Raw genomic sequence first — 72,089 nt, 5'->3', positions numbered from 1 at the left:
GCTCGGACTCCGGCCCCTGTTCCCGAGGTGGGATGGACTCCGGCTTCTGCTCTTGTACTGCCATGGTTCTGTGTTTTGATTCCTGTGTTCATGTTTTGAGTTTTGTTCATGTTTCATGTTTTTCAGTTTCCTCTTTTATTTTGTTAAGTTCTTTGTTTCCTGTCTTGTGTCCCTTCCTGTATCTTCCCGCCTTTGTGATTGTCTTCCCCGTCTTGATTGGTTCCACCTGTTTCTCGTTACCTTCCTGTCCTGTGATTTGCCATCTGTGTAATTGTCTGCCCCGCCCTGATTGTTTTCGCCTGTGTCTCCTCTGCCCTTGTGTGTATATATAGTCCTGCCTTTCCCTCTGTCCTCTGTTACGTCATACTGTTTTTCCATGTCTTGTTTTATCAGGTTGTGCTTGTCTCAAGCCTCATTTTCATGCCAAGATTTTTGTTACTCGTAGTTCAAGTCTCGTAGTTGTTTTTGTTCTCATCACATTTGGAATACCTGCCGTCTCAGCAACGCTTTGTGTTTCCTTTTGTTTAATTAAAATAATTTTTTGCCCACTTCTGCCTCATCGCCTAGTGTCCAGCATTTGGGTCCTACCTCACCCTGAAAATCCTGACAAAAAGAAGAGTTTGTGCAAGGTTCTGTCTGTCGAGCATTACAACTTTACTTCTCATCAAAACTAAAAAAAAAAAAAAACGAATCTCAGTTCCCAAATCCCCTAGTGCCCTTTTTTAATAATGTGTGACCAACTTTTTCCTCACTTCACTGCTTGCAGAAATTGCCACAAACAGCTCTATCTCTCTGTCCTACATTGCGGTATCCAAACTGGCTCGAAACATTTGCCCAAATAACCTCCAATAACAAAATGACTCTGCATGTAGTGTTTGTTCCAGTGCGCATGAGGCAATGGATTCATTTTCCTTATCTCATCTTCCACATGCTTTGGCTGATTGATTGATTTATAACTGCGCAAACAGCCCCCTTCACAGCCGCACGGGCGATGAGGCCTTTCATCGGGGCCCGCCGTTTGTTGCCTTTCCACTGGGACACTAATTCAATTCTATTCAAGCAAATTAATACCATTAGCAGGAAGGTTTGCAACTAAACACATAGCACCAGCATCCGGTCAGGAATCCCCAGTGGAATTTACAGAGATGCTGACATTGTAAAGGCGAAGCTGCAGCCATCCTGTGACTCACCAGATGTCGGCTATCTGAAACCTACAGTAAAGAATGTGACTGTATTTAGATCTGGAGGAAGACAATAAAGCTTTGTTTTATGCAGATATTTAGTGAAAGGCCATGGCAGATCCACAGAAAAAGTCTATAGTATGGTTGTTGAATTCAGTTAAATTCAATGTTCTTTATATATCAAGTTAGATGTTATATGTCAGTAACAATCCAAACTGTCTTAAGACGCTTTACAGAACCCTTTTAACGGGAGAATACACAGGGGGGACCGATCTGCTTGTGGACATCTGGGTTGAGAAAAAAAGAGAGAAAAGAGAAGAGCAGCAGAAAGAGTGAGATGAATTCATACATCTGGATAAAGCATGCTGTACATGCAGCATATAAACATGTAGGCGATGCATTTTACATGAGAAACTGACAATGAATAAAACAATAATTGACAGCCCTCCTTCAGAATATTCACTGAAGAAAGGCAGAGTGAGTTACTGCGTGCTCTTGTGTTACTGTCGAAATCAGACTGAATAAGTCAGAGACAATAGTAGTTCAATCGGAGGTGAGCTGGCTGGAATAATGTATAAATAGATGAGGCATCAAAAGCTGATCGAAGAATTATTCATTGGGGAGATGGAGAGAGAGCATCAGAGTTAATGACATGCTACGCGTTGGTAGCACATGAGTGCATGGATGATGAGTGAGAAGCAAGTAGAAGATAGGTGCTTAGTGCATCATGGGAAGTCCCCCAGCAGCCTAGGCCTATAGCAGCATAACTAGGGGATAGTTCAGGGTCACCTAAGCCAGCCCTAACTATATCAAAAAGGAAAGCTTTCAGCCTAACTTTGATCATACAGAGGATGTCTGCCTCTCAAAACCAAACTGGGTACTGTTTCCTCAGGAGAGTACCTGGTACCTGAAGGCTCTGCTAACCATTCTACCTTTTGAAACTCTAGTAACCACAACTAAGCCTGCACCTTGAGAGTGAACCTTTCCACTGGAGTAACGCAGTACAGTGAGGTTTTAGCGATATTATGGAGCTTTACTTTCTAATGTCTTTTTATCTGTGACGTCATCACTGATTAGTCGGTGTCAACTTGACTTTCATCACGTAACAGCCGACTTTAAAAACTCATGAAGTCATGCGACCTCTACTGTATAGCATCACTTTTCTCTCTCGCTTTCTCCCCCTCTCTTCTGCTCAATCCTCCAGCTTTTCTAATCAGCTTACTGATGAGTTTCAAGCTGAACCATTCACAAGTTGGCGCAATCTCAATCTGTCAATCATGTGATTACATACTCCTCTGCTGCTGTTAGAGGCCATTTCAGGTCACGATTGCCTTGTCTCCACCTTGTCCTCCTCCAGCCTTCACATCCAGGGCCCAGGTCGAGCTCACCCCTTCTATAAGGACAGCCCTTCAAATCTGATGACGTCGTGATTGGTTCTAATTACCAAAGACTTTCTCTTGCAGAGCTTGTTATTAAATAAAATCTGTATTGTTCACTCAGAGGGAAGTCTTTAACTGGGGATGCCACATGACTGGATGCTGAGTGCATTGATCTGTCTCAGTGTGCATCAGGGTATCCAGTGGCAGTCCATCAGAAGTCCATTAGCACTCTATGCTTGTGTAGAATGTGAGTTGGCTGCAGCTTCAGCTGAGTCTTTGCAGATCCCTCAGCTCATACCTGTTTTTGCATTATGCAGACAACTATTGACATCACACGGCGCTCATGTTTTTAAGACATAAGGTGTACCAAATTTTGATAATTTTGATAATTTTATTAAATGATAAGTATGCTCTTCAGGTGCTCAGGGACCTGGTGGCTCCTCTAAGGGCTTCTGGATCGGTAACACGAGGAGTGCCCAATGGGAACTTTTTGGAATCTGGATTAACATCTCATTCAGTGGTGTTCAGAGAAACAAATTTACAGGAGGTGCACAAATTGATTGTTTGCATGGCTTTTTTTTTTTTTTCTGGAAGGAAGAAACAGGTGCAGACTGCAAGATCTGTGATTGGTCCGCTCAGTAGTAGCATGTTTCTTTAGCATTTGCGGCTGCTTTTCCTTTTCCACAATTTTTGAATTGATTGTTTTGGATCAATAAAGACAGAACACACTGAGCAATGGTTAACTGAGGAGGTTCGGAGATACAAACATTTGTATGACTCGTCTTGGGCGAAATTTCTGCGAAAGTTTCAGTCGCCATTGCTGAAAGTGAACCATTAAAATTGTTTAAATGTGTTACCACATGACGTTACACAAAAGCGAGGGAAAAAGTGAGTGAGAAGCGGAAGAGTCGAGCGACCGTGGGTAATGTAGTTTAAGTGCCACTGTGAATCGGCAGAGGAGGCTGTGGACTGCTTGTGATGACTCCTGCTGCGAACAGGTACCAAGGGAAAACTAAAATTGAGAAGTGGCAGTAGCGCGTTGTGAAGAGTACCGACCCACTTAAAGCACTGATTTGCCATAGCTACACAAGCTGTGTGTTGAACTAGGGAAACTGCTGCTGCTTTCATTACACAGCCTGTGTCAGACCTCTTAATGACATGTGCCTCCTATAGCTGCAGTGTGTATCTGCAGTGTGCATACACTATCACCAAAATTCAAACAGCCTTTTCTGGTGTTTTCAATCGGAATGTTTTCAGTAAAATGTTGCTCTTAGTTTGAAGGAGAGTTTTCTGTTAATAATATGATTAACTGAGTGATTTTCTCCGTTATGCACATTTTCTATTCAGGAGATGTATTGTTTTCAAGAAGCATAATGTTATTTACATTTTTGCAATTACATCTCCATCAGCAGATAAGGATACATTTGCTGGAAATTAAAGTTGAGGGTCTCTGCAGGGCGTCTGTCTATGGAACCAGCTACTGTCTGGGTTTGGACATGCACATTTTCACAGGTTAACTAGAAAATGAGGCACATAGCTTCATGCATTTGTTGAAGGTTTGGTCTACCTGCTAAACTATAACTCAGTCAGGAAGTAGACTTCTTAATAGTCTAATTTACTGGTCTAACTAAATATTTACAGAAAACCTATACAGGCTATCAGACTCCTTTTCATTATTATAATCTCATTGCTTTAAACTAATCATTTCGAGTCAGTGCTAAAATTGTAGGATGCTCTAAATTTATTTCAGCATTGAAGGATCTGCACTGGCTTTAGGTATGTAATCTTTTAAATATAATAATCTTAATATTAGAGCACAGCATCAGCTTTTCTCCTCAAACAAAACAGTGTTCAAAGATTCATATCAGAGCCATGAATACTATCCTGAATTTGGAAATATTTATAAAATGCACTCACTAAGCTGAGACGAAGATTTGACACAGTTTGCAGCGGTAGTAATGAGACCCAGTCTGTGGAGACCCCGGTGACAGAACTTTAAAGAAGTGGCGGCGTTAATTACAGTTGATGGGATATTAGCCGTAACGAGGTTGAGGGAACCACGCGGGCTTGTTTTTCATCTTTTCTGTATGCTTCCACTAGCCCTCCCTTCCCCCATCCCCCAACACCCGAACCCCCTGCTGCACTCCCCGCGACCCCCCAGGATCTTCGGGGCTCTACCAATGAGAGCTCTACAGCGGCATTCCTTCCCAGAGACAAGAACCTCCAGGTCTGGTGCAATCCTTCCCTCTGCCTGTCATGCTGCTTAACACCAATCACATGCTCGGCAGCGAATGATTCCGCATCACAGAGTTATGGAATTGGCAAAGCGCACAATATGTGGGTTTTCATGGTTACTAACCCTGGGCATGACAACTGCCTACCTGGTAAAGGCATTCACACAGAGAAAAAGAGGCACGTTTACCGTGTTTATTTCTCATCCTACGGAGTTAGATGTATTTTTGCATCTTTAGAAATTTGATTCCTGTTCAAAGTCAAAGCAAGGACTGCTGTGGTCATCACTGGCTGTTCTCACATTTCCAGCCTCACCACTGGGAGCATTTTTTCTGCATGCGAATGAGGCTGGGGCGGATATGCAGAGACGACTTGCTTTGGATTAAATGAAATCAGTTCAGCATAATGTCAATATCAGTGTCACAATATGCCAGCTTGGGGAGCTCAGATTACATTATATTTATAGCCTCATTCAATCCAATTTCCCAAAATGATGTTTGTGCAACGAACAGCAAATCAGCTGCTGAAAAAAAAAAGGAAAAAAAAAACATAGGTTTTACGCTGCTAATTCATTTTCATGTCCTCTTTATAAACCAGGCACTTAAATATCAGTATGGGAAACACAGCTGCTCGATTATGACCCATCGCATCCCAAACAATGATGTGAGGGCTTGTCTACAAATAAATGGGTCAACAGAATCTGTGGGGTTTTATGTGGGTTCTTAATGCCCATTGGACTTTACAGTAAGAGGAAGAATCCAGGCCATGAAAGGGAAGAAGTGTTCATGTCTGCAATTGTAGCACAGCAGAGAAGGCATTGGGATATTAGTGGTGAAGGAAGGCCAACTCAGAAATGGGGGCAACCGAATGATAGCCCTTCCTGAAAGCGCAAAGAGTTAAACGGCTCAATTGTTCACATGAAATATAATATGATTACATTATACAGTATGCACTGTATGCAATTTCCTTTTTAATGTATGAACGATTATCGAAAGGTTCATTAAAAATAATCATCCACTGCAGGATTTATAGTGTTTCATGACTTTAAGTTTTCAGATATCTCTGCAGCATTTGCACCAGCACCACTTTTAATTAGATCAAGCACAAGTGCCTACATTTTTCAGATCAGATGTAAGGGTCATCTTAATTGCGCTTCTGCAGAACGACTAGTTTTATAAAAAATATATATATTTTCATATCTAAATATAATATAATATATAAGCCGATCACAGACAACCAGGGTTGGGTAGTAACTGATTACATGTAATCTAGATTACGTAATCAGATTACAAAAATCAAGTAACTGTAATCAGCCCAGACTACAATACAAAAATGCGTAATTAGATTACAGTTACATTGTTGGGGATTACCTGATTACATTTTATCATGCAAACAATGCAACTTTTTTATGATAGCCTAGCCAGTGTTTTCATTTGACAAGCAGCCCATTTGTTTGTTCACTAGATGTCATTATCATCCATTTGCCTGTGTAGTTTCTTGACAAGAAAAAGGTTCAAATCAAAACCCAAGATGGAGGAACCGTCAACGTCAACCAACCCAGATAGCAAAAAAACAGATTGGCAGATAGCAGACTGCTGGTGGCATGCCACTTGTGGTCCACCATCTCTTGAAATTTAACTTATCATGAATATTAAGAAAACACATGAAATGTTATTTAAGTGATGGATGAAGTATAACTGAATAAATGAAAAAGGTTTTAGACCAATAGTGACAAAATATTGGGGCATTTGACGACAACTCGCTCGCGGACCGCCAGTGAACCGATGAGCAAAACTCCAGCTGACTGCCAGGTCTATCCCCAGTGGGCTGACGGTGGTCCGCCAGCCTCTTGCTATCTGGGAAAAGACCTGTTCCAGTCGGCAAAAATACGTTCAGTACTTGGCAACATCGCCACAACTTTGAATTAAAGACAGAGGAAAATAAGATTGTGTATGTCTTGTACAAGTTGTGTAAAAAGTAATCCTAAAGTAATCAGATTACGTTACATGTTTTGGGTAATCCAATAGATTACGTTACTGATTACAAAATTTGCCATGTAATCTGTAATCAGTAATCGATTACATTTCAAAGTAATCTGACCCAACCCTGCAGACAACATAGTCTGAGGGTATCGGAGTATGTTGAACGGCAATAAGTCACATGATTAAAAGCCTAATAATGTCTTGATCACATGCTTTGAGGACATGTGCCGACACACACGAACATGCACTTATACAAACACACCGCTTTGGTAAGTATTCTCTGAGGAATAGTCAGAGCCGGAATCACATCGGATGCCAAAATATCCCAGGAGCTCACTTTCCTGAATCATGTTTGTTTAACTTTGTGCAATAAACACATTTACATCTGGCCTAAGAATAAATTAAAGCTTAAATTAAAATGAAAAAGGACTCACGACGCTCCGTCTCCTCCAAGCTCCGGGCCACGCACTCGTGGACGAACCACATTCTCATTAGCACTGAACAGCGACAGCAGCATGAGGTGATAGTGTATAGTGATGACAGCGAGAAGCAACTGATCATTTAAAATAAACAATGGTTTTTGTCCTCAAATATTACTGAAAGAGTCAGCAGGAATCATCCACAGGCGTGTTGAATACAGCTATGCTGACTTCTTTTAGCTTTCAAAGTTCCTGAGACTGTGGCTTGTATGTTTACCCCATGAAAGATGATGACTCACAGATGGTTCTTCCAGTCACCTTCAATCATCTTCAACACTGAACTTCAAGCATGTGCACTTGGAAATCCACACCAGAAACATCTAAATTCCTTAGCTGGGGTAGACATTTTCAGAGAAATATACACCGATCAGATCACAACATTATGACCACCTTCCTAATATTGTGTAGGTCTCCCTTGTGCCTCCTAAACTGTTGACTCATCAGAGAATGGACATGGGCCTTCTGAGGGTGTCCTGTGGTGTCTGGCAACAGAATTTTGTTAGTGGGGGCCTTTGGGTCCTATGGGTTGTGGGGATGGGTCTCTGTGGATCATCCCACAGATACTTGATCAGTTTGGGATCTAGTGAATTTGGAGGCCAGGTCAACACCTTGTGTTGCATCCTGCTGGGGATGGCTGCTGTCATCAAGGAGTGTCATTGCTATGGGGTGGGGGTGAGTGGTCTGGTCTAGGTGGGTGGTACATGTCTAAGTAACATCCACATGAATGCCAGGTCCAAAAGATTCCCAGCAGAACATTGAATTGCCACAAGATGCTCAATGTTATTTACTTCCTCTGTCAGTGGTCATAATGTTATGCCTGATCGCTGTATATACACAAGCAGTAGTTTGTTTGTTTGTTTGTTTTCATCAGTTTATTAAGGCGTACTTTTCTTATGAGTTTCATCCAACCTCAGTCTTCTCTGGAATGCAGTGCATGAAATGGGGTGTAATCAATGTCGTGCTGAAAGATAAAAGGAATCAGCTATTTCCTGTGTGTATGACTCCTGTCAAGTGTGCAGCCCTGGCAAGGAATTACCACTCAATTTCAGCCAGGATGCTGGGGAAATGGGAGAGTGCTGGGCCGGCTGTGAGAACACAGCGGGGTTAATAGGAGCCACTTGTTTCTGCGTGCTGTAAACACAGGTAATTGATGTCCCCGGTCTGCCTGGCTGTTGTATTGAAAATGTCACGCTCTTAACTGCTCACGTCGTCTGCATCGTGGAGGAGGCCTGCCAGGGGAACAGAGGCGTTAAGAGAGAAGGGAAGAAGGTGTTATCGAGGCAATGCGCAATAAAAAAAAAAAAAAGAGCCGAGATCAAATTTAATCTCAGATCTGGCCCAATAGATTTGAGAAGCCTCTTTGTTTTTTATAGGTGCAGACTTGCAATCAAGTTCAGTGCGGGGTGTACACTGTCCCATGAGTGTAACAAAATATCTATTATTCAGGTTCTGTACTGAAGGGTGATATTCCTAGAATGTGGGTCAGCCATGTTTTTCTTCTGCAACTGAGGCAAAGGAGCAGACCACTCCCATTCCAACGGGCCGTTCATAGGCTGGGTACAGGCATCTAGGCAGCTACCACCCAGCAACACATGTAAGAAAAGCAGTCAAAAGCCTCACCATTGGCCACTAAACTGAACATTAAAAAACTGTTCAGGTCAAATGTGAAACAGATGACATCGAGTTAGATATTTAACTCATTACAGTTTTTTTTTTATTGGATTTCATAGATTGTAGGCTGATGAAATCAAATAATCCATTCTATAACTGGGCATGTTTTGAACCAGTGGGAGCACAGTAGGTCTTGGTTTCTTCCAGGAAAACTGAGCCAGAAGGCATCAGTGATTATGATAGAGCCTGGCGACACGGATCAGAGCTTTATATTCCTCAAAGGAACGTTATGCTGCATTCCAATAATACATTTTTAGTTTTTATTAGCACCGTTGCTGTCACTTTGTTCTTCTCGGATTCTCATATTTTTTTCCAAACCGTTGCCCCAACACCACACTTTGCTGCAAATACTATTAAAACTTAAGTTTCCATAGAGAGGCAGATTGTAAGAAAACTGTTGAGAAATGAAAGTGTGGAGGCTGTGACAGTCTAACTGCAATTACAGGGTAAAGTTTCATAAACACTGGATCCTACATTTGCCTTAATGCAACTCTGTAGCATTCATTTGAGCCACTCTGCTTGGGAAAAGACACATAAAAAGCTTGACACGCCAAGGCGACTGTGGGCCGCTGGACAGCGTGGGGCCATCGGTGAGCATCTGTGACCCTAGTTATAGCATTGTGTCTTGTTCCAATGGTACTAGTCGGACACGTCTTGGTGGCTTTTCAGTCGATTCAGCATGTTGAATCAGCAGCAGAGTGCATCTATGAAAGAGCTCAATCTGACTTGGTGAACAAGTGAACAAGAAGAGAAACAAAGTGACCAAAGTACACAAACCACCATCAAATATTTTCCCAATCATTGCTTCCCAGCTAATCCCAGCTCTTCCTGTTTCCTATTTTGAATGGCAAATACAGATTACTGCCAACAGCTGGTACGGAAAATGATATCCTATCACGCGAGTGCAACATACACAAGCCAGCTGGACGTTGGCTGTGGTCTTTGCAGTGTGTCTGGGAGCAAAACAGAAAAAATCCATTTCAACTTTACGGATCAGACACAGCCAACGTGAGCAGATCTCACAGTAGGACTTCATTGCCTGTTGTTCTTTGATGTCAGTTTGTTGTGTCTGGGCCGTAACCCTTAACGGCTTTGAAATAGACAGTTTACGTTTTTGCACGTTGCAAACATTGGATATACCCCAATTTCTGAAACGGTTTTAAAACTGGAACCTTAGCTCGGTGAAGTAAAGGATTTCCCAGGTTTGTCAGCGTTGCACATGACAGGGACCCAAACAATGGCAGGAGAGGCACAGTGTAGTCTGATTAATGGAGTCACTGAATAATGAAAAAGTTCATTTAGATGGGGGGAAAGTGGAAAAATACTGACTCAGTCTGCAGTTTACTGCAGTTAGCTGTAGTTATCTAACAACATGTGCAACAGAGGAGATAAGTCCATGGATAATGAAAAACTAATGAATTCCTTCATAGTTGTGTTTTATTAAGATGCAAACAGCTCATCTGAATGTGAAAGCAGGCAGGATTTATGTTGGTGATAAATGATAAAATATTTAATATCATTATGCGCTGGAACACCAAACAGCACAAGAACAAAGTATATGTCATGATTTTGTAATTAGTTTTCCTGGGTTTCTGTTTCTTGTTTTATTTTGTTAAGTTCTTGATTTCCTGTTTTGTGTTACTTCCTGTGTTTCGCCCTTTTGATTAGGTCATTGATTTCTCCTTGTGTGATCTGTCTTGATTTGTTTCACCTGCGTCTCGTCACCCCTCTGTCCCCCGTGCGTGTACACGGCCCTGCCTTCCGCTTTGTTCTCTGTTTGGTCGTACTTGTCACTAGTCTGGTTGCCCGTTGTTTGTCTCTTAGTTTGGTCTTGTCGCATTTAGCTTTCTTGTCTGAGTTCTCGTCTCCCATGCTCATGTTATCAAGTGGTTTTTGTCTTGCCATGATTTGGATTTACCTGCCATGTCAGAAGCGCCTTTAGTTTTGTCTGTTTTTGTTACACATTTTTGCCTATTCCTGCCTCAGCCCTCTCAGTCCTGCATTTGGGTCCTACCTCCTTTGTGCTCCTATCCTGAAGCACTCAAAACATTGTTAACAGGAACTATTTGTTGTCCTTTGATTTTGTCTCAGAGATGAGATGCTCTGTGAAACGTGCCTTGCCCAACAGGCTATAATATAGCATGGACTATTGAAATATGAACATATATTTATATAACAGTTTCATGTTCTTGTGCTGGTACACCAGGGTCAAAACATAAAGTGTCATATTTTAATTTAAAGCTGGAAATAGTTTGAGTATTTAGAAAAAAGAAAAAGGATATTTTGACATTTAAAGTGAAGAATCAATTTGAAGTTTATTTTTAGAACTGACATCTTATCTCCTTTGTACAATAGGCCAGGTTCTCTTGAGTTGTATTATTTCTTTGAAGCAACGGTGACACTAAGGAGGACTCGATTTCATCACAGGACTGGTCAATTAACTCAGCTTCACCAATTTACACCTTAGCATTTGCATTAAAACATTGTGAAAGCATCAGAGCTGAGTGAATGAGTCAGAAGTAAAACTGTCTAAAGAGGGGCTTTTGGTTGACCGTGATGTACAAGCCTTTCACAGTGGACATTCGGAAAATAGAATATGGTCTGATCAGGAGTTCATGCAGCTCAAGCAAATGGGAAAATCATTGCGGATAATGTTACCATGTATTGACAAATGGAAAATAGAAACACCTTGACTGGTGGTTTCAGACTTTAGAGCATCAGTTTATAGTAGGTCACCATGTGAGTAAGATTTTAATTAAATGGAAACATTCATACTGACCATAAATCTTTGCATTTAAACATTTAGAGTTCAACAATCTGCAAACACAAGAAGGGTTTTGCATATCGGTGCGCATTTACAAATGACATTGCTTCAATAATAACACCAGAAGGTTTCCTGATATGGCATATGAGCACAGCACTGCTCACCGCATGAGTGTTTACCAGAGAGGCTAGCCTGGCCCGATGTGTGCCAAGGAAGCTGGCCACCAACATGGATCCTGTGCATCTGAATTTATAGTCGTGTGGGAAGATTATAAAACATCAACAAAACGATTCGTAATTACTGTACACCCCCAAGTGCAAGATGAGTCATTGGGATTTAAGCTCTAAAATGCCATTAGCAGTAATTCCTACATTCCTCTTTAATAACTGTTAAGCCATATACTGGTGTATAGATGTGTAGCGTGTGGCATATCATATAACACATACTGAATTTGATGAGACTTTTCCACAAACAAAATCTGTCCACAAACAAAACCCTATTATTACCCATGGCAGAACGATTTAGACCGTCCTCACATTATAAATGCAGTTCACATTTCACTTCTATTAATCAGATTCAGAGAAATCTTACTGGAAGCGCGTGCACATCAGCAATTTGCCCATTGGCCTGGATCCTGGAGCTCAGGTGGCCTGAAAAAGTATCATGTAGCGGTGCACACAATACTATGAACGATCCTCTCACACTTGGTAGAGTTATCTGGTAAAGCAACTGGCTGCCACTGTCAGAGCTCCACCTACGCTTCTGGAGAAAGAAGGCCAGTAGAGTGAAACTAATCCCCATTGACGCTTGAGAGGTAAATATAGCCAATGGCAATAGAAAAAGGAAAAAAAAAAAATCCGTGTTGCTATAGCAGTCATTTTATTAGTTTTCCTCTCTCACATTTTCCACCATTTGCATGCGGCAGAGGAGATTGGAGGTTCCTGAGAAAGAACAAAGGCTGCCGATGATTAAATTTGCTCCGGAGCAACAGCAGAGGCCTCTAACGCCGCATTACATGTTTGCCAGGCAGTAATGGGGCCTTCACCTCACTTAATAGGTGGTAATTAAACACAGGACGGCTGGGGTGAAGCTAAAAGCTTTAAAGCTGATGAGTAACATGGTTCTTTAAATGTGATTAATGATAAAACCGTAACGTCTCGACGCATTAATTGTCACATATAATAATAATGAACATATTTACAGGTAAAAATGTATGCAATAAATAAAGAGATAACCATAAAGCTATCCAGCATGATCTACACTGTCCTTAACAATGTGACTGTCTTAGAAATAGTGACCAGTAAAGGATTGTGGGTATATCAAAGGATATTAATAACTGAGCCATCACTGTCTCTCTTTTTTCTGCACCACGGCTTCACGGGGACATATGTTGCTTGCCACAATTCCCCCGAGGAATGATGTCACAATTAGAGAGAAAAATAAATCATTACCGCCCACTCGTGTGTGAGTGCGGCTCTGCTTCCGCTAACGCAGCTGTTAATGTGGCCCATTAAAAAGCACTCCGGCCGTTCAAACGAGCTGGAAATCAAATTAACATGGCCGCCACTTCTGATGAAATGACACCGGTTTACACTTCCATTGATCCAGTGGCTCTGTTTCGAACACAACGCAATCAACACAATTGGTTTTGCCGCACTCTGTGAAAAATTGCCGCGCATCTAATCGGTTTTCCGCGGCGAGGGCATCCACCGGTGGCCCTGTCCTCTAACGTCTTGTCCTCCGTGACCAAGGAGCTCTCACACTTCATTTTTGTCAGACAGTTCATCAAAATTGATCCAAAACATTACACAGATGGTTGATCCTCAACAGCAGTACAGTACCAGTCAAGTCCAGACAAACCTACACTGTAAAAAATGACCGTGAAATTTACATATAAACTATGTAAAATCCCTACAGAATTGTATTGTAAACCCCAAAACATATATTTTTTGTTTAAATGACAGTGAACTTTTGTAAACTATTAAACAGAATGTTTTTGTTATATTTACAACAACACGTGATTATAATCAAATTTATTTGTGAAAACTACAAATATTGGTAACAAAAACTGAGAAACACTGTAATACTCATAACAAAACAATTCTGTTAATTTGACATGCAAATATTGTAAAAACTATAGTTTTAGTCAGTTGTTTTGAAAAATACAAAAAAATATGTAAGTCACTTTTAAAATTTTTGCTGTACTTTTAACATGATTGATGAAACAATGCAAATTAGGTAATAAAAATGTTTTCACCAAAAAAAAATAAAAAATCATTGTGAACCTGAGAGGTTGCCTATAGGCCTATTTTTTTTTTTTTGTTTCCCTCCCCACCTTACAGCCCCTTCTCATTCATTCTTTCATTCATCTTCTCTAACCGCTTGTCCTGTTAAGGGCTGCGGGCGGGGTCTGCTGGAGCCTATCCCAGCTCCAGCTTGAGAGGTGGACAGGTCTCCAGTCTATTGCAGGGCCAACACAGACAGACAGACAACCATTCACACTCACACCTATGACCAATTCAGAATCACCCATTAACCTAACAGGAAGCCGGAGTACCCGGAGAGAACCTACGCAGACACAGAGAGAACAACTCCACACAGAAAGGCCCCGCTGGCCCATGGATTCGAACCCAGGACCTTCTTGCTGTGAGGCATCAGTGCTAACCACCTCACCACCACCATGCACCTTCTCTCCCCATTTATTTTCCCACTCAATTCAATCACCTCCAATTAGCCCATGACAATTACTTAATCCAGGGGTGGGCAATTATTTTTCCCAAGGGGCCACATGAGAAACCGTAAATATCTTGGAGGGCCGTGCCAATAGGCTGAACTCAATTCTGTGCCCGCAGCGTTGGTATGTTTTATTTTGTGCTGGTGTTTTTAGTAAAGAGATGATCAAGAAATCAATTAGTCATACCTAAAGCTTGAAATGCTTCATTAACACTTGCGCCATCTTGCGCCATCTTGGGGAAACTGAACTCTCTTCGTTCAGTGCTTCTCTATGCTCTCAGTGCTTTCTTCCGGCAACAGACAGTTCAGTTTCCCCAAGATGGCGCCCGCCTGGAAATGCGAGCCAGACGCCAACGGTACTGTGTTCCTTTTTTAATAAACTGCCTGTATACTTGCAAAGTTCTCAATGCTTCGGTTTACATGTAGAGACCGTAGTTATGCTACCGTGTAAGTGTGGTGATATTGTGAGCCTTGTTAGTGGTATAGAAATAGCGATTTCTTGTGTGTGCCCCGAAGGCTAGCGTTATACGCTAATTAGCGGTTTGCAAGAAAACTGGTCACATTTGACTAACAAAACAAATACATGAAAACAAATACCAGAGAACGGTCGAACTCTGTACACATGTGTTATTAACCCCAGGTTCATTTTGCGCCGGAGTTCCCCTTTAAGGTTTTTATGCGTGTGGATTTTGGCACCTCGGAGCCAGACTCCAGGTCCTATACTCTGGGACCTGGAGTCTGGCTCCGAGGTCCCGGTCGTAACCTTGGTGCAGGTCCGTTTAAATATCATTCCTTCAAGAACTAAGGCGTTGTAGTTATGAAACTAAACCAAACGAAATATGCCTTTTACATTCATTACTAAAACCTATCCAATCAAAATCCAAAGTCTGGAAAGTTTTTATACGTGATTGGTTGTTTTTATCTGTCACTATTACTGAGTACCGCCCACCTCAACTTTTCACATTGACCTTCATGGCGTTGCGCAGCTTACATGAACGTACACACAGAGCAAGCATATTTTAGCTCTCAAACTATCAAAGTAATGACGGAAGGAGTACTAACAGTGAGACAAGCAGTCTTCCCAGTGCAAAAGACTGATTTTGTGCAAGGAATTACAAGAAGAATTTATGCTTAATATGCTTTATTGTGCTTTTATTCTACAGGTGTTTCTTTTCAATAAATCCAGAAAAGGGAACAAAAGTAGAGAATAAAAACTCCAAGCGTCGTCTCACCGTGAATCCACGAGTCCTCACCCTGATACAGGAACTCTCCGATCACGAGTGACGTTGAGCCTAAATATGGACTCTTTCTGTGGATGCCTTTTGTTTGAGAAGAGGTAGTGTTTTCCCTTTTTTAAATCCACAATGTGTGTTCTGGTTACTTAAGTCACAATATGTATAGTCAGCGAAGTCTTACATGTAGCTTGTTGTCCCTCATGCAGCTTGTTGTCCCTCATGCATGTTGTATATGTTCAAAAAAAATGCTCCCAATTGTTTTATGCCGTATACTGTGGGACATTCCAGACAAGGAGTGTGGGTTGTTGTTGTGCGTCTAGCACTTAAACTTCTTTGCATGTTATATACATTGGGAAAAGAAAATGCATCCAATTGTTGATGATAGCTGTTAAATAAATGTCCCAAAAGTGATATTTTCCTCTCTTGTCTTTTCTCAAGATGTATTATTGCATGTTTTGGTGTAGGCGTAGTAGAAATAATTTCCAGGTTTTTAAGTAAATTTTACATAATAGCTTGATTATTAAAACATAAAAATATGGCATATTATGAATAGATTCTATGTATAATATACAGAACAGCTCCATTTAAAATGCAAAGTTTTACTGTTGATATGCCAGTTTAAATTAGTTTTTTGTTTGATATTTCCCTGTTAATTTTTCCATTTATTGATGCACAATAAGCAATTATTACATGTAAAAAATACAGGAAATTATCTATTTATATACAACACGATTATGCAAAATTACCAGACTTGTTTTGTAGACTTAACAGTTTTTTAATGTGATTCAGACGTAATTACATTCACTGTAAATCAATTTACATATTTCATCAGTAAAGTTATCTACTGTGCTGCTGTATTTTTTACAGGAATTCTCTGGTAACCACAGCTGCCAGCGTTTTCCTGTAAAAACAACAGTTTTTTTTTTACAGTGTACTTATCAAGGTATATCCAAAAATGTTAAAGACCTCCATATTAAGGGCAGTGGAGAACTACAAACTTCCAATTAATCAAAAAACTAACAATAAAATGTGACTTGCTAGGGTTCCTCCATCTCTACTGGAGGCTGCTGTTAAAACCAGCCAACAGTTAGTCAGCCTACATGCTTCGCTAGGTGAGTTTGAGGGGGCTGGTCACGGACATTGTTTACCTAACAAGGCAGATACTCGAGAGACCGCAAGAGCAGGAGGAATTCCATGTTGTTTCATGAATCCCACTTAGGATTTTCGTCTTCTTCCCATGGGGGAGCTGTACACCAGTGGCAGATTTAATAATAACATCAGTGGCTCGAATCCTGCCCGTGTCCATGCTTTGAGCAGCTCCCGAAACTGCTCCCTGGGCATGCATGGCTGCCCACTGATCCGAGTGCGCTCACTACTGACTGTGCAAATGCTGTGGAGTAGTAAGAGTAGTTTATCCCGCTGCAGTTTCTTCTTGAGTTCACCATCCACGTGACGCAAAAGAAAGGACAGTTCACCCGGCTATCTTTTTTAAAAAAAAAAAAACATGGACCTGTGCTATTTTTATGGCATTTTTGAAGAGGACACATTTGTCCCTTAATGGTAAAATGGGGTCCCTTAAGTGTATGTGGACCAGAATATTTTTTTTAAGCAAAGCTCAGTTTGTCTTGCCACAGAATGTTTAGTCACATATCTCCTTCTGTGTGTGTGTGTTTTCCTCAGAAGTCACTGAACACTCGCACAGTCCAAAGAAATTCATTGCAGCCTTTATCCTTCGCCCGTTGCATGCTGGGAGCCTCTTCCTTTGGTTACCTTCAGGTTTGGATGGTACATTAGACAAAGGCAGCAATAAATTTAACAGCAGATGGTGGGTGGGGTGGGGGTGGGGGGTGGTAATTCCTCTCCACTTGCATAATCTATGCAAATTCATGCTTAAAAACATCCATACACATAAATCATAAACTCTTGAGTGTTTGTGGCTTTTTGTGGCTGGTTAAAAAGGTGAACAAATATTTTCTGCTTTTCCAGTGCACCCTCTCTCTGACACAATCACTGCCCACTTGTGCGGCGGTCAGTGGAAATGACAAGGGCAGCAATTTTTGCATTAAGAGCAATCAAGGTCTAATCAGAGCTGTGGCTGATTTGAACAGTAACCCTTCACTCAGAGCTCATCAGAGACACTCAGAGAAACTGAATAAAAGGATTTGTATCGGTACACAAAAATATAGAACATTATGACCACCTTCCTAATATTGTGTAGGTCTCCCTTGTGCCTCCAAAACAATTTTGACTCATCAGAGAATGGTACATGGGCCTTCTGAGGGTGTCCTGTGGTGTCTGGTAAAACAATGTTGTTGGTGGGGGCCTTTGGGTCCTATGGGTTGAGGGGAGGGGCTCTGTGGATCATCCCACAGATACTTGATCAGTTTGGGATCTAGTGAATTTGGAGGCCAGGTCAACACCTTGTGCTGTTCTTCGTGTTTTTTGAGTTGTTCCTAAACCGTTTTTGTGTGTGTTTCTGTGTCAGGCTGCATCCTGCTGGGGATGTCGGCTGCCATCAAGGAGTGTCATTGCTATGGGGTGGGGGTGCCTGGTCTGGTCTAGGTTGGTGCTACATGTCTAAGTAACATCCACATGAATGCCAGGTCCAAGAGTTTTCCCAGCAGAACACTGAATTGTCACAAGATGGTCAATGTTATTTACTTCTCCTGTCAGTGGTTTTAATGTTGTGGCTGATCGAGGTAATGCTAACAACATAAAGAAAAGGTCAAGCTGACGTATAAACAGTGAGGAATAACTACCCACTGTTCTGTGCATAGCCTCTCAAACTAGCCATTACACCCTTTTGAGGGCAACGAAAGATAGATTTACACGACTATATAATTAAAAACATGTGCCATTAAATATCCAACATACTCCCAATAGTTTATGGTGGATGCCAACAGGGACAAAACCAAGGTTCTTATCATCGTTTGACCACATTAAAAACACGAAGGAATGAAATCGGTAACCCAGGTCCAAACATAGTTAATAAATTACATGATAAGACCAAAAACCTAAAAGTCTATGATGAATAAATAAATAAATAAATAACTAGAACACATTGTTTTTTTAACATGCTGCTATGTTTGAACTAAGTGCGACACAACAGAAGCGCTGTGACAGAATTTTATGTCCTGGAGTTCGTGATCCTCACAGCCTCTGCGGAGGCTTCGAGGCTATGCAGCCTTCTGACTGAGGAGGGGGTGGTGAATAGTTCATGTGACTGGTGGGTAGGCTCCTCTGTGATGCTGCTGAGGTTAATGTCCTCCAAGGAAGGAAGGCTGCTGCTGGTTGTTTTCTACGTTTTTGGCAGATTTTTCCACCCGTTGCGGCGCCTTCCCGTCAGCCGCAGAGCAATTCCCATACCAGACGCTGATCGAAGATGTTAATGTGATCTCCACCACGGACTGATCAAAGGAGGTCAGGAGGGCTGCTTCAGCCTCCTCAGAATGCACGTGCACTGGTGGGGCTTCTCAATAATGCAGGCTGTGTTAGTGGCCCAAGTGAGGTTGTTGGAGATGTGCGATGTGTATTTGAAGGTGAACACCATTTCCACAAGTGCACGGCCAAGCTCTAGGATCTTACCACATTTAAGATTGATTTAAAATTAATCAGTAAGCCGGTCCCTGCTCACGCCGCTCCACCACCAGCCCCCTCCTTCCTGCTTGGTGCTTCAAGTAGACTTCCTTGACTGTAAGCAGCTGCCAAGACCATGCATGACGCTAGCAGGCATGTAGCAGTATGTCAGCGGAGTAAAATGATAAAATGCGTACTCTATGGTTTTCGTTTGGGGGTTATAGTAGTGGTAGCAGTGGACGGATGGTTGCTTAAAGTCGTAACGCACATTCAGCAGCATGCATGGGATGCTCATCAGGACACTCTCTGGGCAAAAAGGCTCCATTACAGCACCCTGCACCGGTGTCACGCACCACTTCTTGGATGTATGATCTTCAGATTCACAAAGAGAAACCCATCAAACCACTGAGACTTCTGTCCCTACCACTGAGAATGGCCAACTTGTCCATTTCACATGACTTGCAGAAATATTCTCTGACCTTCAACATCCGGGAGAATCCTCCTACTCTGTCTCTTTCTCTTTTTGCCCTGCAAAGAAACATACCACGTCAGACTTTCCATCTTTTGATCAGCTGACAAAGACGAGACCGTTTCATGTAACTATGCTTGATCGTCTAGTGTAGTAATTTAGCAATGAATGAGTTGTTCACGAGCAGAGGATGCATACATAGTTGTCGCTTGTGGACCAGTTGGGGTTTTGTTGAGCGTGGAGCAGCCTCTCCCGCTCGGCTTCTTCAAAATATCTGGACTTTTCCTCCACTGATAGAGACGCCCACTGTGGACAGAAGACAACACACCGTCAGTCCACACACTGATAATTATCTTTTCTGGGAAAAAAAGAACGACTACAATATCCACACTTTCAAATACACAAAGCAGACCTTCTGTCTCAGGACAGTGCTGAGCTGCGTACTGTGGGTTATGTTTAACTCAGCCGCGACATGAGGCCTCTGCTCCTTCCGAAAGATCATGAAAGCGTTGAGCGGCTTCTTTATGTACGAACCATTTTCGTCCTTGCTCCTGCTCTTTCTATGAAATACTGAAAAAAACAGAAGGAGACAATGCATGAAACACATAGATCAAAACAGGACGGATAGATTTATCCTTGTCTGTGCTGTGTTGCTCATTAAAGAGAATTCATTTAAAGCTAACTTACATTGACACCGTTGTAGGTGCTGCAGGTGTAAAGCCAGACTGTACAACACCGTGTGGTTGTTGGTGGACATTGAAGGCGGGAGAAGAAGGAAGACATACAGGTGGAGGGCAGCCTGCTGTGTCTTCCACAATGTCTCCAATGAGGGGCCCCAGAATGGCCAGCAGCTCGTCCATATCATTCTCACTGATGGTTTGCTCAACCTTGTCACTGTTGTCAAAGATATTTATTGGTAGGACATTTAAGCTTGTAGAGAATTAACTCAAACAACAAGACAGTTTGACAAAGCTAACTCACTTTGACACCACTGAAGGTGTAGCAGAGTCTGCAGGTGTTGAACCAGACTCGGTGACATCGAGTAGGTGGGCAATAGAGGCGGACTGCCCACCAGGGGACGAAGGAAGAGAAGCAGGTGGAGGATAGTCTGCTGTGTCCTCCAAAACGTATCCCATGAGGGGCCGGAAAGTGGCCAAGAACTTTTCCATCTCTTCATTCGGAGCGTCCTCAACATTATCACTGCCATTAAAGATATTTAAACTGGTTAATAATTAACCCAAACAACAGAGACTGTTAGCTAAACTTGCAAACCTAGCTTACTTCGGCACCAGAGAAGGTGCGGCACAGTCGGCAGGGGTCAAACCAGCCTGCATGGAGCTGCACTGGGCAGCCCGAGGAGGGATGCAGCGTCCATATTCGACGTGTTGCTCAGCAACAGTGACAGGAGGAGACAAAGGTCAAGATGCAGGTGGAGGGTAGCCGGGCGTGACCCCGAACACATCCTCATCCATCGACTGGTGTCGGCCGGCTCTTTCCTTGTCATGGTTTGCTCGAAACCTGCTAAGAGAACTATCTTTTAGGCAGTGAGCTGGCTATCTACAGTTAATAATAACTGAATTGGTGATATCAAGAGGACTAAACACACACACATACTTGGACGTTTAGTTTCTGTTAATGAGGGTGGTATTTAAATCAAGAAGTGACTTGAGAATATTTCAGTTTCTGCTGCTGTACTACATTTTAGAGGAAAAAGCTTTGAATAACTAAGTTAGAAATACCAGAATAACTAAAGGCACACACACAAAATTGCAAAATTTGCTGAGGGGAGAGTGAAACCAAGGAGGGTAGGTTGAACTATTTCAAGTTGTGTCACTTTCAATCTTGTCTACATTTCCACTATCTATTTATGTCACTGCGTTTCATTTTATTTGACAGCTTCACGTGCAAAATTTAACTTGTTTGACATCTGAACCACAACTGTTAAAGACCGAACAAGCTAACAACATCAATCTAAGCACTAAGCAACTTTGCTGATTAAACTGATGCACCTGAGGTTAGGCAAAGAAGTTGAGTACTTACAGTTTATACTGACGGCTCAGGTGGCCAGCAGAGGTTTGTACTTCTTCTATTTCGAAGAAGGCTTTCTTGCAAGTGCGCTCACAGTGTGGTGTACAGGAGAAAGTGAACAAATTGACCGCTTGTAGGAACTTTACCAGACTTTAGAAATTTGGTGTCACACTGAAGGGTTCTATGGAATGTTGTGACACTGTTTTGACTTGGTGTTGCTATTTATGCATTAAAACTTAAATTTGTCTTTTTCACATTAACATCTGCTTCAACTGCACAAGTCACGTCGCATAACACGCACAGAAATTATCTTTTTGAGCCCAAGCTCATTTTAAACTGATAAATGCATAAAACTAAATGCAAATGAAGGGATTCATTCAGCAATATTACTTTATTATCATTTATATTCCACTTCATGACAGAAAAAAAATCAAACTAAAAGCACAAATACAGCCACATGTGAACACAAGTTAGATATTTGTCTCCGTGGTTTGCTTAATCAAGAATTCAAACATGCCAGCCCAGCTCAAGTTGAAGTGTCAACTTGAGCTGGGCTGTGTAGTAGTGTAGTCTACTTGGTATTATTTTACACTGATGACAATACATTTGTATTACTGTTTAGCTGTTACGATGATGTGTTAGATAAATATGTGCTTGCTTTCTCAGGGAATCTAACACTAGAAAGACTAGGGCTTGAAGATAAGTGTCTGTTTTTGGTTGTTGGTTCTGGTCAAATTAATGGATCACCTTTCGTATGCTTTTCGTATATCCTTATTAAAAACACACAGACGCTTATTTTGTATACAATATTGCACTCTTTATTTTGATTTCTTCCCACCAGTTGCAAGATTTGAGCATGAAATACAATATTTTATGCTAACACATTGGTTTAAACTGATGGTTTTATTGTCTGCCATTGATTGTAAAAATGTAAACAAAATAACACTGCGTGTGCTCTCTTCAGCAAATAGATTTCCAGTCAAACTAAATGTTTTTTCTTCATCGCCATCCACTGAATGACAAGGTTGTGCTTATGATTATGCACTATTGTGAAACAATCGCTGAACTGAATTGATTAATTTTTTCTTATTTGAGATTTTCTGTAAAGAACTGCAATAACACAATGCTGATATTCAAGGCAGAGTTTTTTTATTCACAGTTGTGAAAGAGGAAGAACCAGCATATATAAAGAAGAGAGAATAAGACATAAGGCCTTAAGTATTTTTATCGGTACGCAAAAATAGAAATATATACGGTATACACCTATCAGGCATAACATTATGACCACCTATTTCTCTCATTTATATAACTGGTAATGAAATAACATTTGATAAAATCAATAATCTGACAACGTTAAGTACTTAGTTCCAGACTTATTGGATATGTCACCTATAGATCCTGCCGTAAAGTATGAGTTAGTATTATTAAAACAAATCAGGCATAACATTATGACCACCTTCCTAATATCGTGTAGGTCTCCCTTGTGCCTCCAAAACAGTTGTGACGCATCAGAGAATGGACATTGTTGTTAGTGGGGGCCTTTGGGTCCTATGGGTTGAGGGGAGGGGCCTCTGTGGATCATCCCACAGATACTTGATCAGTTTAGGATCTAGTGAACTTGGAGGCCAGGTCAACACCTTGTGCTGTTCTTCAGGTTTTTTTTAAGTTGTTCCTAAACCTTTTTTGTGTGTGTGCCTGTGTCAGGGATGGCTGCTGCCATCAAGAAGTGTCATTGCTATGAGGTCGGTGTGCCTGGTCTGGTCTAGGTGGGTGGTACATGTCTAAATAACATCCACATGAATGCTAGGTCCAAAGGTTTCCCAGCACAACACTGAAATTGTCACAAGATGGTCAATTTACTTCACTTGTCAGTGGTTTTAATGTTGTGACTTATAGGTGTATATTCTCTCATATAATATTCAACAGGGTCTTCACAGTCCTTTATAGACCATTATATGCAGCGTTTATTTTTTTGTCATTTCCACTCTGTATCTCCCACCCCTATTTCCCCAAACATATTCCTATCTATTTACATTTCTTAATGTATGTCAGTTTTATCATTAAAATAAGCAGGTTGTCACTTATATGGTCTCACTTGTAGTCTAGTGGTTGTTCAACGTCAGTGCCAGGGTAACAACAGAAAAGGCCCCCTCCTTTTAGGAGATCGCTTTTTGTAATGTTGTGGTCCAGACTGAAATACAGTCCTCTAACTATCAGATGGATTGCCATCAAAGTTTTCACGTTCATAGTCACCAGACATTGAATCCTAATGACTTTCAGGGAGGATCATGGCATAGACAGGAATAGCTGAGCAGATGCAGAGCGGAAAATTAAGTACAGGGATATGGTTTGTTTAAAAACACTGAAAACGTGGATTCTTCCGTGGTACAGTATGTCCCTTTAACATTACATCAAGTTCACCCACTGAACAAATCCTGAAATCAGAGTAGATGGAGGAACCAATCACCCGCTAAAAATGTCATTCCAGATGACCTCCAGGGATTAAAACTGAGAGATTGCACTCTCGCTTTTATTATGTAACTAATATAATCATGTTGGTTTTGCGCCGTTATACACCACGTAGATGAATGTAACCTTACAGATATGAGAAAGTGACCTTGAAAAGATTCTATTCATTCTATTAATGGAAAGAACATGTCCCAACGCAATATGTTTTTAGTGGCACAACAGCAAAGTGGCACAACATTTTAATTCTAGTTCACCCCTGCAAAATCAAAGAGAAGCTGCGTAGGCACAGCAAACCAAAACAAGAAGCCCCTGGTGAACTACAGCACCGTATTGCACCAAACAGCACTCAGTCTTTGTCGCACAGAATATGGCATTTGAGTGGTGAAGTGGCTGCGTGAGCGATTACACCTGCCCAAAAGCAGCGCGGACGCGAACGCTAAGCAACACAAGCGGGGGACTGACTGCTGGATGGTAACGGTGACTCTTGCAAGCGACAGCTGCTCTTCAGCTGCTGACAAGCGCGTGGATGAAGGGTTGCAACCTCTGGCTTGATTTGATAAAGGGTGAGTGTCATGTTCCACACAGCAAAATGAAATGTGACAGCTTGCCACTGCAGAGAATAAAAAAATAATAATGTCTCAACTTGTGCGCTTACTGGGCAGCTTACTGGGAAGACTCAAACCAGGATGTATAGAGAGACAGAAATAGCCCAGTTTCTACTTCAGCTGACTTAGACCACTTTACTTAATTTAACTGATATATTCTACATCACTCACTAGTGAATAACACATTTCTTTTACATTGCTGAAAGTGTTTTTCCTGTTGATTGAGGTGATGATTGATCCAGGGGCTATTTTAAAGTAAACCAGCATCCATTACTGCCTTGGCATCACACTTGAGAATGTGCAAGATAGCACAATTATATGCACTCTCACGCACTTTGCTGTGAACGCCACGCTGTGTCAGGCCTTGAAGTCCTTTTTGATGTCATGGATTCCTCCAGGCTTGATTGCGTCACATCCTTTCTGCAAATGCTTGCACGTTCATGCAAATGTCCCGCTCTGCCACATCCCTAATGTGTTTGCTCGGTTCAGATATGCTGATTAGGATGGACGCTGGACTCCAGTGAACTCATTGTCATGTTCATGAAACCACTTTGAGATAACTCTTGCTCTGTGATTTGAATCATTGTCATAGAAAACGGACAACTGTGGCCATAAAGAGAGACACATGTAAGCTGCGAGTTCTTGGTCTTTGACTACCGTGCCCAGTCCGCATCAATGTTGGACATTTGGTTCATTCAGAAATGGATTTCTTCACAGCATAGACTGATTTATTACATGGTTATCAACAGAACTGACATTAACTTGATCTTTCAGTTTTCATAAGAAACATTGTCAGTAATTGTATTTGCAAGTATCAGCAGCCACCCATCTGCAGAATGCTCTCAGTACCTGCCCTCAGCAACTGAGGCATTATTAATGTCTTGGCCACCCACAGCAACAACATGACCTGAAGAATGAGACAGGGCCTGTTCGCTTTAACATCACTGGCTACTTTGAAACCTCCATCAGTTCTTTAACCTGCTTGTTCATTAGGTACACCTTGCTTGTTCCGGGCTGGGCCCCCTTGTGTCTTCAGAGCTGCCTTAATTCTTCATGGCATAGATTCAACAAGGTCCCGGAAACATTCCTTAGAGATGTTGGTCCATACTGACAAATGCAGAAAGCAGAAATCAGGGCTCATCAGACCAGGCTTTTCACACTTTTTCAGTGTCCTATCCTAGAGGCTGTATATTTATGTTTCCAGAGACAAGATCAAACCACCCTATACGTAGCTTTGTATGCGTTTTTTCCAAGTTATAACAGCAGCTATGGCTTCTTAACAACCTTGACAGCTTCTGCTTTATATGTTATTTGAAATTACGTGATTGTCATTTGGTGAGAAATCCCATTTGAGAAATAATCTATGTTCTCTTCTTATTTACAGCCACCAACACCAGCGAGAATTTAAAAGACGAAATTGCAAATTAGCATATTAGCAAACATGCTAATCTGAAGCTGGTATTCTAGTTTCTCCAGAAAGGGTGTATACTCTCACAGTGTTGTATGTTAAATGTTGCTCATTACAAGACAAATGCTCTGGAGCGGGCCGAGCTCTAGCTCTGCAGAGCCTTTCCTCTTATGCCTGCTAGCTGCTAGCCTGTAGCTGCAATCTATTTCTCCGGGTGTAAAATGAGTGTTGCACATTTAAGCGTCCCTTTTCAACGTTTGAGTGTCCTCATGCTCGTGTACTGTACACTGACAAAATTCAGCTGTTTGCTCTGGATTCCACACGGTACTCCATGTGGCTCACAGGGCTTACGCGATGGTCTTCTTGGAGAAGACTGTGTCTCAGTCTGTAAAGCCATTTGTTTGAGTGTTTGCAGTTTGTTTCCTGGTGTATGGACTATATGCTGAAATATCCTTGAACAAGACACTGAACCCTGAGTTGCTCCCAGTGCATGAGTGTGTTTGGATGTGTGAATGAGACGTGTAAAAACGAGTAAAAACACTTAAAAACAGAAGAAATAAACAAATTATGACTCTTCTGCCATGCTGTGTTTTGTGTCATACTGTGCTGATTGTGCACAGTTAGTATTGTACATGTTGATGGTTTCTACTGTTTGCTCTGGTTTTTAAGCTCCCGTATATCCTTCCGGAGGGCAGCAGGCTGAGCAGGTGGTGTGGTGGTGGGATGGAGGTGGTCACCAATTATTTTCCTGGTCCTGGAGATACAACGGGCGATGGCGATCTCTTCCAAGGAGGGTAGAGGGCAGCCAATAGTCTATTCAGCTGACCTATTTTTTCTTGTCAGCTCCCGTAGAGTCAGCGTACCACACAGTGATGGAGTACGTCAGTGCAATCTCGATGGTGGAATGGACAAAGGTCACCAGCAGCCTCTCCTCCGGTCTGTTCCTTCTGACAATTCTGAGGAAGTGGAGTCCCTTCTGGGGTTTCCTCACCTCTGTTGGCTGATCAGGAAAGGTCCTGGGAGATGTGAATCTCAAGGAATTTGAAAGTTCCTTAGAACACAGGATTTACATTTATATGGTGTTTACATGGAGGTCAGAAGTTTACAGTGTTGGAATGAGTGATGTGCGTTGTGGTGCACCACACGGACATAGAAGGAAGGTGAAGCCTCGGGACTGAGCTGGAGACTGGAAAATTTAAAATCTTTAAATCTTTCAAAATTTTAATCTTTTAAAAATTTAAGTTTAAGTTCTAAATTTGTAAAGATTTAGATGACCAGCACAAATGTCCCACACTTGAGGAAATAAGTATCATCCATTATCCAAGTATCCGGCTCAGACTCAATCTAAAATCTAAAACATTTTCAGTGTTCCAGTTCCATGGATGTGGGAGCATGCAGAGCAAAATGAAAACTTCAGACATCTAAAGAATTCCAGAGGAGAATATGCATATGACAGATATTAATCTTTAGCAGAGTACAATTCACGCTTGTCTGTGAAGTGAAATGAAAACATTGCCAAAATGGGAGCTGCCATCTTTCACCAGCAATATCAGTTCCCACCAGAGTGCAGTAGTAAGTAGGGGGTTGCTGGCTGTAACATTACTCAAGCCCTCCCTCTTGTGGCAACTGTTAGTATGAACATATTACATTTACATTTACTGCACTATGCCTGTGTCTACCACACTGGAAGCACCTAAAAAAAAAAAAAATACATGCAATAAGGTAGTTGCATGAAATGCCAAAGGCAGCTGTAGTGCAACATACAGCGCTGCAGTTAGTTTCAGTGATTAAAGCACACAGACTAGATTATGATTCTCGGCAGGTCATGCGTTTTTAAACGACACTGAAGCTTTAACACCGCCCCAGTCGATATTTTATAGTAAACATGAATGAAAGGACTAGGAGTGTTGCCTGATGTAGTGACAAACTCACACAGAACTAGCACCAGCTCTCCACTTGCCCTAAGTTCGGACTGATGGTCTCTTTTAGTTCATCAGTTTTGTAGATCCTCCAATTTCACCATGTCCATTGGTGATTCTAAATTGGCCGTAGGTGCGAATGGTTGTCTGCCTCTCTGTGTTAGCCCTGCGATAGACTGGCGACCTCTCGCCCGATGACAGCTGGGATAGGCTCCAACCCCCAACGACCCTTCACAGGACAGGCGGTGACAGAAAATGAATGAATGAGTATATTCTAATGTGGTTGTGCGCTCGATCCTTCAGACAAGACATAAAGAGGTATGGCTCATTTATGTGGAACACACTGGCCACAGCCAAACTCAAAATAGTTTTTGTTCCTTTACAGATGATTGCACGTTGCAGTGATTCATCAGATACAGGCCCTCTGAGATCAGGGAGGTAGACACCAAAAGAAAGAAGAATCACATTCCCTCTTTGGAAATATGACCTCCAGGGAAATGTTGGAAGCCAATAAATGTGAAGAGGCAGCAGGAGCCTTCAGCTGAAAAATGAAACGATAACCCAAGATAATGTAAAGCAGAGGTGAGAGTGGACTTTAACTCCTTTAAAGGAACCCACACAACATTTTTGACCACTGAAACAGTGTCACTTGTATACACATGGGTGGTGCAGTTTACAGCTGGAGGAATCTGCATTTGGCAGATGTTTCCATACATTTTTATTCTTTTTTTTTTTCTTCTGTTATCGGCAGATGTGGCACACTGACGTAAAGTGAGTAGCCTTCTTTTTTTTCTTCCTGACAGCCATTGCCCCCATATGCTGGCTTTCAAAACATTTCATTGCCATTTTTAGTGTTTATGGACAGATATGTTTTTTGCGCTGGCACATACTCTTTATCTCGGAAGCAAACGATAAAACTGAGCAGAATGGCGTCATTACCTGGGACAACCTAGTGGCAAATGGCAGTTATGACTGTCAGAATGTCATCAACTGTGTGTATCTACACCGCATTTTAGGAAACACATAAAGACTGTGATTATCTTGAAGCATCTTGAATGGTAGAATTAGGCTTTTCTAAAGCCTTTACACTTTTGCTATGTATCCAAGAGGCTTGTTTTTGTATAAAGTCTGAGGTAAAATGTTGAATTAAAGTGCCTCGGACAACATGGTTGAACTTTGATTGCTGCCGGATATGAGGGGTGACTCCCAATCGGATGTTGGTGTTTTTTCTACAGACAAAAGAAGATGGGTATGCATTTAGCAATTTTTTATAGGGGGTGATTTGTGCAAGGGTAACGTAACAGCTGACTGACAGATGTAGTGCATTGCCCAGGTCACTCCTCTTACATGGATTGTTCACAGATAAAAGGTTTAGTGGGTGTCCAGCCAATTTCACCTATCTCATCATCAGTTAAGATTGCAGTTGGAGCCAGAATGAAAATCAGTGGCAGCGGATTAGGGGGGGGAAAGAACATGTGAGCTGTGAAGAAGAACCCAAGAGCAGTCAGAAACCTCACAGCCAATCTGTGAAAGCGTTGCACAGTCGGTAGAAGGCGAAGAACCAAAATGACGGAACGCCAAAGGTGTAAAGAAAGACAGGAAGTTGCACTGATGCATCAATAGACTCAATCCAGCTCAGCAGTGAAACACAGAGGAGGTCACATGATGGTACGGCTGCGGCTGGAAGTAGTTCACTCATCTTTATTGTTAAAGGAAGATGACAGTGGACCGCATTTTGCCTCTCTGTGTGCAAATCAGTTCCTCCGATCCAAGGCTGGCCTTCATCCTACAACCATATAATGAGTTAAAATTCGCTACCGGTATATGTGCTAAGTCACAGGCTAGCATATGAAGAAAAAGTTCAAAGTCTGACTCTACCTTTTGACTTATTGTTGTGTTTTGACCTCCTACTTGACAGTAGGACAGAGACTGTTGTTATTAGGTGGGGATACAGTTTATGGCGGAGGGGGAAATCAGTCTGACAGAATCTGTATCCATATGACCACAGGACCTATGCGCGCTCCCGCAGCAAAGGGGCGCACACACACTGGCTCGACACCGGATTCCTATGGTTACGGTAAATTCGCGCATGTCCGTTTCGAGGGGATAAACAAAGCTGCGTGACTGGCTAGCAGGAGTGATCTGGTAGTCTACAAACAGAGCATACAGAGTCACATCCAGGTAATTTTGTTTTACCAAAATCTCGAATTACGTTTTATCGAAGCAATTCAACCGTTGACGTCTTGTAAATTGACCGGGCTTGATATTAGTTAGGTAAGCTAGCTGTCGTAATATGTGTCACGGCTAATGTTCACTGTGGACACTGTCAACTAGCTAGCTAATAGGCTAACTGTCAGCCGTATAGGTTTTCTGTTTTTATTTTATTATTATTATTACTTTAATTATGAAATGGCACTTTGACATCGTGCTTTTTCTCTTCGGGTTATTGTATACTCTTGTTAGCTACGTCGAAGCTGACAGCAGCCGACCTTCTGTTAGCGTATTACTAACTGGCCTCGTTGCTTGGAGCTATAGTTGTAACTTAAAGTTCACAGGCCTGAACTAAGCTAATGCTGTTAGCTTTACATTGCTAAGCGCCACATATAGTACTCCAACTGTTTGTATTTAAACTACTATTGTGGCACTTGGCTGTGTGGTCGCGGCTTGTGTTTTTCGTGTTACGCCTCACATACGCAAATAGCAGGAACATATGATTGACAGCTGTTGGCAGACTGCCTCTGTTATGATCTCAGTGCAGTCAGCAGAGACGTTTTGAAACTGCTGAAGTATTCACCCTCGAGCAAATTCCGATCTAGTTGCTCTCTCAGTTTGAATGAGTTAAGGTCAGTCCTTCGAAGAATAGACATGCTCCTCTGGGCTATATGTTTGTTTTAACATATGAAACCCGAAGTCCAGTTGGGCAAAGGAGATAACAAAGGTGTGCGTGGTAATGTGATTGTTCTGTTTACCTTGGCTTTTTTTTTCTAAGGAACCAACCCTGCTTTCATTGCATAGATGTTGAGATAACACATGAATGAACAGGCTCAACATTATAAACACTGTACACGTACATCGATCAGGCATAACATTATGACCGTCTTCCTAATATTGTGTTAGGTCTCCCTTGTGCCTCCAAAACGTTGTGTGCTGTGTATTATTATTATATATGTTCATTTCTATGTTTCTCATCAATCTACACACAACAATGACATTTCTCATGATATTACTTACATATCCCACCCACGAGGTTTGTGCTGACGAAAACAACTGATCACGCACAACCTATAGTCACATATACATACTGCATGTAATAAGTATTCTCTTACACTTAATACACAGTAGAACAGAACACAGTGTGAACTGAAAGGGTGTATACTGTAGGCAAACAGAATTTACCCTGGTTTGAATTTGTTCACAAGAACTTAAATTAATCGCTTTCACATTTGTCATTTGCTCTGAACCTGAACACATTTGTCATCAGTCTTTTTCTGTCACTTCTTACTGTCTTTCCAACAGTTTCCATGCCCAGGCATGGACAGTGTTTTTATGTCGAGCCTATACTGTGTCCAGCGGGCTTATTCATGTGTTGGCTTTGTGTTGTCCAGGTGTGACTATGGGGAAGTCTTTTTCCCACATCGCCAAGCACACAGGTCATGATGACGGACAGGACAGCATGACTTCTCCTCTGGAGGACACCCAGAATGAGGATGGCAAGGGTGGTGACGTCTCCCAATTTCCTTATGTGGAATTCACAGGACGGGACAGTGTGACGTGTCCCACGTGTCAGGGCACCGGGAGAATCCCCAGAGGTAACATCACTGTGTTTGTATGTGGTCTAAGAGGAGGCAGTCAAGTTGTTGCTCTTCTCTCATTTCAGTAAAAGTTAACTAGTGTTCAAAACGTATTAGCTTCAACTCCACCATGAGCCGCTCAGTTCCGGTTGCCATTGTTTGAAGTACATAAAGAAACTCAGCTGACTAGTTTGAAAGAATGCTGACAGTGGCTCATCACTGATTGTTCCCTGTGTTTCAGGACAGGAAAATCAACTGGTGGCATTGATTCCCTACAGTGACCAAAGGCTGCGTCCCAGAAGGACGTAAGTACATTTATCTTTTCATGTGTCCTTTCTAAGGTCTGTTGGACGGAACTGCCTGCATTGTTGCACAACAGTTGTTCTGTATATTTATCAGTAAACACATTAAAAAACGAAAAGTTACATTGAACACTCAAGGCTAACTAACATGATCAAAGACCAGTTTCTTTGTCTGAATCATTCGACACGTTTTGCTACATTTGGTTCCAAACTTAAGAAAAAGTGTCCACCTTCAATGAGTTCAGAAGGAGGATCATGTGGTTGTCACTGTCTTTTTCAGGAAGCTGTATGTCACAGCATCAGTGGCGCTTTGCCTGTTACTGTCCAGCCTGGCTGTCTTCTTCCTCTTCCCTCGCTCCATTGACGTGTCCTATGTTGGGGTGAAGTCTGTTTTCGTCAGCTATGACCAAGAAAAGCGCAGCGTGTATCTCAACATTACGGTGAGCTCTCACCCTACAGCCTGAAGCTGTCGGAACCCAAGTGTGTAAATTCATTTTTAGCCTGGTCACAGACAACGGGTTATACTTAGCATCATCTTTCACAGGTCTCTGGGCTTTACCACTCATTTGTTTTTGGGAGGCAGCAAATACAACAACTACCAATTGTGTTATACTTGTATTCCAGATCTTTACTGAGAGACAGAATTTCTCTGTAGTTTACATTATTGGGGGGACGTGTGGAAAGGTGGTTGGAGCCGAAAGGTTCAATTTCCTCAATGTCTGTGGCTGAGGTGCTTGCCACTCGCTGCTCCAAATGTGCTCGCTTGGATGGGTTAATTACAGAGAGCAAATTCACTGTATGTGTATACATATACTGGGCATTACAAATAAATTGATCTCGCTCATGAGCATGAACTTCAGAGATGTTACTTTATCGCCCCCTTGTGGCTGAATGGTTAATAGCCTCACAAAAGCTCACACAGGTACTTTGGTGGCTTGTCTGTACCGTTGGTGTGTTACCTGATGAAGTGTGTATCTTTGAACACAGAGTTTTACTTTCAGCCATAGCTGTATTTTATTTCGAGTTTTAATAATTAAATTGAGTTGAGGATGAGATGCAACAATTGAAAACAACTGCTGTAATCTTCTTAAACTCAGCTAACACTGTTTGTCCTTCCAGAACACTCTCAACATCACCAACAACAACTATTACGCGGTGGAGGTGGCCAACATCACAGCTCAGGTGCAGTTTGCCAAAACAGTGATTGGTAAATCTCGCATCAGTAACATCACTGCCATCAGTCCTCTGGACATGAAACAGGTACAGCTCCTCCGATTTGTCTTTCCACCACCTAAGCATTCGCATGTGTGGGTTAATCGTTGTGTCCGTTTCTGCTTTCAGATTGATTATATGGTGCCTACCAGCATTGCAGATGAGATGGACTATATGTAGTAAGTCTATGAAACAAATATTTTTAGACGTGATTTTGTCGTTTTAGCTGTTTACCAAAAAATACTCAAGTTCAGGGTTCGTACAGGTGCTTAAAATGCTTGAATTTCAATATTGTGTTTTCAAGGCCTGAAAAGTGCTTGGATTTTAGTTTAAGTGCTTCAAAGTGCTTGACATTATAACTCTGTGTTGCTTATCAACAGCATAAATAAAATCGGTAAGAGAACCGTATGTGGAGATTAGCGGTGGAAAAAAAGATTCGGGCTCATTGAACCGGCCACCAAAGAAGACTCAACAGTCATGAATCTAGACGTCTATTAAACGGCACCATTTAATTTCATCACCTTATCTCACTCGACAGAGAAGCAAAATGTACTACCCGACTTGACCACTAGAGAGCAGCGCAAACTGCACTCAGCCTGCAGGGATTCACGAGTAGTGAATCTGTAGCGGATTCACTACTCATGAGACCGCTGCAGATCCACTAGTCACGCTAAAATATTCTTTCATAGTAGTGACCCTGTCCTCGTTCAGTTTTTTTTTTTTGTTTTGTTTTTTTTTGTTTTTTGCACAGCTTAATTTTGTGCTTTAGGTTTAGGCTTATTGTTAGGGATTGATGTTTTCACCCCACCCAGAATGAGAGCAGGCTTCATAAATGATGACCAAACAGCAGAACTCAGAGCTCTGATCACTTTAATAACAACAGGAAATATAACCTGGCAGCAGATGTTAATGCCGTCTGGTTCAAAGTCCACACAAAACAAAAAGCGAAAGACAGAATGATTTACCACATGGTCTTAAGTACATTTGGACTACACCATCTTTAGAGCAACAAAGGTAGAAATGAAAACAACCAAACCTAGAAACTACAAATGTAAACAGGTTTTTAAATGAAACCCTTTTAAAATACATTAACTTCAAGACAGATATTTTAATCTTAAATTAATATTAGGCTTAACAAAAAGAAAATACAAAAGAAAGCAATTCTCTCCCCTTCTAAATACTAGCTGGTCTAGTCTGGATTGGAAGCGCCTGGTGACTGTGGCGTTTAAGTGCACGCTTGTTGAACACCACCTCGACAGGAACCCCTCCAAAAGAGAAAATGGTTAAAATCAAAACACCAATGAAACAAACCCTGTGGAAAATATATTAACCCAAGTCAATGTATTAAACTAAACGGCTCCATATTTAGTTAACAGATATTAACTAAATAAAAATATACTAAATAAAAGTAAATATTCAAATACAGAAAGAAAGGCTGACCTGACAGGTGAGGGAGTGAGTGCAGCTCCCTCATATTTATATAAGATACTTGATATGATTTTCAGTGGCTTTGTATCACAACTGATAAATGGCAATAACAAGTAACTGTAATAATCCGTTGTTATCTGTTTACTATGCTTTATTATGTGTCAAGTGATTTTACTGGAAACACTTTCCACTTTCACTATCGGGCCATTTCGGGGAAAGTGACTCGAGTGACTCGCAAAACCCGGCTCATATCAGTGAGTGACTCAGATTGATCCGAATCCCTCAAAAGATCTGGGTTTTACACTACTAGTCTCGGTGCAAGTGTGCCTGAAGAACGTCTAGTGGCTTCCGTTTCTTTGGATAAAACTTGTTCTCTGTTAATTTCTAAACTTTTTGCTATTATGTAACATCATTTTAGATGTTTACAGCATAATATAATGTACAATATTGTGATAAAAAGTGAAAAAAAAAATAATCAGCAGCAGCAATCAGTAGCAGATAAGGAACAGGTAAGGAAAACAAAGTGTCAAGAAGGCGTGGAACAGCTCATGGCATGAAGCATTCAGCATCAAATGTTTAATATCTGCTCAGATTCTGCCAAATGAAACACTGAGTTGATTAGACTCTTCTTCACAACGCTGATGGACAAGGGCCCAAAATGTATATTGAAAGCAACCTGAGAGTCTTTGAGGGAAATAATTGAAATACTCTTTAATAGCCTATGGCTGAAGGAAGCAAGTAAGATATTTAAAGAAGCTGACCATTTACTGTGGTTTCACACCTGGAGACAAACCAAACCGGTGGTAGTATGTTGTGGTCAAATGTTGTCCAGAATAGAATATCTAAATAGGTAGCCAATGACTTGAATACAGATAATAAATTCTACTGACTATGGTAGTGCCCTTGGTTTTGCTGTACCACCATGGTTAGCGAAATGTCTTGACAATTATTGTATAGACCGTCATGAAATGCACATACATCTATCCTTAAGATTATTTGTAATAACCAAGGTAATCCTCTGAATTTAGCGACTTCAGACGCTACAAAATTCAGCTGCCGGGCTTTTACCAGAACCTGGAAAAGGGATCATACCATGGCCATGCCCCCGGGTGTATCACTGACCTTTTAGCACCATACAGGCCTGCCATAGACTGTAGCCAGCACGTACCTTGAGTCCGCTGTCTGTACTCGGGGCCCGGCTGAAAACAAAAGGTAACGGGGCGTTTGCAGTCAGGGCCCCGCGGCTGTGCAATGATCTGCCTGAGGAAGTCAGGACACTGACTCTATGAGCTCTTTTAAATCGCTGCTTAAATACTTGAGTACTAGGTGAGTTTTGACTGAGATTTTGTGAGGTTCTTAACTGTGTGTTTGTGTGTTTTATTGTTTTTAAATTCAAATTGTTCTGTTTTTAGTAACTTTATTTTATGTGCCTGTTTTTAAAATAGCAGATTTTTAAGTTTTTGTGAAGCACTTTGTAATGTTGATTTGAAAAGTGCTGTACAATTATTATTATTGTTATTATTATTATTATTGTTATTATCATTATTTCCATCTTGGCAAGTTAAAGCCCACACAGAGGACTGTAGAGTTCCCAGGTTAAGGAGGTTCTCCATGCCTTAAACCATGTATTCTTGTTTAACTATTGTTGTATTACTTTTGATTGCATGCAGCACATTCTTTTCCATTTTTTCCAGTGACTACTGCACTCTGCAAACCATCAAAGTCCACAACATTGTCGTCATGATGCAGTAAGTCATGTTGATCCGCACATTTATTCTAGTCTTGATCTAAACATACAAGTTTACTGTGGGCAGTGGGTGACCTGTGCTCATCCCTCTCCAGAGTGACCATCACCACAACGTACTTTGGTCACGCGGAGCAGGTGTCTCAGGAGATGTACCAGTACGTGGACTGTGGAGGGAACACCACGTCCGTCAGAGGGATGACCAAGCCGTTCAGCCTTCCACATCCTGCTGAGTAACCACTGTCCTCTTCACTGGACCCGACTCGGGGCCCTGAGAGCTAACCTTGATCCTTGGCTCACTGTGTTCCATTTCCACTGTTTCACTAACTGCTGTTTTCACAATATCATTGTGTTTACTTCAATACTAACACTAGAGAAAGATTGGAAAAAAATGCGGCAGATATTTAAGGTTTTAACTCGGTGTTGTTGAGAACCTCACTCAGTTATTTAATTTATTTTCTCACATGTCACACTACTTTATCGGTACCATAACAAAACATTTTCAGAAAGGCCATGTTTCTAATTTATTCTCTGATAATCACTGGGAAAAAAACATATTTAAGTTCTCATCATTAGCCCGACTGCTTTCTGTTTTCCTGTCTCACATGATTTCTGTTATTCCGTAGTGGGCTGAATTATTTGTGAGTGAGTGTTTAAGGGTATTATTCCTGGCTTTTATTAATAGAATCTATGATTTGCCAGTTACACTCCATCGTTGGAGGAGGGAGATATAAGACTATGTTAGAATAATAACAAATTCCAAAAAAAAAAAAAACTTGAGTATTTTCTTTAAACCATAATGCACTTTAAGTGTTCTGAAAATGCGCACATTATTATTTGTCCCAAGTTCTCTAAAGCTCCCTTTTAAGAAGGGTTGTTGTTAAAAGATCAGAGTATTCAGATAATGCTGCATATGATTGTGAGATAAGCTCACGTTGTTCCGTTACCTACCCCAAGTAGTTCTCAGTGTGTTATTTTACAGTCAACGCGTTGTTGTACTTTATCTCTGACACTCATTTAGAAAATTTGCCTTTTTTTTTTTTTTTTGGTCTCCTTACCCAGAGTACATATCTAATGTTTCCTTGAGAGTTTTTTGACTCACACACACCATCATGTAATTAGCTGCTATGTGTTGACAAAGTATTTGCGCCGTTAAACTCTCTGGTGTTCCACATCAGAGAAACCCTGTGTAGGCTATTAGCAGCGTCGAACCATGTGAGTCAAGACCGACTGCGACCAAGCTTACCAAAAGCTAGCATGAGGGACTATTAAGACATATTAGTGCTACAATGTTCTCTCCTGTTTAGCATTCACACCAGCAGCCAGTATGCCAACTAGCCCTGTGAATCCCTTCGACATTAACAACACTAACCAACTTTCAAACAGAGGAGGGAGACGCAACTAGCTGGCAGCACAGACAGCAAAAATAGGTTGAGCATGTATCATCGGATCTATTTTTGAGTAAAATTGTCAGACAAGCATATTTGCTTATATGCTTAACTTAACAGAGTGGAAATCATTGCTCAACATGGGATTTTAGTCCATAAATAAAATGCACATAATAATTCCCCTACAGTCTGATGGGTAGAAACAACAGAAAAAAAACATCTGTTCACAGCTTTTTAGCATTACTTTGTGGATGATTGAAACAACCAATGGATTATTCCAACTGCCAACAACACTACAAGAGAAGAATTTCAAAATTAAGTTGCATTACAGACTCGAGGAGAAACTTCACAGATGTTCTGTCTTATCTCATACATGCAATAAAACATTGTAAAGCAGTAGCACAATACCCCCTGCAGGATATTACTTACATTATCGTGCTACCTCTCACGGTGGTACGATAGTGTGGATGAAAACGTTAGAGGTGGATGTGGTCAGCACAGGGTGGGTGTTCTTCAGTGAGAACTGGAGATGTAAGTTAATGTTGGCATCAAGGGCTAGAGTGTTTATCGTAGACTAGTCTTTTATTGGTTATTTTGAAACCTCTGATGTGATCATCCAAATAAATCCTAAATGTGAAACGTATTCATATTAATCAGTTAGTCCGTGAGTGGTTTGTAAATTTTAAAACCGGATCCCTGACATTGCCAGATAATCTGTGCCAAACCTCAGCAACGATCAAAGGTCTCAGACTGGATTCCTCCTCCACTTGTTGGAAGGGGTGAATTCCTCGGCTCCTGCAGTCAGAGCCTTGCTGTAGCTGTAATATAAATGCATTGGTTGACATACTAAACATTTGAAATATTTGCTTCCATAAACTTTTCTGGATTTTTTTTTTATGGAAAGCTTTACAACATTGCAGTTGGCCCAATGAAGCCTTTAGGTGCATCATAAAGAGCTGTGTTCAGTTCAGACTTTTCTCATTTGCAGCATTATATTCTGCCCTCTAGTCCTTTTGTTACATTTTGGTCAAACCTGTGTTGATTTTTGGGGGGATTTTTATTTACCATAACTGACGCTGTGTTTTATTTGTTGACCATTGCTGACTTATTAGTTGGGATGTTGCGCACAGTAATCACTTCCACATTTGTTTTTGTGTTGGTCTCTCCGGGGGATTGGTCGTCTCTTTTTCTACCTTAGGTAAAAGTAATATAGAATCATATTTTATCTAACATTTGACCTAATATATTTTCTTGATGAAATTCTAAAAGGGTGTATATTTTTCATCTTCAGATACAATTTAGCACATTTGCACAAACCCCTTGTGTTTCCACTTTTGACCATTTCTATTAACATAACCGAACTGAAGCTACTCTTTATTTTATTTTCCTGTAAATACTCAGAAATTGTGTTTATAAGATCTTCAAACGGGCTTCGCTGGATTGCCAAGCTTGACTGCATTTGTACCGAGCGGGATTTAAGGAAAGGCACAATTCTGACTTATTGTTAACATGTTTTTAATCCTAATGTACACCCTTTGTTGTGGCTTGGATAGCAGTCGCTAACATTTAACATTTCAAAGCTGTTTTAGGGTAGCTGTTACTTTCTTCTTGGAAGATCATTCAAATCTTACCTCTTCTTACTTCTATTTTCTTCCAAGATTGTGTTTGTGTCATTATTTTTGCTGACATAGTGACTGTAATGTTGGAGCATGATTAAAGTTTTAAAACCAGGTCACCTAGTCTGCGTAGCATTTCTTTTTGGTTTTGTGTTGTTTGGTGGTTTGGTGGTGTGCCCTTATTTACTGAGATGGTGACTTTAACCGGGGCCATTCGTGTGCTATGATGCATTATAATTCCTGAGTGAAAAATCTTGAAACAAACCTTTCTCATGGAGATTGTCACACAATTGTGCAACAGCTTTGTAAACAATATTAGATATCCAAAAAAGGTTCAAAAAAGGCAACTGGACTTGTAGAGTTTTCTTTGAGAAGACGTTTCACCACTCATCCGAGTAGCTTCTTCAGTTCTAGGGGACTGGTGGGAAGTCTGAGGTTTAAATAGGAACTCCTCCTGAAACTTGCTTGTTATGTTGACAACCAGAAACCGGTGCAGCTAATTCCCGTTAACGATTGGGTACTTACCTGTTGTTAAAGGGGGGGCTGTTCACCGTTATCTTCTAAGGAGTGCCCTTTGTCCTTCAGGTGTAGGTGGACCACTGAATCGTTTCCTGATGAGCTGGCTCTCCTGTGGCCAGCTGATCAGGAAACGATCATCAGGGCTCTCCTGTGGCCAAGACAGGAGAACCAGCTCATCAGGAAACGATTCAGTGGTTCACCTACACCTGAAGGACAAAGGGCACTCCTTTGGAGATAACGGTAAACAATAACGTCTTAACTTCTGTCCCCATAAAGTTTCAACATCATTCACACCTTGACACTGGAGCCTCTGACGGACAAGAGTCATTAGAGCACCATTCATAGGGAAGAGGACGGGGACAAACCGGGCCCCCCCCCCCCCCCCAACAACACGTAAGTACCCAATCGTTAATGGATATTAGCTGCACCGGTTTCTGGTTGTTAACATAACAAGCAAGTTTCAGGAGGAGTTCCTATTTAAACCTCAGACTTCCCACCAGTCCCCCAGAACTGAAGAAGCTACTCGGATGAGTGGTGAAACGTCTTCTCAAAAAACTCTACAAGTCCAGTTGGCTTTTTTGAACCCTTTTTTTTGATATACCGTGACCTGGATGACTGAGAACCTTCACAGACAAACAATATTAGAAGTAAAGGTGTGTGTGAGGTTATGTGTCTACAGTAAAGGCCAAAATATTTGGACTTTGAGTAGGCATTTAAAGCATAGGTTTTATTAGAGCAACCATAAAAGACTGAGGTAGCCTGTTGCATAGATAGATCAATTAGTTTAAATATAGCATTGTTGAGGTAAGGTAACACATTTCAACTGTAGATGGATAGATAGGTTTTTATTTGTCACATGCACAGTTATACATAGTACAATGCACAGTGACATGTATTCTTGTACCTGCAGCCAGTAGTAATAAATAAATAAATACTACAGTAAAACAGTAGTAATTGCAAATTTCTTCACACACAAAGTAAACAATATGTGTGTAAATGTACACCGAGAAAAATAAAATAAAATATAGACTGTAATATAGAATAAAATATAGACGGTAAAACTCAAGTGTAAACTTGGGGGGGGGGGGGGGGTAGAGTGAGTAAAGTGCAGTGGTGCAGTGGTACTTAAGTCCGGTTAAGGCTCAGAGTTGAGCAGACGGATGGCATGTGGGTAGAAACTCCTCTTCAGCCTCTCAGTCTTTGTCCTCAGGCATCGGGCTGTTTCAGGATCTTCTTGGCCCTTAACCTGCAACGTTTGGTATAAATGTCCTGCAGGTTGGGGAGGGGGGTTCTGATGGTCCACTCCGCTGAACGGACCACCCTTTTGAGGACCAGGAAGTCCTGCCTGGTACAGTTTCTTATCCAGGCGGTGATGCTCCCACACAAGATGCTCTCAATGGTGCAGGTGTAAAAGTTCCTGAGCACCTTGAGAAGTCTCTGAGGAGGAGGTAGAGACGCTGTCTGGCCTTCTTCACGATGGTGTTCAGGTGATGAGTCCATGACAGGTCCTGTGAGATGGTCACTCCCAGGTATCTGAAGGTATCCACTCTTTCCACCTCAGACCCACAGATAATAAGTGGATGGAAGACCCTCTGCTGTTTCCTGCTGAAGTCCACAATCAGTTCCTTTGTTTTGCTGACGTTCAGCAGGAGGTGGTTCTCCTGGCACCAGTCCTCCAGATGGGATACCTCCCTCCTGTAGGCTGTCTTGTCGTCGTGGGAGATTAGTCCTACAACAACGGTGTCATCAGCGAACTTGATGATGATGTTGGAGTCTGAAGTGGCCTCGCAGTCGTGCGTGTACAGCGAGTACAGCAGAGGGCTGAGCACACAGCCCTGGGGGGATCCAGTGTTAAGAGTCAGGAGGGCTGAAGTGTGGTGACCCACTCGGACCACCTGTGGTCTGCCGGTCAGGAAGCTGTAGATCCACCTGCACAGGGAGGAGTCCAGGCCCATGTCATGCAGCTTAGAGACCAGTCTGGAGGGGACTATGGTAATAAATGCTGAACTGTAGTCAACAAACAGCACTCTCACATAGTTTCCCATTACCAGTGTCCAGTAGTCTGGATCCTGCCTAAAAGACAATTTAGATTGTTGTAGAAGTTAGCTCCTTGAGATCTATAGGAGAGTACAGACTTAGTGGAAGTAATCTGAATGTAAATGAGACCTTTAGACATGTTTTAATGCTACTCTGCTTGACAATACATGTGTGGTGATTCTTCGTAAAGAGATGCATGACGTCACTACTATCCTGGGGTTGTTCCTTCAATGGTAAATAATATGAGCTATTAGCATTACAGAGCTGTCAGCTTTACGGGCTGTGCAAAAGTTGGGAGGTCGTTTGATGGCCCAGGTTCAGAATCAGAATCTTTCATTGCATAAGTGTACACAACAAAATGATTGTCAGCAGATACGCGGCGTATACATTCACCGTAAGAATAAAACACAGCACAAGACATTTTAGCAAAATGTGTTGATCTCCGTGGCCAAACAACTGTTTGCGAGTCTGGTGGTATGAACCTGGGCAGGCTGGTAATAATAGCTGAATTACTTCCTTAAATTTCGTTAAAGCCTCCACAGACATTTACTGCGATGACATTTTTCTCCCAGTGCTGTGTAGTCAATTTTGTAAAGTCAACCGTTATTTGAAAAACAGTCCGACAGAAGAGGTTTTATAAGAAGTTCAGTTTCTATGTAATGTGTCGGGGAGTATTTAAAGCAGTGAGTGGGTTGGTTTACATTTGGAGTTATTCAAGATTCTTTAGGGAAAGGGTGCAGGGTGTTATTTATTTTACTTTCTTGTGTGAGGTTAAAGGATTCTTTTTGGAAGCACCCTCACATTATTTTTAGAACCCCAAGCATTCGCCCAAGCCTGTGTTTCTAATATGCATAGCGTAACAATATTCAAACCACAGGTCTAGCATTTCTGTCATAAAAATAAAAATAAAAAGTTAGCTACAAGTACACATGCTATCAACAAACATTCTGTGTAACATGTCTGTGAAGGTTCTCAGTCATCCAGGTCATGGTATATCCAACAAGGGTTCAAAAAAGAGTCCAGGTGCCTTTTTTGAACCCTTGTTGGATATTCTGTGTAACGTGTTTTATCACACCACTGATATAATATCCCAACCAAGAGTTTGAGATCGTGTTGTAGTCCATCTTATTCTGTGTGTCTGGTTCATAGCATAGCATAGCTTGATTAATGGAGCCCATGGAGGATTGCATTGAACCTGTTTGTCCTAAACATTCCACAGATGCTGGATTGGCCAAGTCAACACATTGAACTTGTTCCTCAAACCAGTCCTTTGCTTTGTGGCAGGGCACATTATCATCCATCTGAAAGAGGTCACTGAATGTCGTGTCCATGTAAAAGTGTACATAGGCAGTTATTGTCATGGAAACATCCACAGGAAAGGCAGAACCCAGGTTTCCCAGAACGACATTGCTCACAGCATCGCACTGCCTCCACCGCGCCAAAACTTGCCACCTTCTCCCATTGCTCCGTGGTCCATTGTAGGAGCTTTAACCAGTGGACAGGGGTCAGCATAGACACCATGACTGGTCTGCAGCTACACAACCCACTACGTACTGCTGATGGACTCAGATTCAGGGAAGACAGCATGGCAATGCGGTATAAACCACATAGCATAGAGTATTTTTGTGTGACAAGGACAGAAATAGACATGCTATAGTTCACTTGTGATGTTGCAATGAAAAAATCCACAGTGGCTCAAAAAAATTTCCCCCCATGGGCCACTGTTAAAAGAAGAGGAATCTTCCAAGAGACACTTCCACTTCTATTTTAGAAGCTCACTGTGTATGCTTTTATTAGACACTAGATGTACTGTAGTGTTGACATATAGTGCATGACGGGCGTGGATGTGCACGTTCACTGAAAAGCTCAATTCATGCGTGTATGTTTGAGGATACCGATGTGTGTATGTTGGCAGCTTTTGGACACACCCACTCTGTCTCTCTCTCTGTGTTTGACTTAAGTCTAGAGGAAGCATACGCTGAAACACACAGCTTCTTCACACTCTGTCAGTCTGTGCACAGGAACAGAGCAGCAGTGTGTTGCTGTCCTCAACCACACAACTCTCCTCTCAACTCTCACTCAGCCTCTCAGCCTCTCAGCAGCGGCAGCTCGACATGGTGCTCCAGCACAAAGAATTCGCCAAAGCAGGCAAGAAAACCGGCCTGCAGATCTGGAGGATTGAGAAACTGGAGCTGGTCCCCGTGCCCGAGAGCTTGCATGGGAACTTCTACACTGGAGATGCTTATGTAATTCTCCATACTATCAAACAAAAAACCTGCTCCTATTACCACCTGCACTACTGGCTGGGTAAGTGAGCAAAGTTATGAGTCTTCTTTATCGGATTGATTTCTTTTATTAAATAAAGCACGTGTTAGACTAATGCAGACTAAAGATGTAATTATGTTCAGAGAGAAGAAGTCATGCTGTGTAGTCGTCAACCTTAGTGAGAGATTAAAACACGTTCTGAGTAAACATTCAACTTAGGTGTTCCAAGGAAAGCCATAAAGATGTTGTTAAGAGGAAATCCGAAACCTCCACGCTCGTGATTACATTTCAGTTTCAACATTTCCATCTATTAGTGCTGCAGTCACTTCACAAGGTTTACCCATCAGCTTTTCCAGTCTAACCACTAACTCAACTGCCGATTCTTGGCATGCGCACCATCAGTCAAAGAGACATAAGAGCAGACTGACAGACTGTTTTTTTTACAATGACTGAATAACCTTGTCTCAAAATGTGCAAATTTGCCCTTTGGTGGGGAAAGGGCTACTTAGGAAAATGTACCGAAACATAAATGCGAAAAGAAACACCTTATTAAAACACCTCATTTGAATAATTGGCTTTTTTTTGTTAATTGTAATATATTAACAATTCGATTTACAACAATTGTTTTAATTGTGACAAATATTCAACACTGCCCATTGCTTCCGCGAGCCGATGTGCTTTCGCAAAAGTTTGGACCATGGTAAGATTTGCCACTGGATGCTGACCTTTTTGTCTTATTTCATCTGACATTGATTTCATTTTTAATTTCTGAAGCGAGAAGCGGTGTGCAATGTCATCTCTTTTGCAAAACAAAAATGTGATCAGTGCGACGCGGTCCTACAGAGTTGCGATGTGTTCCGTAAGTTTCAGTAAGTCCTAGTGGAACAAGTTCCACCTGATACTGGTTCCATAAATGTATGTGTTTGTTTTTGGCTTGTACTTTCTTACAGAATCCATGCAATAAAAAAAACTGGTACCACAACTACTTTGGGTTTAAAGAAATAAATAAATGAATCAGAGTAAACAGTAGTCTGTGTAAACTGTGTCTCTTCACCAAATTCCAAGTAATTAAATACACTGCCTGGCCAAAAAAAATAAAAAAGTCACCACCTGGCTTTCACTAAGCAAATAGGTAGGAGCCTCCTATTGGATAATTACTGCATGAGTGATTATCTTTCAGCTGGCAACAAGTTATTTAACCACAGCTGATGCAATGTGTAGCTTCTCATTTCTTAAACAACCATGTCAAAAGACACATCCTGTGGTTGTGGGAGAGATGTTAGTCAAATCATTGGCATGCATCAAGCGGAGAAAACATTAAAGAAGATTACAGAAACTACTGAAACTACCTGAATATACTGAATGACCAGGTTATTCCATCAGTGGATTTTTTCTTCCCTGATGGCACGGGCATATTCCAAGATGACAATGCCAGGATTCATCGGGCTCAAACTGTGAAAGAGTGGTTCAGGGAGCATGAGACATAATTTTCACTCAGGGATTGGCCACCACAGAGTCCAGACCTTAACCCCATTGAGAATCTTTGGGATGTGCTGGAGAAGGCTTTGCACAGTGGTCAGACTCTCCCATCATCAATACAAGATCTTGGTGAAAACCATTTATGGTAATTACCTATGCAAATGGTTGAAACAGCTCGGTGCATTGAAAACAGACATGTAACACATATTCAGACATGTAACACATACCTGAGAACTTGAGAAAATAAAACAGAAACTGAATAAGATCTAGGTATGCGCAACAACCCAGGGCTGTTGATTAATTCCAAATGAATTCCAAATGTCAAAGCACTTTGATGGATTGTGATTCCTCCGTAGCATATCTTCACTGAACCTGAATGTGTACAACGACTCGGGGAATAGGCACTTTTTATCGCTGGGTTCCATCAGTGACTGCCTGTCTGTAGAGCTGATGTACTTCACTGAGAGGAGGAGGGAGTAGTGATTAATGTTGAATGACTTGCGTGCATTCTACGATCTATGTGTTCTAAAGAAAGAGAGTGCTTTTATTTGTCATTATATTATACAAGTATCATACAACGAAATTACGTGGTCAGACATGGAGGGTTTGCCCCTAAGCCGCTTACAAGAAAAAAAAGTAATATTGTAAGATGTGTTCTATTGAGGAAATGAATGCGCAGCATGTATGATGAGGCTAACGGGGCTCATTGGGAAATAATAATATAAAACAATAATTATGGTTGTACTGTGAGCACTCTTAGCAGCAGATGTCAGCAGTAAACACTTAACTTGATCTCACTGCTCTTGAGAAAGTGCTTCATAAAACAAATATTATTTGCAGCCACTGGGAGCTATTACCAAATTTGCTGTTGTTTATGGAAAATTATCTTGGTTAGAAGATGCAATGTTATGCATTTTTATGAAATTGCTAGATCAAATGACTAGAGAATAACTTGGATGGTTCACACCTCTGAGGAGCTTTTTAACTTCAGTGTTTTGATGCTGATTAGCGTTTAGCTCACTGTTATGGTTTTCTGCACAGCAAGGTTAGCAGCCACTTAAATCAATGCTGAGCATAGACTGTAAATAAAGATGGACTGCAAAGAGAGCTCCTTAAAGGTGAAGTCAAAGCAAGTAGAGCTCCCCCTGGTGACTAGCTGCAGTATAGGCCATAATCTCCATCCACTCAACACTAAAGCATACGTCAAAAAAAAAAAATTAAAGGACAGTTTCTCTCATTTTAGGTAGTTAATATGATACTGATTCATGTTCAAGTGTCAACTTTTTGTAAAGGTTTTGTTTAAGTTAGTTATTTGATGCTATAAAAACAGGATGTGACATCATGATGACTACCAGTTGCCTTCCAACTGCTCCATACAGCGGTCCCATAGGACTGCGGTAGTAGGAAAAAAAAAAAATGAATAAGTACAATGTAATCCAACATTTCCTTGTAACTGGTGGAGGTAGAGCAGAGCACAGTATTAATTAAACAAAAATGCAAATGAGACTTGCTGAAGTATGGACAATGCTAGGAAGTGGGGACGCTTTGTCCATATTTATATAAAGTCTTTGATGCTGATGTTGTTCACCAACAACAACTCCATGAGGTAATAAGTCAAGGCGTCAAAAGAGTTAATGCAGTTAATACTTTAAAAATGTCCAACTTCCCCTGACAATAAATCCAGTACTGTTGCATACAGGCCCAATACTCTGCAGAGCCAGATTGCCATCCTCGAGGGCCCCGAAGGCCTCGTATTCATTTTAGTTGTTTGGAATTTTAACAACTGCAAATTTGTTGTGATTATTGTTTGTTGTTGGGAATATGCACCACTAAAGCACAATATGAAAACCAACACGTTGCAATAAGTTCAGTATTATATCCTATCTAAAATGTTGCATGGTGTTATTCATAAATCAATTCCTCACTGAATTAAAATAAGTTAAACTGTCCTTTTCTGGTCGCTGGTCAGTGAGAACACTTAGATTCTGCAGTATTGATCCACTCTTCGCATCCTCTGAAGTTGACAGGATGTTCATTAGCCTTTATGCTCCTTCAGAGAACCCATCAGCATTAATAATGCACCATTATCTCTGCAAATGGACATCTCAGTCACTCTTTTCCACTGGACAGGAAGGAAGATACCACACTTGTCTTAACACAAGTGCCATTTGTGTAAAGAAGAGTGGGTGTGAAAAAAAAACTGTTGGGCTTTCTGCTGACATTACTGGCACCCACAAACAGTCGTTGCAGTTGAATGATCTGGAAGAACGATATGTCAGAGCACATTCTGATGCTGAATACCACTGTGGGTCTTGCATTTCCATCTGTCTATGCTGACTTATTTTTGCTTAACAGTTGAATTTATACGGATTCCACTAATGAGAAGAATAGGAACAGATTTTTTTTTTTTTTTTTTTTTTTCAGTTTGAAATGGGAAATGAACATCAGTGTCCAATGTTATCATCTATTATTTTTGCTCTATAGATATGTGTTTGCTTCCATCTTTTAGAGTTTAAATCATTCTTGATAATCCTCATCACTTGGGACTGTTACCAAACGACGGTGCATCAAGTTATTTTACTCAGTAGAATATACTGAGAGGGAGAATGACAAATTCCTGATAGTTCATTAATTTCCTGAAAGCCCTTTGAGCATTTTTCTTATTATTATTATTATTTTTTTTAGCAGGGACCCAGTCCAAAAAGTGACATTCAAGATGTTCTACAATGTCTGGTGGTGATGTGTTTACTTGTCACTTGAGCTTAATATTTTATAAATTCAACTGCTGATAAGTTAGTCTCAGCTCTGTTTTGTGACTAATGTCTGAATTTAATCCCAGAGTAGCAAGGTATGAAAACAGTTAGGATGTAAGGATATAGGTAATGGACGATTGAAATGAAAGAAAATGTAAAACTCCCTGTGATTCCCATGGTAGGACATGTTAACAGTCATTGTCAGTCTTTGCTGGATGTCTTTGCTGACAATGACTGCACATCTTCCTAGAGTTTTATCACCTCAGTGAGGTTGCCACATCTGATCTGACAACAAAAATGAGATACAGTGTGTTGAGTGTGAACATTGACTGGCGTATTTTGGTATTGTACTCAGGATGTGGCTAGCCAAGCTGAAGATTCAAAACTAGAAAAGGGAAACTATGAAGACCTTCGAATTTCACAGTGTCACAAGTCAATGTACAAGTCTCAGTTTCCTAAATAACTATTAACAATTCGTATGTCCATTCTAACCATCACCAAAGCCAACACACCTACAATACATACAATTTAGTTCCTTTCATACCACCATTGACGTGCAGTTTTGTAAAAAGAGAATCTATTAACATGTTGTCTTTGTTCCCTGACAGACATTTAGCTGTTTAGCTGTATTTATCTCTATCACCACCTAAAAAAAGGCAGTTTTGTTTCTTCTTTACATAAAATGTTAGGAACCTGGTTTGTCGATTTTGCTTGCATGTCCATGACTGGACACGCATATTTCATGAACCAGAATCTGCAAAAAACGCAGGTTCTCATCGTATCCTGCGTTTTTTCTTAAAAGGAAAGGAGTGCAGCCAGGATGAGAGCACCGCCGCTGCCATCTTCACCGTGCAGCTGGATGACTATCTGGGTGGAAAGCCGGTCCAGTACAGAGAACTGCAGGGAGTCGAGTCGACAGCCTTCACCAGCTACTTCAAGGGAGGGATCACTTACCAAGTAGGAATCAAATTCATTACAACGTCTGGATGGTAACAGGTTTCTGTCATGAGTCTGTTTTGGCGTATTTCTGCCTTTAGTTTAATCTTCAGCAAACACAAAGCTTGTTATGCTATCCTCTGTCAAAAGATTGTGTTGCAGAAATGTTCTTTTGACAGTCCAGTCTGATCTGGCCGTTCTATTCTTGAGGCTCAGTACTAGTATTAGTCATCAAGTCAAGAACTTGACTTGATGACTAATAATTAGCACATTAGGTGTCAATGTCAGTGTACCAGTCATTGCAAATACAGCCTCACAGGGTTGCTGGCATGACAGCAATTCTGGCAGCCCTTATTTCAAGCACAACACACGTAAAATGATTCGTTGTGAAGACTCTAAATTAGGTGTGCAACTCCACAAGTAAAACTCTTTATGGATATTGATCCGTTTATCATTGATATTCTGTTCTTGTTGCCTTCAGACTGGAGGCGTGGCCTCGGGATTCCACCATGTTGTCACCAATGACCTTTCAGCAGAGAGGCTTTTCCACATCAAGGGTCGACGCGTAGTCAGGGCCACCCAGGTCCCCCTCAGCTGGTCCAGCTTCAACAGGGGTGACTGTTTCATCGTCGACCTTGGAGATGTGAGAGCAAATGTGCTGTGTGTAATCAGTGACTACGTGGTTATGCGCGGACAAGATTGTTTAGACAGTGATTTCGCATTCTGCCCGTGTGTTTGTCCGTCTGCAGAAGATCTACCAGTGGTGTGGAAGTAAGTGTAACAAGTTTGAAAGACTCAAAGCGGCACAAGTGGCCAGAGGGATCCGAGACAACGAGAGGTACTCCCGCGCTGAAGTGATAGTTGTGGAAGAAGGAGAGGAGCCGCCCAAGTTGACTGATGTAAGTCTTATCGGATTGTGTCTCTTCATCACCATACTGAATTTTTGTGACAAAGAATGTGACTGACATCCAATCTGGACTGTCTCCAAATACAGTGCAAGTTGAATCAAAGACAATTGGCACAGGTCTCTGGACTAGCGTGACTGTAGCAAACTTGGCAGCCACTTCAGTTACCAAGAAGAATTTAGGCTATGACTTTCGGTGCAGTATGCTCATTGAAGTTAGACTAACTATCTGCTGGGCCAATCAAATCATTAAGATGGGCTTTATGTGGTGATGAACTGAAGAGTAACAGTCATTCAGGAGTTGAATTTGTCTACACGGCTGTGATTGTTTAGAGGAGTATCCAGTTGTGTGTAGAGGCTGGTTTTTTTCTGTATCGGCTGAAACATGACCCATAATGAAATCCAAATGTTATGTTACCAGACTGACTATTATTGAATGTACGTATGTATTAAAGAATGCTGTTTTCCCGTGTTGTTGTTTTTTTTTTTTTTCTTGGTTTGGACCGGTATTGCAGGGTGCATTAATGGCTTGGCTTTTTTTTACGTTACTAGGTTCTTGGAGTCAAGCCAGAACTGTCAGAGGGAACCGATGATGACGATAAAGAGGCAGACATGTCCAACAGAAAAATGGCTAAACTATACATGGTACAGTATTCACACACACACAAATGTGCATGGACGCCAAAGATGTCCTGACATCTCACTCTGTGTTTTATATCGTCAGGTATCAGATGCATCGGGATCCATGAAAGTGACCATCGTGAAGGAGGAAAACCCATTCCTCCAGAGTGACTTGCTGTCGGATGAGTGCTTTATCCTGGATCATGGCAAAAACAAGATGATATTTGTATGGAAAGGTAAGGTGGGAGCATCTGAGATTTTCAGCATCTGCTTCACGTGACTGTCTTGGCTTTTTAGATAAACACTCATTTCAACCCCTTCATCTCCAATAGGGCAAAAAGCCAATCCCAGTGAAAGAAAGGAGGCCATTAAAACGGCCGAGGGCTTCATCAAACAGATGGGCTACCCAGCAAACTGCCAGGTTTGCTTTCAGTTTCTGTTCTGACTCTTTCATTAAGCAAAAACAGCTACAGCGGTAATGGTGTTGCTGCTGATGGTCCTGCAGATACAAGTGCTTCCAGAGGGAGGAGAGACTCCCATGTTCAAGCAGTTCTTCGAAGGCTGGAAGGACAAAGACCAGAGCAAGGGTTTTGGGACGGTGTACACCACTGAAAGAATTGCCAAGATCCAGCAGGTGGAGTTCGATGCCTCCAAACTCCACCAGTCCCCCCAAATGGCAGCACAGTACAACATGGTGGATGATGGGACCGGAGAAACACAGGTGACTGAAAGCTACCAGAGATATCCATGTCAAAATCATGGAAATGTTGCCTTGTTGACGTAGTTTCACTTGATGGTTGAACAGAGAGCCCTGGGTTTTTAAATATCACTTAAGGCGTTATGGTGGTGGTACATGGCCATATACACTGATCAGGCATAACATTATGACCGCCGTCCTAATATTGTGTAGGTCTCCTTTGTGCCTCTAAAACAGTTGTGACTCATCAGAGACTCACAACTGTTTTCATGTTTTCATTTTATTATTAAAGTAAGTTATTTCCAGGAAACAAAGTCATGAAGCGCAGTCCAAGAATTTGTGGACCTGTAAAAATGTTTCCTTAGAAGCGTATATACAGTATGTGGCTAAACAAGTTTGTAAGGTATGCTGTAATTATAGTGCATATCTAGTTTATGAAACCTGAGGTCAGCAGTGTTAGAAGTCTGCCTTGTGATTAATTAGGGAAGGTATTTAACCCAATTAAAGTACATTTGTGTATTCTAGGACATTACATTTAGTTTTTATTCCATGATAAGTTTCCATGATGCCCCCACGGCCCTGCAGAAGACAAGCATTTATAGAAAATGAATGAATGAATGAAGTTTCCATGTTATCATTGCTACCAAACAAGACATGTTGTTCTTGCATCTCTGTCATAGATCTGGAGGGTGGAGAGCAGTGGCAGAGTCCCCGTGGACCCAAAGAGCTATGGACAGTTCTACGGCGGGGACAGTTACATCATCCTGTACACTTACAAGAAGGGACAGATAATCTACACCTGGTATGGCGTGTTTCACGTATCAAGCTAGTTTGCATGAATTCCAAAGAGCTCTGACTTCCTCTGCGATACGCTTAAACGCTCCGCACAGGACTTCCTTAATTTTGTCAATCACAGTTTTGCTGTATTTTAATGCTGTTCCAGCATTTCAATCCTCAGCTGCAATATTTAAATCACACTCAAATATCAGTGTATCAGTCAGAATTTTACAGAAGAAAAAAAGCACCGATTTTTGCTAAATGCTCCGCTGTAGCTAGAGTATAACTTTGTCATCTGGTTTGGAATTTGACAAACTGTACAAATGTTATCAGACCATTTTCACTGAAAGCTGTTGTTGGACCAGACTGAGTCACGTTCATGAGAGCAGAGGGACTGAACCAAAGTTATAAAGGGGTAGGCTGTAACACCAAAGCAATAAGCTGAAATAACTGCAGGGCTGCTGGTAATTATCTGTTAGTTTGCTTCCACAGATGACTCTAATTCATTTGACCCACTGATAACATGAAAATAATTGCTGCTTTGCAATATCATCTCAGCAAACCCGTCAGTGATTGTTATTATCACCCCTGCAGGCAGGGAGCCAGCTGCTCCCTGGATGAGCTGACAGCTTCCGCCTTCCTGACTGTAGAACTGGATCGTTCACTTGGAGGGAGACCGGTTCAGGTACAACCAGTATGAAATGAAAACGAGCAGCACATGCTCTGGATTCCCGGAATCGCTCACATAGCCAAATGCCTATGTGTAAACAAAAGGAGATTTGTGTTTCTGTTTCACTTTACTCACAATGTGAGGGTTAAGAGAAATAACAAAGGAGTATTGGCTTTAAAGAAAATTTCAGATTTATCAAAGCTAACGTGTAATTATAGTAGTTTAGAGTCCTATTCAGTAGTGATAATAGACACGCTGTAAACAAACCTCCAAGAAAAATGACTAGATTAAAGCAACTTAAATAAGGCATATAGCTTCATATTGCAGAAAGATTACTGAATAAACTAACGAACTCTGAGCTGTAACACTATTTGAATGGACTGTCAACAGTGGAAAGTCTCCTTATTTTCTGCAACAGTTGTCTATTTGTGTATGTGTATATTTGAAATTCAAATCAATATAGAGAAAGACAGAAGAGGAAAGGAGAAGAGAGAAGAGAGAGTCGGAAACTTGCACATTGACACCAACAGATGTCGAGCAGCAGCAAGCTCTCATAACTTGAAACTAACCACTTGAGCGGCAAGCGTTTTGTGCTCATGTCGCAACCAACGAGTTGACAAGTTCAGTTTGAAAGCAACATTATACATGTTTTTACATTTATTTTAAAAAACAGATGAAGAAAAAGAAGAAAAATGAATTCCAAGCCAAATAAACTTCGGTATGAACTGACTGGAAATCAGCAGTCAATCATAACCGCCATGACCTTTTATTTTATTTTTTTACGCCTTGATATAAGTTGGTAAGATAAATTATTTAACAGTTCATTCAATGTACAGTTGCTATAAATGGGGAGAAATTCTAATAGGCTTATATTTGGACTATATTTCTATAGTTCTGCGATTGCTGTACTTCTTCCTTTTTTCGTAAAGTTGGTCATTTTAACCCTTGTCAGCCTCAAGTGGCCATTCAAGGAACTGCAGTTTCTGGCACTTCACTTTGGCTTCATTCTTTCAGACCAACGGCCAGTTACAGTTACCTTCTTGTGTTTTCAGATCAGAGTGTGTCAGGGTAAAGAACCCCCTCATCTACTGAGTCTCTTCAAATCTAAACCCCTCATCGTATACAAGAGTGGTACATCTCGTCTTGGACGCCACCCCCCGCCACCTCCCACCCGACTCTTCCAGGTTAGACGGAACCTGGGTACCATCACCAGGATTGCTGAGGTGACCATTTCCTGATTGTCTATTCTGAATGAACTGTGGTGATAGTGCTTGTTCCATCTACATTTATGTAAAGACACTGAACTTCATGTGTTTCAGGTTGATGTCAGTGCCACCAGTCTAAACTCCAATGACGCCTTCCTTCTGAAAATGGCGGATGGGAAAGGATTTCTGTGGGTGGGCAAAGGGGCCAGCGAGGAAGAGATAAAAGGGGCTGAGTACATGAGTAAAGAGTTGAAGTGCAGCAGTAAAAGCATCAAAGAAGGACAAGAACCAGGTCATTATTTAACATACGTTTGATGTTCAGAATATACACTGTCCACACATGTCACATTTGTCCACACAGTAAATTACAGATGAGGATGCTTCAGATTTTTCCTTCCATGACAGGAGTGGCAAATCTCAAGCCAAAGTGAACCCTCTTCTGTTTCAGTCATGAAATATGTGCATCATTAAGATACAAAGATGTGATATGTTATGAAAATCAGCCGAGTAGTTGCTGATGACGTCACTAATAAATACACAGTAGAAAGCAATGCTTTGCAACAATGAAATCTATATTCTTGAACACATGTATAGCCTGTATAAAAACAGGCTGCAGCTCAGCACCATCAACAGCATTTAATGGTACTTCACAGATGGGATAGTGTAAATGCGGTATTTCTCTGAAGCGTTCTCCGTGTACTGCAGATAAAATTCAAATTCAGATTGTTTCTATGCAGCTTCCTTCTCTCTGTCACCCCAGGGCGTTTAGTGAGGTTGTTAGCTGACTGCTGTCGAGAGGATTTGGACCGTTGCTCTGCTAGCGTTAGCGCATGCCTTTTCAGATGAGTGTGCATCGCAGTAGTACTTTTGTGGTATTTCAGGACACAGATGATTTGCATGTCACGGTAGAATGGGCTTCCTCTTTAGTGAAGTATTTCCACTCGATGAACCGCTGTTAGTTTGCTGCAGTGGCCCACTGGGCTCCTCACCTGTCTTCTTGGAGGCGTCCGTGTTGTTATTGTCACGTGATCAGTGACCAAATGACATGATGCTAAAGTGTCAGGGCACAGCACTGAAGTCGACTAGCCTGTTCAACCCCTAATTCTCCCCTACTTTTATCTATCCATTTATATTTTATTTTTGCATTTATTTAATTTTAGTTGCATTATTTTTTCGGCTCTAAATCGCCTTCTACATCAAACTGGTTAATTGACTCTTAAAGAACTGCATACAGTAGGTGTGAGTATAGAATACTTAAAATGTCATTGCGCTGTTTGTGTTTCAGCTGAGTTCTGGGCTGCGTTAGGAGGGAAGATCAAGTACCAGACGTCAGAAAGGCTCGAGAGGCAGACCATGACACATGCCCCCCGGCTGTTTGGATGCTCAAATAAGACTGGCAGATTCGTTGTGAGTATTTGACCCGATATAAATTAAATATCAATCCCTACATTTTATGATTTGTACTTCTGATGAAGCCTATTTAAAAAAGTTCAATTTTGTTTCCGCTAGCATGTGCCACTTTGGGCAATCATTATCTTCGCTGCACTTCAGTTGCTTGTTATATTCCTCATGTGATCTGACTCCCACTTCAATCTGTGAGAAACATTGCTGTGTGTTAAATGGAAACTGAAGTAACATCATCACTGTTATCATCGCTACAGGGCGCCAAAGTAATATTATAACTTTTATAATTTCTACACGGCATATGCCAGATATCATTAAAAGGTGAACACTGTGCTTACATAGGAATACTTACAACACTTTACTGTGTACTGATCGCTGAAACGTCCACTGAGTGGAGTTAACGTTGTGTGTAGATTGAGGAAGTTCCAGGAGAGTTCACACAGGACGACCTGGCTGAAGACGACGTGATGCTGCTGGACGTGTGGGATCAGGTATATATGTTAGGACATATTAGGCACGTCTGGATGAACTGAACAACCGCTGATGCTCAGTCTCCTGTTGCAGGTGTTTGTATGGATTGGAAAGGATGCCAATGAGGTGGAGAGGACTGAATCTGTCAAATCTGGTGAGCTTTGGCATGCTTAACTCGTCACAAGACTTTCATGACAGAACTCGCGTGTGGTCATTTCGGCTCAGCAACAAGAGTAATAAGCAAACATTTGAATAAAATCATGTCTACTGGCCGGTATCTAACCAAACTGCAATCTCTGCTGAGCCTTAACCCTGGTCTTCTTCTGTGTTGTATGGAAATGTACGAGAGTCACTTGTAGGACTGTGAAACCGTCCGGTGTAAGATTTTTATAGTCTCTCATCCAATTTATACACCGCCACGCGTCAGCTAATAATTTCCTATTACTGAAGAGCCAGCAGCACAGAAGAGTACTCTGTTACAACCACATGAGGTCACTGCTAACATGTGAAAATGTTTTCTGTCTGTGACTCAATCTCTCCCCTGCAGCCAAAGAGTACATAGAGACCGACCCGAGTTGCCGAGACAAGCTCACTCCTGTGGTGGTGGTGAAGCAAGGTCACGAGCCCCCCACCTTCACAGGCTGGTTCCTGGGATGGGACCCCTCCCACTGGGACACTGTCGCCAGGAGCATGGCGTCTCTGAAGGTTTAGATTGCACACATGTTCTGTACTCTGGTTCAGTTAAGCGTATTATCATCTCTATAATCAGCATGAACAAATTCACTGCTCTTGATAGATCTCTTTCCCTTGTGATTATTCTTTTGTGTGTGTTTGTGTTGTTTCTATAACCATACAAGGGGCATCTCTACCAGTATGGAACCAGTTTTATTCTGCAAAACCTAAAGTTAAATTTCCATGTGTGCAATGATCATTAACAGATGAGTTGCCATTTATCAGTACACCACCTTTAGATGTAAAGGTGCACTTGTTATACCATGATCACTTCCATCACTCTCTCCTGGAACTTTTATTCATAGTTTGCTCAGCTGCCACAAGCCTCAATCAGATAAGTCGCAATGTGATTTAAATCACTTCATTTTAATTATTTCAGTAGTACAGCTATCATTTGCTCTCTAAATCAGTCATTTTTCCAGACGAATTCCTTTCCGATCGAAAGCATGAACCACTGTGTTTTGAAGGGGGGTTTTTGCTAGTTAACTGCTTAACAATAAAAAAAACAAACAGATTACTGTTTGCACCTGTATTGACTCTTGAATGTTTCTTTGTGAAGATATGGGGGATGATTATTCGCAACGATTCGTATCAACATACATTTTTTTCTGTGTGGATCAATATAGTTTTATGATTTTGATTTCTACCGAAAAAATAAATCGAAGACACTTTTCCATCCCATTGTCAGACAGAAAATAAAGACTTTACTTTTAAAGCAGTCTGTTTGGCGTGTATTTATAACACATCAAGACACTTTCTTACAGTGACTGAAGAAACTGAGTATTATACTGAGTACAGTATCAGTTAATCAGTGTGTAGTTTCGGTTGCACCTTCTGTAAACTATGTAACAGCACTTAGTAAACAGTTTGTAGCACACTGTTCAACAACACATGTCAGCAGTACTGGAGCGAATTTCTTATCTGTTTAAATTATACCTTACTTAGTGTTAATGCAAGGTTCACTTCCATCACTCTCATCTGGAGCGTTTAGTCACATGTGATGATCTTTATCCATAGTTTGCTCAGCTGCCATGCAGAATGAGTTCAATTCAATCCTCTAACTAACAAGCTACATGGTGTTGCTAAAACATATCTGACATAGCGTGGACTACACATTAACAAATGAGGATGTATCCTCCATACTTTTTTTCCTAATTTAATTTCCTAATCATTTTCTTATACTTTAAAGAGGAGATTTTCTTCTACAAATAACAAAAATGCAGTACTGGATTTGTCCACAAGAGGGTGCGCAGAACAAGGTAATAAAAACTTTGAAGTTTGTAAAGTTCTGCAAGGCTACGGAGGCATTAAAACGTTGCTTCTTTTTGTCCTTAAACGTTGTGCATAAAGAAATCATCAAAAAATAAAATGTATCCTCATTAACCGCCACATGAGGCCACCACACACCTGTCAGGAATACCTTTCAGGTGTCATACGTGGTCCAGTGAAGATTATCTTGGACGTGCAGATATAGCTGGCCCGTCATTGTGAAACCTCGATTATTTGCAGGAAAACAAACAACAATGACATAATGACATTTTGTGTCGGTTGTTGATCCCTTAAGCCCTTTTTCTATTTTTGGACATTTCTGCAAGAACATTTATTGCGTAACAGTTCCTGAAATGAACAACACTGGACACTTGGGAATTGAAGCACTCTACAAAAAAATCTAAACTGTATATTTACCAAGCTTGACACAGATAAATAAATAATAATGTTGACTCAATGCACTACGCTCAGCCTTCAAAAAATTATCAGGGATGAATTCATTGACAGATGCCTTCAGGGACCTCTAGGCTGGTAGAGGTTAAGCACAACACTTTGATTTGGAGATCATTCTGTATTAAGTCACTGGGTTTATTAACCAGCTTACACCAAATATATATATATATATTTGTATTTTTCAAAGTATTTCCAAAGTGAATGTAATGCTCTAAACATTTGTATGGTCCTGTTTGACCTCTGACCTTCCAGACTGTGTATTGGATAACCTTCCATTCACTGTGTGGTATTAGATCAGTCTGCCTGACAGTCATTTCAGTGTAACGGCCTGTTTCCCCAGTTGATGGCTCTCCTTGTCACAATGACTGACACAAATGAGTGGCAGACTCTGGGTATTTTTGAGCTGACTGGACAACAAAAGCCAGTCTAACAACTTGTTGAGGTGCTGAAAGAATTTTAGTGACTATACCCGAATATGCAGACAGGCAGTATGCTCATTTCAACATTCCAGTATGTTTCCAAGGCTAAAATGAGGTTGAGAACTTTTAGAACAGGTTCAATGACATCAGTGTCAGAGACTCGTTGTTACTGTTTACCCTCTAATATGCTGATCACAGTTTAAATCTCGCCACAGTTTAATACCAGCATGAACAACAGTTGTCATGTCGTGTGATTCCCTGCCACATGAGTATTGCTGTGGTATTTTTTGTATGATGTGGTGGAAATGATGGTGAGTCCAGGGGACGGGTCAACACATTTCATTTGGATTTCTATGTCTACATTATTCACGGCATTATCTTGAACCTAGTATCCAGCAGCATCATTACACAGAGACAAGAGGAATTACAGGTTTAAAAACTGGAGATCATTCTAGGTATTAAGCCCATATATTCATTATATATGGACAATGAAGTCACAAATCATAGCAAAGTAGGCAAGGTAGTCAGGAAAGGGAGGCATATTGTATTACAGATCAACGGTCAGAATAAAAGGTTATAAGATGTCTTATCTAGGCTACTGTTCGTGATCGTAGCTTCTGTTTGAGTAATTGGCGGCGTGCGTTGACGTGCGCGTGGTCGTGACAGACGATTTTCGCCGCCCGCCAATCAGAGTGCGAAATGGAACTGCATCAAAACAACCAACGTTAGGCAGCGACGTTTGACATCACGCCTTCAAAATAAAATTTGCGATAATCCAATGAGTCTACGTACAGTACACTGAAGTTTGAAACAGGAGTGAACCTTGTAAATAACAGGCCACAATAAAAGACTAAAAGCGTACTGAGTATACTAAGTAGGCTATTTTTGATTATTGTCAAGGCAAATGAAACAGCATGATAAAACGTTACATGCAGTCTATTCTAACAACTTTTGAAGACTTCCCAGAACAGTATAAAAGGATGATAACCACGTCGTCATCATCCTTTTGTTTTCTGATTGTTTTAACCTAATTGTGACGTGTGACTTCTTAATATCGTAAGTTTAAGTTCAGAATTTAACAAGAGTGGTAGTTTACCGTAGCTTTATTTTGAAAATCCTAATCGGAAATGAGGATGTTTATTCTATGTGGCTTGGCGCCTCTGCGGAATGGAGAGGGAGTCCTTTTAAGTGGGAGCTCAGTTTGTCAGAAGATGTGGAAGGAAAGTGATGGGGGAACCGTGGACCTGTGGACGCAACTGTCACTTGGTTGTGGATTAGCATTTTTGTGAAGGTAAGTCCCTTGTAATGGCACTGTAAACGATGTTGTTCTGTGTAGAAAACACCGTGCTAACTGCTGTATAATTATATTCAACGTCAGTGACAAATAAGAAATATATAATTTTCCCCTGAATGAAACAAACGCCATTTTTCCATTCCTGAGCGTTGTCATGTAACGTTGACGTGACATATCTGTCAGCTACATTAGACCTGATAAAGCTAAGACAAACTTTTATTTTGCAATTCTTCTTTGCGCATTAAATTCAAACCAGGTCTGGTTTAGCATAGGACCGAGAGAACTCTGCGCCAGACTCCATTTAAAAAAATCTCCAAAACTGAAGCGGCCCGAGTCTGCTCAGGTGTAAACCCAGATTTAATTATTGCATTTGCTATGAGCGGATACATTTCCTGAATCGCTAACGATCGGCGTGTGCAATACACCAAGCAGCGCTGAATTTGAATGAAATTTCCACTTTTCGTGACAAATCACCTGTCAGAGTCTCCCATCCACTTCCATTCGGTGAGCAGGGCGGGGACGGCCGCTGTAAACCAATTCTTAAAGATTTTGTTGCAGTAGAAACGCTAAATTGTGATGGCACGCATGCCGAATTATTGGAAAAACGTCTCAGATGTAGGCTGCGTATGTTTCAGTGTTGACTGATGTTGCGCAATTTGGCTTGGATCGCTGAAGCGCATGGGTGTGTTATTTAAATTCAGATTTAGATCCTTTAACCGTGAAAAGTCCCCGCTGCTGAGGCTGGAGCTGTACACATGAGTCTGCACAGGGCTTTGATCATCCTGGAGGACTGGAGGCCTGGTTGATCAGTTGAATCTAGTGAAATTCAAACCCTCCACCCCGTTGTTTACTGGAACACACGGTGAATAGAAATTAGCGTATGAACTCCCAGCTGGCTGCCGCGGTGCTACATGTGCAAATGGGCTGCGATCCACCCTGCTGTTTTATTTCTAATTCATCTCTCAGTGCCAGGATGATGTGAGGATGTCTAGTCTAAAGGGAGGGCGCGATACATTCACTTGTTGGGTGTTTGGGGCTTTTGCAAAGCAACGGAGTGCATTGTTTTGTGTGCTTTGACTCATTATGCATTCTGTTTTTGTTCCCCTTACCCCCAGCTCCTGCTGCACTCATCAGAGATCAGAAATCGACCGTGGGGATATCTGGTGGCAACTTTTCCTGCTGTGTGTGCCAAGATGGGGAACGGATTATCAGATCATCACTCCCTCCTCCCGAGCCTCCCATCGTTCCAGGCTCTTCACATTGTCATTCTCGGACTGGACTGTGCGGGGAAGACCACCGTGCTCTATCGCTTGCGTTTTAATGAGTTTGTGAACACCGTCCCGACTAAGGGTTTCAACACAGAGAAGATCAAAGTGCCAGTCGGAGGTAGCCGGCGGACGGCGTCCTTCCACTTCTGGGATGTAGGCGGTCAGGAGAAGCTGCGGCCTCTGTGGCGCTCCTACACCCGCTGCGCTGACGGCATTGTGTTCGTGGTGGACTCTGTGGATGCCGAGCGCATCGAGGAGGCCAAGACGGAGCTCCACAAGATCACGCGCCTGGCGGAGAACCAGGGCGTTCCGGTGCTGGTGGTGGCTAACAAACAGGACCTGAGGAATTCACTCACTCTCGCTGAGATGGAGGGCATGTTGGCTCTGGGCGAGCTCAACGCCGCCACGCCCTGGCACCTTCAGCCCGCCTGCGCCATCATCGGCGAGGGGCTGCAGGAAGGGCTGGAGAAGCTCCACGCCATGATCGCGAAGAGGAGAAAGATGCTGCGGCAGCAGAAGAAGAAAAGATGATGTGCCAACAGTGGGAATCGTGGAATGTGAGCTGAATCTAAAAGCTACATGAGAATTACGGAGCTGCAAGCAGTCTCCTGGCTCATTGTGTTTATTGTGAAAGAGACACAATGATCCCTGTCCTGTCGGCCGCCCCTTTGAAGTCTGCCTGGCTGGTTATGATCCTTCCACTTGGACTGTTTGTTCAGGTTGGCCAGTGTTTGGCTCCCACAGAGAACAATGGGATAGATTTTTATTTTTTTTTCTTCTCGTGGGCTTGGGTGTCTGCAATCAGCAACAAGTCGTTCTGAAGGAAGTGCAGTGTTGTGCTTCACAGCGGCAAGCCATGACGTCTGTGCTCAACTCTCAAAGACGGACAATGAGCTCTCATCTGCCTGTTTTATGTCATTTGTTTGAAATATGAGCTGCATCTCTTCGTATCTACCAGTCTTTATATTTTTATTCTACCGAATCTCTGTAAGTTTACATGAAAATCAAGAGTGACTCACTTAAGTACGTGATTCAAGGTGACTGTCACACTGATGGCTGGATAAGTTCATCTATCTAACAATACAGTGACAAAAAAAGGAGAGATAACCGATTGCGCCACAGACATCGGCGTCAAAAGAACACAATAGGGAATAAGACACTTTATTGTCATTGTAGTCTGTACAATGAAATAATGCGTGGTGACAGTACGGCAGCACAATAGTCAAAAGCAGCAATGTGTAACAAAAGCTACAAAGTGAATACTGAATCATTGAATCACGCAATCAAGGATCTTTGTTGAAATTATTAATTCAATCAGCTACACCAAAAAAAAGGGGCTTTATGTATTGCCTGCCATTTGATTACATCACTGTCAGTGTTGGCGATTGCAGCTTCACTGCACAAATCCAAACAGCTGACAAGGCCAACTGGTAAGCTAACACTGCATCATAAAAGTATTCACGACCTAAAACACTTTATTACTGGACTGAGAGGGTTTTTTAAACAGTTTTGCTCAGTTACAACTTTGTTCTTGTAAAATTAGCTAGTGAGCTAACAATGGCCCACTGACCGTGCTAGCGATTTAAGATTCTTTAGCTAACAATAGTTAGCTGTGATAATGGTAGCTAGCTAATTATAATGGCTAGTTTATTCTTGACAATCCAATGAAATTGAAATATCTATAGTTTTTTTCAGTTATGGACTTAGTAACAGTCATTTTCATCAGTTTTAGTGATTATTCTGTCACTTTTTAATGGAGTCGTGTAATACCTTATTAACTGTGATAAATGATTCCTTAGATAGACCCTTTGCTTTTGCATAGGAGTGAATTCAGGGTAAGTGGATACACCAAAAAAAAAAAAAAAAAAAAAGCAAATCACTGCAAATCCCAAAACTGGTGATTGTATCAGCAGTCCAGGTCGTCTCCACGTGGCTGTAAAAGGTGATAATTGTTGTCTCTTTGAAGCTGTGACTTCATCAGCTCCATGTGTCCACTGGTAGAAGCGTCTTGTGTAATCCTGCTGATTGACAATACCAGTTGGCTCAGCAGGAATGTCCCCTGGCGGCCCTCGGAGACAGCCCAGCGCAGAGCCAGCCTCACTGTTACCTGGAGACACACATAGTCAGAGCCAAAGTCTGAATGCACTTTAATGGTCCCTTTGCTGACCTTCCCGTGAACTCTGACAGAACTCTGATTCTGAAACTGAAAGAAATGAAATATTGCTTCAAAAGAAGCGTCTTACTTGATATATGTGTACATATACAGATTTTACTCTCCCACTCTGATTGGCAGGGTGTTCATATTTATGTGTTTGATCCACTTTGTTCATTTGGAATAAAGCAACAAACAAGCAAATATATCACTGTCGTCCAAGTCTCTTCTTCACTGCTTGATTTACAGGTGTTCGTCACTGGTCATGGTTAAATTAGATAAAAGGGATCTATTTATGGAAAATGCTGCTCCACCGGTTAAGCGGAATACACAGACACCTCTGGCTATTGCTGGCGATACAAATAACCTTTCTGTACACTGAACATGATCTCGTTATGTAATTGGGAATATTCAAATTGAGTTTTATGAGGGACTATAACACTGTAGTTATTTATGTACTGTACATTAGCTGCTATTCCAGAGAGAAATCACCTTCTCAGCTTAAAATCCAGTCTGATCCATGTTGTTCATTTTGTTTGACTCCGCTGATACTGACAACTTTAGGGTTATAGAGGACACAGATGATGTGGTCAAAAGCACCGCAGAGCAAAGGAGATGTTGAGCCTAATTAAAGTTGAGGCTCCAAAACTAGCCTCAAAAATAGGACAGTAAAACATATCTTAACTCAAGGTCCACTTACTAATTTTAATACCGTATCAAATGTATTAGCTGGTGGAGTTTATTACACCTGGAACAAAATCAATCTACATTTTGTCCTGAATATGCCTTTTTAGTGACACCAAGAGGTCAAAGGGTCAACCTTTTAGAAGCAGTTCTGTCTTCCTGACAAAAAATGCACCGTGATGAGTGACAGCGAGAACCAGTTACCTTCTTTTAAGACCATTACAACATCAGATCATGTGTGCTGGCATCTACAATGATGCCTAGATACTATTACAGCCATGTCTGGACTGGTGAGTGGCATTGCCAGGTGCCAGATGTCAGGATTACAAAATGATGATAACTGCATAATATCTATAAATAAGTTCAGAAATCTAACTAGCTCTAACCAGCTCTAACTGCACGAGTCCTGATCATGTGCAGTATATTACACCTGTCATGTAGGTGACAGGTGTAATATACTGGTGCTGAAAACTAGACCCTCATACCCTGCTTTAAAATAGTCACGTTGTTACTGTTAAGGGATGAAAGTGTCCTCTTCAGATACGCCATAAAAAAAAAAATAATAATCTTTTTTTAACATTTGGTTTTTATGGTTTGGACTGAAGTTGATTGAAAGAATTATGTAAAAAACAAAACGAAAAAAAATGAATATTAAAATTCATTAACATAAAACATGCTATTTTATGACATTTTTGAAGTGGACACTTTTGTCCCTTAATGGTAACAATGTGACTGTTTTAAAGCAAGGTATGAGGGTTAGTGACTATTTTTGAAAATGTGACATAAATAATTCATCAAAATCAATGTTGTTACTAATCACTGACATATCCAACGCTGTACTATAATAATTCCCCTGAGGAAAATCCACTTCGCATTCAAATTACTGAAAATATTTGTTGTTGTTTTTTAAGAAAAATCTGTGACGCCATCACAAACTATACACATATAAATCGTTCAAATTCTAAAAAAATAATGAAACATTTGGTGTTCATGACGAGCACTGAAAAGATTTATGTAAAAAACAACAAAAAAGTTGAAAAAATATGTGCTATTTATATGGTGTTTTTGAAGAGGACACTTTTGTCCCTTAATGGTATCAGTGTAACAACTTAGGTTATGCTGTGTGAAAATAGACTAATTTGGGATTTGTGTTTGAAATATCAAAATTAACTAAAAAAATACGCACCTTTGCCAAATATCATAGCAAAAAGTTGATAAGTTATCATTAACAGTTAACATTACAGTCATTATTCTCCAATAGTATAACTACTAGATACCACTTGGAAATATAAGCCCTGTACAGAGCACATTTACAAGACAGCCCATATGATTCATGGGTCTTGGTGAATGAAGTAAGGCTACTACATGCTTACAATAATACAGAGCTAACCTTAACAGCTAACATTTTGAACAGAGCATATAAATATTGTTTTATTGTCTGGGTTAAATACTGTCTGTGTTTGTGTTGTGGTGGACTGCCAGGTCTGATTTCCGCGTTGAGTGTGTTTTCAGGAAGTCAGACTTAGCCTGCTTACAACAATACCAGGCACAAACACACAGACTCACTCTTTGGACTCTCTCCCTCTGTTTGGGGTTTCTGGTGTGGGACTGCAGGCTAATCACGTGTCACAAACACGTTTCAAGCTGGTTTATAATGGAGGTGAAACTGGCGCATGTTGCAGTCCTTTTGGAGATAATAAAATATGAGGACAGAATGGCCTCCCAGCATGCTCGGCTGAATCCAACAACCTTAAAAAGAACTGCAAATGAGGAGTTGTTTATGCCACTTGTAAATTCCCAGGCTACTGTTGGTGCACGCATGAGTGAATGCATTCATATATATTTGTGTCACAAAAGTAAAATGAAACATGGAAAACTGGAAACCGTCATTAGAGCAGAACTGTGAAGACACGCTGGCCTTCCTGCATCTGCAGCATCCTTCCTGGGCTGCCTGCCCAGTTGCACTGAATATTTTCCATTACGCAAAGCTGAGTGTCGCCCAGGTTAAGCTTCTCCCTCATCCGATTGGCCCTTGGCCACAGGGTGACCACAATGTTTAAGCACTTTGACAGGGTGGGCTTACAGGGATACTTGTTCCCAATCATCCATATCTAAGTTCCTGGACGTGCACACAGTCTCGGCTGGGACGCCTTATCCTGGGCTCTAACCAAAAGTGAGGAACAACTGAGATGTAGCGCACTACTGGCAACTTCTCTATAGGCTCTATAGTTTAGGCTTACGTAATAAATGTGGGCTTATTGTGCAACCTCTGCTTTAATTTAGACTAGTGCACTGTAACTTAATATACAGTACATCCATCCACCCCCTGTGTGGGATAAATAAAGAATTTTATTATTTTAAGATTATCCTGTTTTGGAGAGAGGGTTGAGTGGACTGGAGCCTATCCCAGCTGTCATTAGGTAAGAGGTGAGGTACACCCTGGACAAGTCAACAGTCTATCACAAGTGGCATATTATCACTGGCCTATAATATGATGATATATCAATAATAAAATAATGTACTGTGTATATACACATTATATAATACAATATCTACATTTAAGATTAAGGGTTTCGGTCAAAAAATGTAATGATATTGATACACCTTTGCAAAGTAAAAGTTGTCCAGTAAATCATAGCCAAAATAGTAAACATACTGTTAATTATAGTACTCAACATGTAAGAAGTTGCACAGAATATCATACTAATGCAAAAGCGACGTTTCTTTGGGGACTCCTTCAAGACTTCACTGAATTTCACGGTTGGGTTTGGCATTTAGCAGCATGAGACACCATTAGGGAGGAACCAAGTGCACTCTGGGCCATGTCAGTTCCTAAAACAGAATACTGGAGGGCAATTGCTGCACAATAACAGGAGCTGGTTGGAACTTGTCTTGCAGGCTTCCTGTTCTTCAGTTAGTCAGTATCCTCACAGGTACTTCTGGCTGTTGCTCAATAAGGAAGATTCAAAATTCTAACCTAACGAGCATGTCTTTGGACAGTGGGAGGAAGGCAGTGTACCCGGAGAGAACCCACGCAGACACAGGGAGAACATACACAGTCCCACAGTCAGACCAAAGACTGCCAATTTCACTTATACTGTATACTGAGTGTTTGCTAGCGTGCACAGCTAAGCTTCCAAACAGGTTTTCCATTGAATGTTGTTGGTCATGTCACAGTTGGTGATGAATCGAATGAATCGTCTCTCAAGGACTTCCACCTGGTCCTGTCGTGATATAGTGTTTCACTACCACCGTTGTAATCCTGCTTGGTTTTCTTTGTGTTTTCTGTTACGAAAGTTTCCTCCTTGGTGTTTTGTTTCTTGCATTACTTAATGTGTTTCTCCCCTCTGATTGTCGGTTCAGCTCCTCCCTCAGTAGTTTCACCTGTGTCTTGTTTATCACTTAGCCTGCGTGTGTGTGTATATATAGTCCCGTCTTTCTCTTTGTTCCCTGTAAAGTCGTCTTTGGAGTTACCCCCGTTGAGCTACGTCCATTGAGTTATGCCTGTTGGCGTTACCTCTGAGTTTCCCGCTTGTTTATGTCCCCTCGTGTTTCCGTTCTACTCCTCGTGTTTCCTTGCTTCCTGAGTTTTAGCCTCGCTCTTACCCTGCAGTTCTTTTTGTTCCAGATTTTGTAAGTTTTCACTTTTGTTTCCTGCTCCTGCCTTCCTTTGTGCCTGCATTTTGGTGCTACCTCACGGCCATACAACACCACATCCTCTACTGAAATGCAACATAATGAAATAAATAAATGGCCTAATTTCTTGAACAAAACTATTGGTTAAATTGTAAATTATTCTGTCATTGCTGAAACCATTTTCCCTGTGTTGTGTAAAATTGCTTTGCAGAACGTGTGTCTGCCAGGTAACACTGAGTAGTTGAGGTAAGTGTGTAAGTAGCTGGGTAAGTTTGGGGTTGGGGGGAGGGTCACAGTGGCAGACGGCCAGGCTCTTCTCAGGAAATGGAGGCAAGCAGGGAGTGGTTCCCCTCTCTCCTCTTATCACCGTATCCTGTCCTCAGTTCTGAGGACTGTACCGTTAACACCCTCCAGCTCACACAGACCGGGGATCAGATTAGAAGTTCACACAGTCATCAATCAACTCGAACAGACCCGACCACGCTCGCGCGCGCTTCCTGCTGAGTGTACACTCTCCGGTCATTTTGAAATGGACGGTTGTGCTTTCAATGTCCATTTCCTCAGTCGTAAGAAAAGACCGTACAACTGCCATTCACTGTCAACTGTCCACTCAACACAGAGACATCAAGCACTTTGGAAAACTGTCATCACAGTTATTCAGCACATTCATACTCCCCAGATAGTGAACACTTTCAGTTTTAAGGGTCTCTCTTTACTCTTTTGGGTGGGTATTTTTGGCCCTTTTAGTTAGTTTAAGTGCACATACACACAGGAAATAAGAAGGAGGAACAACATGCAATAAATACCAGGGACATTGCCATTACAGTACACTACTGTATCATTAACCATTGAGCATGACTTTTCTTGTAGGTAAAAACAACACAATTTGCTGTAACTCAGACCAATTTAAGCCACAGCCTTGTCATTCATATGAATAGAGACTAATTGTCACCTTTACAGGACTGCCAGTGTAGACGGCTCCAGCGTTTGCATTCGCATTCATGCAGTGCAACACCAACCAGCACTACATTAGCCCATCATACGCGTGCAAATTGTCAGGAAGACCGGTAGCAGCCGGATTAAAGGAGTGGGGCTTGAGACAGAGACGAGGTGAAGACTAACCGCGTGTTTATTCCCATACAATGAACATACCACAAACACTTCCTGGACAAACAAGCGTAAAGAGTCACAGTCAACCACTGCTGGCATGAGGTCTGAGCAGCAGCAGCATCCTCTCATTGTTCACTGGCTTCCTTTCAAAGGCTTCTAACGTCACAAAAACAAATAAAATGCCGCTAAGTAAATTACGAACAATTAATTGTAAATTACATGTAGCCTAATAGTGTAGGTAAATTACTAAAGATTTACAATTTTATGAATGAACTGTTCTGACCATATTATTAAGCATCACATTCAAAATAAAAAAAAAGTAGGCTAATAGAATTGATTACTATAAAGGAACAGTCTCTGTGGTATCAGTGATTTACAAATCATTTCAGAGGCTGGAACAAGACTTCATCTTATACCTCTGAGCAGCCTTTTACAGAGCTTTAAGTTTCAACTGCTCTGTTTTCCGTGCAGGTTGTGTCACCCTAGTCTTTGCTGTTGTTTTGCTCAACACATGGCCGCTGAGGCAGAGTCTAATTAGAAGCAGACCAATAAAATTCCAGCTGTCATTTTTCAACGCGTCTGTACTTCCAAAATGTTACGTAACTTGGCCCGCATTCCGCACACATGCCACTACTCCTCTCCGCCTTTGTCCGCTGTGCAGATCCACCTTGTGGGCTTCCAGCTAAGCTTACGTAATCTTTATTTACTGCTGTCTCATTACCGTGCCTGAATATTTCATCAGAAAAAGACAGGTCGAAGAGATCTTTCTGCTTTAGGCACCTTTCATTTCCCTCCTCAGACCGTGGTTCATGCCATGAGACAGGTGACTCTTCACATTTCACTCGGTGGCGGACACACTTTCACGCTCACAGCCTGGTATATTGCAGAGTGGAAATTATTCCGAGGGACTGTATGCTGCCTTTTGTTAGCACAGCCTGATTCACCTGGAGCATTGTAACAAGAGGGTGGGAGAGGCTGCCACCGCGTGACGATTCATTTGCCCCATTTACTGACATGCTGAGAAATCCTCTTAAGATCTGTCAGCTGTTTGCACATACTGATGCGTCAGCCAGCCCCCCCCCCCCCCTTAAAGAATGTGACAAACACAACACACCTGCAACAGCTTACAAAGCTTGTGTTTGTTTGACTGAATTGGCTTTGACTTGTGTCCACACTCAGTTCCTCTGAACAAGGCAGGATGAAGTTGCAGGTTCGGAAAGTTCTTATTACAGGAAATAATTGAAGAGAACACCTTTGTGCATTGGTGGGCCGTCAGGGCCGTCGTGCACATGTACCTTTAGATAAATGGCAATGAACCTGTTAAAGCAATCAGATTTCAAATCTGCAACACCGTGGCAATCTGGCAGGCGTATTCAAGTAATAACACGTTTTGTATTTGCATTTTATTTATTTCTCTTTCATATTGTTGCCATTATTGGACTATTATTGATGCTCCTGCTAGAATTGATGCAGTGAAAGGAGACTTGTTGAATTGTGTTAATAGGGTTTCTTAATGGGATTGACTGTCACAACATGAGATACCTGTCTGCAATGCAATGCACTGTTCCACTGCATTTCTGCATAATATTGCCAGTTTCTATAAACATGGCAACAAAATAATGTTAAAAGCTCCACTGTATTGAATGTTACATTCAAGCACATGTTTTTTTTATATATAGTTTTCTGCTTTATAACATTACATGATAAAAGCATTCATTGATTTTCTTTTTCCTGGTTTTATTCTTGCCAGATTTGTCAAAGAAGTATTTCAAAATGCTGGTCACGCTGCACTGCTGAGTTCTCTCTTGCCTGAAGCATGAAGCAGTGCATCACCCTCTTAAGTAACCTATTTCCAAATATAATTTTTTATCACACATTTTTGAGAGGCACTTTCATAATCATAAATTTGTACATTTCAACAAGGCGTGTTACTCATGCTATAGCCTTATTATACCGTCGATGGTATAGCGAATTCATCTGCATCACCTTGAAAACGGGATGCACACCAAGGACACTGCTGTGGCATGCTTTACATCTTTTTTTCAAACATTTTGTTTTCAGTGCTCATGAGTAACGTCTCCTAATTAATCACCCATCCCACTTGTGGTGTTCCCCAAGGTTCCATCCTTAGCTCCTTGTTGTTCTTCTCATGCTATCACAAAGTGAAAAAGGAATATAAAGTGCTTCTAACTTGTTTTGTTGAGGACAAACTGCAGCACACTCCACACTGCCGCACATAGTTGTGGAATCTGCTGTGAAATCAACCTCAGAGAGCATCCCAAATATTTCTGGTTAACAACTTGGTTGAAGGCAGTTCCAACATCTTGGTAAAACCATATTTAAATCTCATTCTCACAACCAGCTTGGAAAGCTTAGACCTTTTGGTTCCAATTTACTCGGCCTTGCACAGTCTTTAATCTCTATTAAAGTCAGATGTATATGGTCATTATTTAGACATTTTGAAGGGTTGTGTGTTTCTGCAGCAGCCAGCAGAAACACCTTTCTTCAAACACAGGCTCCTTATCCAGCCAAAATATTATCCCTCCCATATGCGGTGTTCTTATTCTCATGTGGACATGTGATCTGGTCCGTCAGTGCCGAGAACACTTGGACAGAATGCAGGCCTATGTTAGTGCCACACAGCTGCCTCCTGTTGGAGCGGCTTCAACCATTTATGCGAACATCACACACTGCAGATAAGCTGCCTGCTGCAGACGAACACA

The 72,089-nt window shown here is 41.4% G+C and overlaps 3 protein-coding genes across 3 annotated transcripts; all 3 read left to right on the top strand.

Moving 5' to 3' along the window:
• Positions 1 to 30,230: 30,230 nt before the first annotated feature.
• On the top strand, positions 30,231 to 39,725 carry tmem106bb (transmembrane protein 106Bb). Its single transcript, XM_084563880.1, has 8 exons — positions 30,231 to 30,311; positions 31,736 to 31,939; positions 32,163 to 32,226; positions 32,504 to 32,663; positions 33,343 to 33,483; positions 33,565 to 33,614; positions 36,558 to 36,611; positions 36,706 to 39,725. The coding sequence occupies exons 2-8, from the start codon at positions 31,744 to 31,746 to the stop codon at positions 36,842 to 36,844; spliced, it is 804 nt and encodes a 267-aa protein (XP_084420006.1). The 5' UTR covers positions 30,231 to 30,311; positions 31,736 to 31,743; the 3' UTR covers positions 36,845 to 39,725.
• A 4,374-nt stretch (positions 39,726 to 44,099) lies between these two features.
• Positions 44,100 to 57,837, top strand: scin (scinderin). Its single transcript, XM_084563467.1, has 16 exons — positions 44,100 to 44,474; positions 49,467 to 49,621; positions 50,082 to 50,243; positions 50,350 to 50,499; positions 51,057 to 51,149; positions 51,229 to 51,361; positions 51,458 to 51,546; positions 51,631 to 51,846; positions 52,503 to 52,624; positions 53,194 to 53,284; positions 54,322 to 54,492; positions 54,589 to 54,766; positions 55,760 to 55,881; positions 56,292 to 56,369; positions 56,443 to 56,503; positions 56,897 to 57,837. Exons 1-16 carry the CDS (start codon positions 44,282 to 44,284, stop codon positions 57,058 to 57,060), a joined length of 2,178 nt encoding a protein of 725 aa, XP_084419593.1. The 5' UTR covers positions 44,100 to 44,281; the 3' UTR covers positions 57,061 to 57,837.
• Positions 57,838 to 60,231: 2,394 nt separating this feature from the next.
• arl4ab (ADP-ribosylation factor-like 4ab) lies at positions 60,232 to 63,660 on the top strand. Its single transcript, XM_084563273.1, has 2 exons — positions 60,232 to 60,513; positions 61,632 to 63,660. Exon 2 carries the CDS (start codon positions 61,710 to 61,712, stop codon positions 62,313 to 62,315), a length of 606 nt encoding a protein of 201 aa, XP_084419399.1. The 5' UTR covers positions 60,232 to 60,513; positions 61,632 to 61,709; the 3' UTR covers positions 62,316 to 63,660.
• Positions 63,661 to 72,089: the final 8,429 nt, after the last annotated feature.

This window comes from Chelon labrosus, assembly GCF_963514085.1.
Source record: "Chelon labrosus genome assembly, chromosome: 16".
NCBI lineage: Eukaryota > Metazoa > Chordata > Actinopteri > Mugiliformes > Mugilidae > Chelon > Chelon labrosus.
This window is presented reverse-complemented; position numbering and strand designations above follow the sequence as displayed.

Excerpts from the sequence above, each read along its gene's own strand:
- tmem106bb (XM_084563880.1), top strand. The coding sequence starts at position 31,744 with ATGGGGAAGTCTTTTTCCCACATCGCCAAGCACACAGGTCATGATGAC. Across the intron at positions 33,484-33,564 it reads GTCCTCTGGACATGAAACAG|ATTGATTATATGGTGCCTAC; the intron begins GTACAGCTCCTC and ends TTCTGCTTTCAG. Across the intron at positions 33,615-36,557 it reads GATGAGATGGACTATATGTA|TGACTACTGCACTCTGCAAA; the intron begins GTAAGTCTATGA and ends CATTTTTTCCAG.
- scin (XM_084563467.1), top strand. The coding sequence starts at position 44,282 with ATGGTGCTCCAGCACAAAGAATTCGCCAAAGCAGGCAAGAAAACCGGC. Across the intron at positions 51,362-51,457 it reads GATGATATTTGTATGGAAAG|GGCAAAAAGCCAATCCCAGT; the intron begins GTAAGGTGGGAG and ends CATCTCCAATAG. Across the intron at positions 54,767-55,759 it reads CAAAGAAGGACAAGAACCAG|CTGAGTTCTGGGCTGCGTTA; the intron begins GTCATTATTTAA and ends TTTGTGTTTCAG.
- arl4ab (XM_084563273.1), top strand. The coding sequence starts at position 61,710 with ATGGGGAACGGATTATCAGATCATCACTCCCTCCTCCCGAGCCTCCCA.